Here is a 56,540-nt window from a genome sequence, read left to right as displayed (position 1 = left end):
AATGAAGTCCCCCCTTCTCCCTTAAACTTATTCTTCAATGATAGGCTTGAAGACTATGACATGTCGCCATGTGTCTGCTAAATGACTAAAATGTAAATGTAATGTCACCCTTTTAACCCTAGATTTAGCTGTGTCCAATGCTATCCCTCTTATAATGGTAAAACCTCATATGGAAGCTTCAACGTTGACCTGTAACAACATCCTATCCCCCATAGGGTAAGAATATACTCTATCATAATTTCCCCTTATCCTCTAAAATTCCCATAGTCACATTGTCAATCAAAAGCTAATCTTTTAACCATCAAAGTCCTGCTCTTCTTACTACCTGATATATAAAAAGTAACCTATTATTTGTCATTACTACCCTTAAGGTCATGCTTATCCAAATTTATCATACAACATCACCCTGATCTTCCCATAAACATACCCCTTACCTCATATGTTTTATTAGAGCAAAAACAACTTTTATCCCTCAATATTTCACCTGAATACTTCAGAGTTTGCAATTACCTGATTTTACTCTCCCTCTAACCAATGCTCATAGGGTAATCCCTTCCCCCAAGAACACTTAAACCCTACTGTTTTGACAACTACATTATTTTATCTGTCAATGACTGTTGCCAATTCCACAGTTATGACAAAGCTCAAAACTGATCCACACCTGACAGAGGCTGCGCAACCGTCTAACAGGTTCGGGATGGAATTCCCAACAGACATGGACCCTCAAGATTCCCCACTGACCCCACAGAATGAGTTAATCTATCTCTAATTTCCACAACAGAGGAACGAGCAGCACTGATCAGATGCCCCCCCCCTCTGTCATCAAAATCAAAAGACCCCATACTGCAGCTTCCATGATGAATCTCTATTCTCCATTTCAGATTAATCTATATTGTTTCTATCTGCTCTATTTTAATCCTATTCGTAATAACCTAAACCCCTGAGTCTCTCTTGCTGCCTCCTTTAATTTCAAAAAAGTTGTCATCCTTCCTACATTTGCTATTACCATCGTATCATTAATCCCTTCCAAAGTTACCATTAACGTCGTTGATTTAGTTGATGAATTAAAACCCTTAATTCCCTCTAGTGGGAAACTACCAACATCCTATTCGATTATTCCCTGTTGGAGTGACTACTGTACTAAACTTATCCTTAACTCCCTCTGTGACTGTGGAAACTTCTACAGACTTCAAATCTTCCATTATAAGCATCACCTTACAAATTACATAGCCCTTTAACCAATAATTCTTAACCAGAACAACTTCTAATGCTTGCACTAGATAAGTACACATATATTCTCCCTAACCTTTCTCTATAATATTACGCAACATAAGTGAACAGTCACTCCTAACCCTATTCCAAACTATACCTCCTTTTACTCCTGGTCCTGATAACAATACTTATTCTCCATAATTATCTCTCCATATGAGAGAAACGTCCCCATCTTAAACCCTAATAAGTATTTTTCCCCCTAAAATTGGTGCTGTATTGGTTCCCTTATAATCAAATGCAATATGTTTATGACTTTAATACCTATCAATGTTGAAAGAGTTAAATTGCTTCTCCCTGTTGTTCTAATAGACTGAAGTGTTAATGTCCTTATTTACTCCTAGTTTTCCCATAAGACTTTGAACTCCTTCCTTGTACTTCCATCCATCCCCACTAGTGTCACTTTTTCCCCTTTTCAGTTCTACCTCTAAACTTTAAACCTCCTGATTATAACAAAATACACCTATAATGACCTTGATCTCCCTACTGGACAGTGTCATTCATTACTGTTCTCTCTCACTACTAACTTTAAAACTTAGCTTACTGTCTCAAAGTTCCTTCACCCCTAGTTCTCCTAACCTATTTTAATCTAATCTTTTCTCTCATAACATTTAAAACCTTTTCCCCTGACTTATTGACAAAATCTCTTACCACCAAATTTTTAGAATATGTGATTGGGAAAGTTCCCCACCTGCTTCTGACTCATTACACACAGACTTGGCAAAACCGACTAAACACCTTTTAGCCTAACCTCAAATCTCTTAGTGTAAGAATGTAACCCAAAATAACAGTCACCCCTATTAACTTTTCCCAGACAGATTGTCTAACAGGCAATCTAATACATTATCATCCTTCCTATGATATTTATCTTTTAAGCAAATGACTCCCCAAAAACCCTACTTTTTAAAATAGTCTACCAGACAGTCAGTCGTCTATTGTGCCTCTGATTGAATACTTCAATTTACACCATGCATCTCTTCCCACAATGTCATTGTTATATTGTCTCTTTTAATTCCTATTTGACTTCTATAGCAGAGCTCAATTGATTCCCTAAGAGTATTTACACTGTTTTACTACCTCAAATCCCTATCCTAACCTAATTAGTTTATTTTACAGAGTGATATGTTTAACCTCTTTAGGCTGAACACAGATAAGTTTTCCCCTATTCACTATCACTTCTAATGGTCGGTTGTTTTTACTTCAATTGTTAACTATTTCCTCTTCTTCTCTAATCGATGCTCTCAGCAGTGCACCCCTTCCGGATATTCTCGGCACTCTAGAATATTTAGTGTTCACCTGAAGCACCGGTGATCTTCACTTGCTCGTTGATCTTCCTCTGTTTCTTCTTCTCCAATTCTGTGTCTGTCCAGAAACTGACAGTCGATATGGAACATCTGGTCCCCCCTTGGTTGGTACAATTGCCTTTGATATTGTTCAGTTAAAGCTGTAACAGTGATTGTTGATTTGATTCACTCTGATTCTTCATAACCAACACTTCTTTTCTTCTTCTCCACCACCAGTTATAAGTTGTATTTGATAGAGTTTTCTTCGTCCGGTTCTTCTCGTTGTGGACCTATCAGTATTCTTCAAAAGGTTATCTTCTAAGTTCTGTCCTTGAAATATCATCTTCCATCATCTTCTTACTTTTCTTCATCAGAACTCGAATATCTTGTCTCCTTCTTCGTTCAACTTTCATCAGAGATCAAGTCTCCAGTATCCTTCTTTCCTCTCTTGCCACTTCCTTCTGATCACAGAGTCATCTCCCATGCATGACCTCTCATCATCATCATCCTCTTCTCCTTAAGTTCCCAAACATCTCGGTTTTCTTCCGTCTTCTGGATTCATCTTCATCGTTGTTTCTGCTCGTATTCGTCTTCATCTCTGATGCCATAATCACCCTGCTGGATGATGTCTTTCTGCTGAATCCGTATGTGAGAAAGGTGTACTAACTTCTGCCATTAGTCTCTCCTAACACTTCTCTAACCCTACTTTGATTACTTTGATTAAAAAATGACTATTTCAATCAATTTTCCCCTATATCAAGCCCTTTATATTCCCTTATTGTGAACTATCCTATTTTAGACTATATAAGTTATATAGACTTCCCCCCTGTAATTATTAATATAACCCTAACAATTCCAAATAAATCCTGAATAATTAAACCCAATTCTTATTCCTATATCCTATGTCACCAACTTATCCATTAGTGTTGAGTATATCTTACCACAACCCATCAACTGCCAGTAAATGCAAGTTAGTCATCTTCAGACTAAAATACCCCTAAACAAAGCCTTTAACCCCTTGCTCTATAACCCCTAATTATCATAAATTTAAAGAATAATGTCAGTACCTGATTTCCAATCGAACTGCAATCCAGCCCAGTGATGCACATAGCTTCCAAAATGTAACTTTTATTGAAATAGAATTTGCCAAGCCCCTTGTAAAATCGTCATAACATCACATATCCTGTTAGGGAAAGATTTTGTAACCATAATCAGTACCAAAACCTTTTTTTTTTTTTTGACTTGATCCTCTGCCACGTGACGTGATCACTTCCTGTATCTCCTCGCTCCCCCTCTCTTAGCGTTCCTCTCATATGACAGAAGAACAAAGACACAACATAACATTTTAGTCGTTAATGCAGTCACTGAGTATCTCCAACCATTCAATATTCGTTTGTTCTACATGATTCACTCTAAGACTAAACTCAGAATTAAATAAATCGCTCAAAAACCTTTTTTTATTTTTATTTTAATCCGTTATTTAATTATTTAATTCAATCTATTATAATCCGTTATCCTATATTTAATGTATAAATTCAATAGGCTACAAAACAAGTTTCATCTTTAACCAATATTCGTGTTAAACTCTCCCTGTGCCTATTTGTTCCGTCGTCTGTGTTCCTCTGTCTCCCCCTGCCGTTTAACCAATGTGTTGTTTTGCAAAATCCCACGCATGCGCAAATATCATTTACTAAATAGATCGCTCCAAACCATTTCATTTAATTTTAATCGTCTTATTTTAATTAATTATACTCCGTCAACATATATTCGATCTATAAATGTACTACATCTCGCCAAATAGTTTAACGTTCACATAACAGTTACTTTAACGATTTTAAAAGAGTCGTGTTCACCTCTCTCTTCCGGTAGCCCTTAAACCCCTGAAAAAGAAACCCCAAACAAACATATGACCTTACGCCACCATTTTGTTTCGTCGACCGCATGTCGTAGATTTAGTGCCGTAAACCAAAACGTGTCCTAATCTCGTGTCATAAACTCCCCTTTCTATAGTGTAGTGTCGCAAAATTAAACGCATGCGCATAACCATTCAAAAATACTTTTCACCGTGGAAGAAAGATTCTCTCTTCTCTCTCCCCAAACAGAAAGAATAACAGCCAGCTGTAACTTCCCATTTCCCCCTTATAGTCAAACAACATTTAACAGCGCTCACAAAACATATAACCTGACTTACAGACAGAGACAAATTTAAGAGACTTTAATCCATCGCAATGGAATCTCTAAGGATACGTTAGCATGTAGCACACAACACAATTAGCCTTTAGCCTCTAGCTAACGGCAGCCTACAACATGTAACAAACCCTGCACTGCCCTATCAATTTTAACATATTTATCCTACCGTTTTTGCTACCGGGACTAATGACCATTACACCGAGAAATCAGACCCAATCAAACGCCCCGTCGGACGAGAGTCAAATCATAATTACAATCAGATAAACCCCATGAATCCGAGCTCTCTTTAAGAAAAGAAACCCACCGTCCACCCATTCTATCGTGTAAACGGATTTGTCGGCCCGACATCTAAAATGGCCCCCCCTGGAGGTCTTAAGTGGTACAGTGCCCTAAAGAATGCGCATATCTGCCTTAATCGTCACTTCAATACTTAAATCCTACCGTTTCATGCTCTAAAAACTCCCAATTATCTGCCGTTTCCCCTGGGATAAATTTTAGCCGACTCTAGTTGACCAGCAATAACGCCACCGAGGCCGGGTGATAATGGAACATCCCCTCAATGTACACAAGTCATATCCAATCTAACAAACTCCGAAGCGGTAAGAACACTCACCCTTTTTCCCCTCAGAGAGAGTTAGGCCGGCGGTTGACTGAAACAAGGAGGAGACGCAAACCCAGGCCCCACGTTGGGCGCCATTATGTCGTATATGATGAATGGTGGCCATTATCGCTGTCAACAAAGAGTTCGCCATACTGCATCGTGTTAGAGGCTTTTATTAAAATCACGAATCTACAGCATAGATACAGACTCGCGATGTCCGGAGAACGGCTCCCCAGATTGCTATGGCCGTTCTGCCGTCTAATCGCTTACCCCCTATTTATAAACAATGCAAAGGGAGGGGCTACTCCCTTCTTCTGGCCAATCACCAGTCTCCCCTCGGGCGTCACCCTCCAAGCGGCACATTTCAAATAACATCATAAAACATCCCCCCTTTGGCCTGAACAACCAACATTCCATTTCGTCATGAAAAACATTTAACAAAGGCATAATCTTCAGATACGATATGAGAATCAAGGAGAGGGGATATTAGGTAACATTGAAATTGGCGGTATGTATGGGCGAGAGCACGAATTATGTTTACAAATAGTCAAGCTCTGTGGAGTGTACAGCTTAAAGTGGTCCTATGGACAGATACTCCAATCTCCGCTGTGGAGCTTTGCAGCTCCTTCAGGGTTATCTTTGTTGCCTCTCTGATTAATGCCCTTCTTGCCTGGTCCGTGAGTTTTGGTGGGCGGCCCTCTCTTGGCAGGTTTGTTGTGGTGCCATATTCTTTCCATTTTTTAATAATGGATTTAATGGTGCTCCGTGGGATGTTCATAGTTTCTGATATTTTTTGATAACCCAACCCTGATCTGTACTTCTCCACAACTTTGTCCCTGACCTGTTTGGAGAGCTCCTTGGTCTTCATGGTGCCCCTTGCTTAGTGGTGTTGCAAACTCTGGGGCCTTTCAGAACAGGTATTCTGAGATCATATGACACTTAGATTGCACACAGGTGGACTTTAACTAATTATGTGACTTCTGAAGGTAATTGGTTGCACCAGATCTTATTTAGGGGCCTCATACATATGCACACACCACTTTTCCTTTATTTATTTTTTTCATTTCACTTCACCAATTTGGACTATTTTGTGTGTGTCCATTACATGAAATCCAAATAAAAATCTATTTAAATTACAGGTTGTAATGCAACAAAATAGGAAAAACACCAAGGGGGATGAATCCTTTTGCAAGGCACTGTAGCTGTAACGCCAGCCACTCCTGTTTCTCTCCATCACCTTCAGAGGTGAGCCCAGAGGTCAGTTCATTCTCCACCCAACCCTGAACTGCCTCTCACCCTGCTCTTCCACCAAACTCTGCCTATCAATGGTTCTAAACACCTTCAAGGTGAAATAAAACCTTAACAAGTTGCAAGAATCTAATTCAATAAGTTTGCATGATAAATATAACAGACAGGTTATGCGTCTCTTCAAAGACCTTGCTGAAATACCATTCTCTCAATCAGGAACTTATAACGTCATAAACGTAAAAAGCTCAGGAGTTTTAGAGGTCTAACTGAACCATTCCCCAAAGATGATGGTAGTTTCCCAAATGGCACCCTACTACTACTTATATAGTGGACTACTTGTTGTGCACTATGTAGGGAAAACGGTGCCATTTGGGAAGTACAATCAATATTATACATCACTACCTGAATTGAATCTCATGAGGTTGGTATGATTCATGACCTTCTTTTCGGTAAGTAAAACGTCTTTGCAGGCAGCTACCGTCGCCATGTCACGTGACCATGCGGTGTGGTCGATATAAAGCACGGTGGAGTCCCAACTCTACCATTTCCATAATGAGTCTTCACACAGGCCAGTAAATATGTCAGCTCAACCACTTTAATAATCTCACAGAGAGCCAGGTACTGTAGCCAATTTATATGCTAGCATGTTTTAAAAAGGAAATGAAGAGAAGGTTATGGAGTTATTGGTTCTGGCAGTATTGTTGTATGTAGCCATACATGACTCAATACAACTGGGATTCGGACCCATCAGCATCATGGTGATGCAATCACTTCACTGACATGGCCCTATCAATAAGCTATCTAATGAGGACTTTTGCTAACCAAGTTATTGGCACACTAGACTTTCAATGGTGACCCAGGACAGACTAATGTAAGAGTCTGATTTAGGTTTTGAATAATTCCCTTTGTAGTTGACTGCAAGGGACACTTGAATGGACTGCAGAGAAGAAGAAAAAACGTGTTTATTCAGGGGGATCCATTTATTGGCTATTCAGTGACATCATTTTGCAAAGACGTTTCTTCTACATCACAGCCATTATGTAACAAATTATGCCAAACTTAAGGCAGCGTTGAGTTAGAGTTGGTGTGCTACAGGGCTGCAGGTGAAACTGGGGGCACACAGCAGTGAACCCTATGCTTCTTTGCAGTATCTCCAAAGCCTCACTACCCGCTTCCCCAACACTTACAAAAAAATAGTGCAGTTGTAGAAGTGCAGTAATTGCAGTCGACGGTGGTATTTTGGATGCAGTAATTGCAGAATAACTGCAGTTACACTGCAAAATTATTGCAGTAAAAACCATATTTTGTACGCAGTATTTGCAGCACACTGCAGTTATACTGCACTCTGACTGCAATCTTTTATCGTAAGGGAAGAGGTTAGACTCACCCTGCTGGGGTAGGAAAGGAAAACAATTTCCTCTAGAGGTGACATTCAAGACACCTTCTCTCCGCCTGTCCCTGCTCTCCGAGAATGTCTCAGGGAGAGTTGTGATATAAAAAAAAAACACATTTCCTATTCACATGTATCAATACACACTTGTACATGTGTAAAATAGGACAAATAAGCACCACCAAATTATTATACTGTATATCTCAGTTGTGTTCAATTCCATGTCCCTCTCAGAACATTAACAAGGGTTCTAAAAAGAAAATGAAGTTACCTATAATGAAGACATTTCAAAAACGTTAAATTTTACAGTTCGACTTAATATATACTCAGTTGATACACAAGGCCTTTTTCCACCAGTCACTGAAACATCAACCCTTCAAGTGCTACTCTTAATAAACCATAACATAGAATTGATAGGGTCTGTGGTAGTCAGCTGTTCATATAAATATATAATCAGGTATGTTTTTAAATCAAGCAACTCCTACTCCCATTGATCACCTCTAAGATCATCCCAGTCAGTCAGATCCACAGAATGAAACAAACAGGAGGATGGATTAAATAAAGAGAACACCGATGAGTCAAACAGTTACTTTATTTTATGTTCAGGTAAAAACATGAACCTGATGCAGTAAATTATTGCAGATCTTAGAAACCAGCACATGAACGACTGGGCCAGGAGAGCATCGAGTGGGCCCCTCCCCTGGCTACAGACTGCAGGTGCACACCACGGTTTGTTCCAAGCCAGCAGCCAAAAAATAAAACTATAGCAAGAAAAAAAAAAAAAAATAATAAAAAAGGTGAAGCAGACATCCCCACCTCAAACTGGGCGTGAAACTGCATATAAACTCTTATTCCATAAATGAACTTGAAACGCTATCTGGCCATGAAACGATAAAATGAGTCCAGCCAAATGGGTGCGCTCAGCTACAATGGGGATTGGGGGGTGGCGGCTCGGAGCTTGGCCTAGCCAATCAGTCTGCCCAGAGTGCACTCCCTCAGCGTCCATCTGAGACACACTACTACTCTATCAAAGTGAGAGCAAAAAAAAAAAAAAAGTTTACTTATCCAACACACTGGATAACTCTTAGAACTTTTGAGCTGAAGCTCTTTGTAATTGTAGAACACAATCTCAACTTGGGAGTAGGTACTACGCTCTCATCACTACCCGCAGTCAACCAACTGCAACTCCATTCCCAAAAATGTATAAGCAAAAACACACAGGGGAAAAAGCAGAACCAAAATGCAACACACAAACTGGGGCCGTATAATACAGGAGAACAGAATGCAAACAGACAAACTGAAGGGGAAAGGAGACATGAGAACAAAGAGCTATTCTATCAAATGTGTAGAATGAGCAGTCTGCACATTTTTTCTGTACAAATTATCTTTGGAGCTAAAGTGAACCTAGCTTGCTCAATGGACCTCCCCTCCCCACCACAGTGACATCATTCATCACTGAGGAAACATCCCTTTAAATATCACACAGCAATGCATTTTAAAATGTCACCCAGGTTTTTATTTTCTTCTTTTTTTTTTTTTTTTTACATTACTCAACTACTGATATCATTTTTTCGCAGATGTTTTTTTTTTATTCTGTGAGTCATGTAATGCCTTTTTTCTAAGAGAGACAGGGGCAGCAAATATATATCTCAAGTCCTTTTTTAATTTCTGCAAGCTGCGTTCTCTAACAAGGCTGTACACATTTTGCCTTGATGGAGGTGATTAGAAATAGAAAAACTAGAAGGAAGTCATGATTTCGTCAGTTTGCTGTAGAAGGCATTTTGAATGGGAGAGAGACTGCGAGATCAGGACAGGTGGAAGGACTGCTGGCCCTCGCGGGCCGCGATCAACAGTTTCTTGCGCATGATCTCGATGCTGGAGTAGTCGGGCAGCTTCAGGTAGTTGACACAGGTCATAACTGACGGCAGGAAGTCATCCGGGTTCTCCGTCGACTCAAATGTCTTCCGCACGATGGTCAGCGGCGGGTTCAGACTACGGAAACCTGGAGGAGAAAGAGGTGGCATCAGAATCAGCTCAAAACTGCCATGGTTGGATTTGTCAGTCGACATACTGAACGTGCCTTCTTCCATTCTCTGTGGTTGAGGTCTACCTTATTTTAATGCAGTAGGGTGAGCAGTGTCCCGTTCATTTCTTTACTAAGTGCATGAGGGCGCAACATGACTGCAGCTTCAGTTAAAGTGCTTTGCACTCAGAAAACATGTCACCCAAAGTGTGGGATTGTTCAATCCTCAAAATCGGAGAATGGGACCACAACTTTGAGGCACAAAAAAAATCTTCAAGTGTGTATGGTGAGTATTTATCCATGACCACTCACCTCCAACAGGCAGCCTGGGGCTTCCTGTTACAAACTGCAGGAAAAGTCTCTGCTGCTCTGCGTCGAAACTGCTGAGCACATCAAACAGGAACCTCACAGCACGACTGTGGAGAGACAGACAACACGTCAAACCACTGCACTCTGACAAGTCCTTAACATGACACTCATTGTAGGTCTGGTCAGAGCTCTGGGGGGTGGAGTAGCTCACCTGTCATGGGTGTAGCCGTGGTCGGGCCGACAGCACTCCATCAGGGTCTTGACGTCCCAGGTATCGGACTTGCTGCCACAAAGCAGCTGATCCAACTAAAGGCGGACGGGAGAGCACAGAGGGGGTTAGCAATGTGACATCCTGAAGACAACCAAACAGCTAAATTAATAATTGCTTTTTGGGATTAGTGATAGCAGTACTCACCTCTTCAGGGTAGAAATACTGCAAGTGATGCAGGGGGAAGACCGACTCAAACCCTTCCCTGAAAGATTCAAACTGCCGGGACACACCTTCGTTCATCGTCCAGTAGACCACCAGCTGTGGAGAAAAGGGGACCAACGGTCAGCTCCATAAGAGGTGGACAGAGGTGTGTGGAGAGTCTATATGTAGGAGCTCTGTGTGTGCCTGTAAAGTCTACGTGCATGTGTGTGTGCGAGCTACCCACCCTGAGGTACTCCTCCAGGTTGTAGATGGTGACGGGGATGTCCTTGCCACCCTTCTTCAGCTCGATGTTAGGGAAACCGGGCAGGGTGAAGTCCAGGCCCAGGTCCTCCACAGAGCAGCCGTTCATGTTGAGACTCTCCAGAGCCTGCTGCAGGGTCTCCCTCGTCTAGGAGACGCACACAAGGAGGAAACAGGCATTTTATTAATATGGGGAACGTAACATGGAGGAGCATCAATCTGATAGGGAGGGGCCATAATGATCGAACTCAGAAGTTAGGCCGGGTTTACGGTCCACCAAACACTCTCCTTAGCAAAACATCACTGACACTTGAGTAAAGCTGCAAATTCTGACTCGCATGAAATTTACGTGCGGACTGTGGAGCCCTTTGCACAGTGCGTGGGGAGAATCACAAAGCGGATGTCTAGTGGAGTGTAAATCAAGCCTTACTATAGCTACCACTATGAACGCCATCTCTGAGAAAGATCTCCATAAGAGCGTCCAAGTTTTCATCACAAAAGACAAATTGTAATGACTACGAGGTTAGATGCGTCTGGGGAGGTTGTGTATTGGGGACTGACCTGGGAGCGGTCCTGCTCCAGCCTCTTCTTCTGGCGGATGATGTCCTCCAGGTGCTGGATGGACTTGGCCACGCCTGGGTCGATGTTGACCAGGTCGTGGGAGCTGATGGAAGTCTCATGCCGCAGCATCCACTTGTAGAAGGGCAGCCCAAGGGGCAGGTCCAGCTGGGAGGGAGTGGAGAGGAGACAGAGGTGTTAGAGCAGCAGAGGGCTCCCTATTGAGTGTAAAATTCTACTTGAACAGTGAGAGCATGTAGGAGGGCTGTAGAACAGGGGAGTTAAAGCAAGAGGGTGCAGAAAAAATATATATAAATCACCCAACTTTATTCCGGCAAACGGGGCTTAAGGCAAGTAATGCAAGTGTAGAAACCGCTCCAAAAGGACTAAATAGTAGCATTTGCAGTGGAGACTACAGAGACTGGTCAGAGGTATAACAAAGTGTTACGGTTTACCAGTCTGAAGTCCATTATGGCCTTGGCCATCAGCTTGCCTAGGAAGCGGAACTTCATCTTGATTTTGGCGATGTGCGCCGGTTTGGTTGTCCTGCCGAAGGGAACGGCAAACAGCCCTCGGGAGCTGAACATGTACTTGGTCCCTTCTTGGCTTCCTGGGAGAGGGAAAACAAGATGGTGGAGAAGAGAGATTTAGGGAGAGGAAGAGTAGTTCCAATGTGGGTATCAAAGAGAAGCTACTCAGCAATGATATGTCCTCTTCAGGAGCCCGTATCTCAGCATGATGTGACTAAACAGTTGCCACGAGGCGCATCTTGGAAAACTGTAGGACAGCCTTTAAATCTAAACTAAATCCTATTTCTGTCCAAATTACATTTGTTTTTTTGTTGCAGAATTGACTTTAAAATGTTTTTAGGAGCTCCTATTTTAGAGACAAATCTATTCCCCAGAGGGTTGGAGTAGAAAGTTACCTTTTGGGTTGGACAGGGTGACCTCCTCACCCCTCCACAGCCCGAGGTCGGCCCTCTGCAGCTCCTGGGAGACCAGGGCGTAGAACTCCAGGGTGGGACCCAGCCCTGTGCCCACCTGACAGAAGGACAGAGACAAGGGGAGGAAGAGAGAGAGCGAGAGAGTAAGAGGAGAGAGAAAAGGAAGAGAGAGAAAGAAATAGAGGGAGGAGAGAGATGAGCTTCTATCCAGATAAGTCTAGGGTCATGTTCAAAATCTACCCCCCCAGACGACTCCAGGTTCTGTGGTACTTTATGAGAGGGACGAACTCAAAATGGAGGCGATTGAACAGAGCTCTGTAATGAGGGTGTGAATACGTGTATTGTACCTCGTTCTCATACTGGATCTCCAGCATGGCTCTGGAGCTGCCTAGGTCCTGCATCACTGACTCCGCCTGCTTCAGCAGCTCCTCACGGTTTATCGTTCGCTGGAGACAGTGGGAATAGCAGAAAGGAGGAGTTAGTGAAAAGACAAACAGGAGTGGGTACAAAAAGAAGATGAGCTGGCTGGATAATTGCAATTAGGGGATGTCCACTCTTCTTGGCTACACTTGAACCCATTCCAGAAAGGCATTTGAAATGCATACATTGAGCTGATTATGTGACATTTCACCAACATCATTCTAACATATTCAACACCTTTTTCCTGTCGAGGCGGGGCGCCACGCGGCTGTCCTGAGAATCTGATTGGTTGATCTCGGGGTTAGTGTCGAGGAGGCGCTGCATGGCCCGGTCGCGGTCAAAAGCAGTCACATAGAAGAGCATCTGCCGTGTGTCGAACGGGAAGAAGAAGGGACTGGGGAGAAGGGAGAGGAGTGACAATGATAGTTGGTCAAAATGCATGGCATATATACACTCACTTGGACAGTTTATTAGTTACACCCACCTATACTGAACAAAAATAAACGCAACAAGTGAAGTGTCCCATGTTTCATGAGCTGAAATAAAAAGATCCCAAAAATGTTAACACATTTGTTTACATCCCTGTTAGCAACATAATCCATCCTTCTGACAGGTGTGGCATATCAAGAAGCTGATTAGACAGCATGATCATTACACATGTGCATCTTGTGTTGGGGACAATAAAAGGCCACTGAAATGTGCAGTTTTGTCACACAACAATGCCACAGATGTCAAGTTTTGAAGGAGTGTACAATTGGCATAATGATGCAAGGAATGTCCACCAGAGCTCTTGACAGAGAACTTAATGTTAATTTCTTTACCATAAGCCGCCTCCAATGTCGTTTTAGAGAATTTGGCAGTAGGTCCAACCAGCCTCACAACCGCAGATCATGTGTAACCACGCCAGCCCAGGACCTCCACATTCTGATTATTTACCTGCGGGATCGTCTGAGACCAGCCACTCGGACAGCTGATGAAACTGTGGGTTTACACAACCGAAGAATTTGTGCACAAACTGTCAGAAACCGTCTCAGAAAAGCTCATCTGCGCGCTCACCAGGGTCTTGACCTGGCTGCAGTTCGGCATCGTAACAGACTTCAGTGGGCATATGCTCACCTTCGATGGCCCCTGGCACGCTGGAGAAGTGTGCTCTTCATGGATTAATCCAGGCCGGGCAGATGGCAGACAGCGTGTATGGTGTCATGTGGGCGAGCAGTTTGCTGATGTCAACGTTATGAACAGAGTGCCCCATGGTGGCGGTGGGGTTTTGGTATGGGCAGGCATAAGCTACGGACGACGAACGCAACTGCATTTTATCGATGGCAATTTGAATGCACAGCGACACCGTGGCGAGATCCCGAGGCCCATTGTTGTGCCATTCATCCGCCGTCATCACCTCATGTTTCAGCATGATAATGCATGGCCCCATGTTGCAAGGATCTGTACACACTTCCTGGAAGCTGAAAATGACCCAGTTCTTCAATGGCCTGCATAGTCACCAGATAGGTCACCCATTGAGCACGTTTGGGATGCTCTGGATCAGTGTACAACAGCATGTTCCAGTTACGCCAATATCCAGCTACTTCACACAGCCATTGAAGAGGAGTGGGACAACATTCCACAGGCCACAATCAACAGCCTGATCAACTCTATGCGAAGGAGATGTCACGCTGCATGAGGCAAATGGTGGTCACACTAGATACGGACTGTTTTTCTGATCCATGCCCCTACTTTTTTTTTTTTTAAGGTATCTGTGACCTACAGATGCATATCTGTATTCCCAATCATTGAAATTAATAGATTAAGGCCTAATTTATTTATTTAAATTGACTGATTTCCTTATATGAACTGGAACTGTAAAATCGTAGAGATTTTTGCATGTTGCGTTTATATTTTTTGTTCAGTGTAGTACCGGGTTGACCCCCCCTTTGCCTCCAAAACCCTAGACACTGTCGTGTGTGAAAAGCAGTTTCTGAGGTACTGGATCCGGTGCGCCTGGAACAGAGGATCATACCACGCTCAGTCGCTTAGGTCACTCGTTTTGCCCATTCTAATGTTCAATCGAACAGTAACCGAATGCCTCGATGCCTGCTTTATATAGCTAGCCATGGCCACATGACTCACTGTCTGTAGGCACGATCCATTTTCTTGGATGAGGTGGTGTACCTAATAAACTGGCCAATGAGTGTATATATTCAGTTGCTTATGTGAGTTAATCTTGTGCCTGTAAGAGAAAATTGCAATTGAAGTTTCAGTTTACTTCCTGAAATGATACGGAATTGTCCTCAACCCTGGTCTAGACACGCAATTTGAGGACATTGCATTAGTGAATACAGGGCAAAAATATTCAGTAAAACAAGGTTTTTGTGTGTGTTCTGAACCAGTGGGTGTTTATGAGCTGAAAAGCAGTCTGATGAGTTACCAGGTCTTGCCGAGCTCTGTGAGCCAGGTGGGGATGTTGCCGGTCATGATGACCAGAGGGTCCTGCAGCTGTCGGTTGGCCTTGGCTGTCAGTTTACTGTTGATGAACTCACTGGTGGGGATGATCTCCTTAGACACAGCATTCTGAAAAAAACAACAACCTCAGTCTACTGGAACTACAACAACGCAGTGCCTCTGCCTCTCTGATGCAAAGAAACAGGGGGCTAGGCTCCGTTTGAATGCAAAAAGGACAGTTATTTTTGGCAACTGTGTGCACTAAGAGGGCTGTCTAGCTAGCAGACAGTTATATGGTACACTGCGGTTTACCTCCTACAAGCCCACAAAGATATCTTAAGCATTAAGTAGAACATGACACGGACAGTGGAATCTTTTGGAGGCAGTCATACAGGCTTGTCACAAATGGCAACTCATTCCCTACATGGTGGAACACTTGTTTGCCCTGGTCAAAAGTAGTGTACTATAAAAAGGTTATAGGGTGCTATGTGGGACTCAACCAGTATGTAGTTGAGTTAGCGCCAGTATCTGCAGGGTGGAAAGGACAGGCTACTCACGTCGTACAGGTAGAACCAGTAACTACTAATGGAGTGCAGCACCCTAAGCAGCAGGTTTACGTCCAGAGACGGGTCGTCAAAGGTAATGCTCTCCGGGGGCTCCGACATGAGGTACATCTCCAACGGGCTGGCCACACTGGGACACACGCCGTCTGGGAGGGGAGAGACAGCAAGTCAGGGTCATATTAATTAGTGCACACGGTAGCAAAACATTTTGTAACGGGAAACAAAAACAAGCATTTCTTATTGGACAAGGGCAGGTAGTCCCTTGTTGTTTCAGTCCTTTTGTTCCGTTTTGTGCCCAATGAATACGACCCAGATGTGGTAGCTAAACTGACATGGTAAAATGTATAGTATGAGTTAAGGACTTGTAGTATGTAGTGCACTACTTTCAAAGTAATACGGTGTAGAGAATAGGGTGTCATTTGAGACTATCAAAGCCCTTTGGCCATGGGGTTGGTGCAAAAGCACTTTGGGACAACTGCTAACATAAAAAAACGGTTTTAGAAATACATTTGATTAATTGATTAGACAGACAATATCTGTGGGTTTGTGTGAACAGGTCATCTCAGGTCATTAATTCATTCAGATGGTCAAAAAAAAAGTAAATTGACCATTCGCTAAGCCCCAGATGGATAGCAACCGACACCTCGGACAAGCTCACGTTTCAAACCCCTGGAAGCCATGGAGGGCTATGGAAAAACAGAGTTCATAAAAACAATTATTTAAATGGATAAACTATGATACATGATATATAGAGCCCGTTGAAGTGTTTTTCAAATGCGAAATTATACTGTGGTTACATTGTCTGCTAGCTAGCAACGTACGAGACCATTCGGAGGAGGAATTATTTTTTTTGCACCAATCTTCGATAGTGTAATTACACTGATCGGCTACCATATGAGGCCAAAAGTGTTAAGTGTTTTTTGGGAGCTCTTCTTGAAGATAGTGGTTTCCTTTTATGTATTGATCGCATACAGACACTTTACCAGGTGTTTAAAGACAATGTTACATATAGGATTAATATAACTGGTTTTCTCCAAATGTTCTACTACGCTAACATATGAAATTGTTATAAGATGGTCATACCATGGATCATTTAGCTATTTGATTTAGAATTTTATGACCCCTTTAGGTATCAATACAAATTTGAATATTGCCTTTACTACTATAGCCCATAGAAACGCATTGAATGACATTCATAAATGGCAAAAGTCTAAATAAATCATAAGGTTTTGAAGCATGTCACCTGTATCTAGGAGATAAGAAAGCTCAGGAAATAATTATTTTTTGGACACATCTAACCCCTTATTTTTGTTGACACAAAACTACCTCCATACTTCCATTAATTTGTATGGGTTACCTTCAGACGAGTCCTGTGACACTTGTGGGGGGTTGTAGAGCAAATGGAGAACACCATCGTGAGTCTCATCTTTCCGCTACAGACGTTTTTGTGAGAAGACAGATTTTCGCCATGTCTCATTGGCTGACAAGCACCGCTGTAGCTCGGCCACCTTCCACCGCAGATGCGGAAGGCCGACATAGGCAGTTGCGGTGGATTGAGTTCATAAAAAAAACATCTCTAGATTAAACTGATGGATTTTGATTGGGATTCTTTTATTTTTGTTACTTCGACTATAATAACAATAGACTTGATTAAGAACACAGTTTGAGATCATTGTGAGGGGTTTTCTCCAGTGGTTTAAAAGAAGGGGCCGTTAACTTTTTTCAAGCAGGAGAAGCAGGTCAGATCACTTCATCCCCACTGTAATGAGTACTTTAGAGTTGCACTACAAAAGAAACCAGCAGAACTAGTCTCTCAGTCTCCAGGCCAGTAGACAACACAGACACCCACCCCACCTGTCTAGGCCCAGAGGTGGTGGTAGTTGTTCCTACCGTGCCACAGCTCGTCCTGTTTCTTGGCGTTGCGGGGCGAGGTCTTGGTGGGGGCAGTCTGTGCCCGGCCCCTTTTCCCTCCCACCGCATCCTTACTGCCATCCTCATCCTCCCTCACTGGCTTATACCTGATGGGATAGAGAGAGAGTGTCTGTGGAAAGCATCTCGGGGAACGTGACTACATTGCCATGTCAGTTGCATTTGTTCACCAACTCAGCCATCTATTAGACATGTGTGAGACTTCTCAGGGAAGGTGGCTACAATGCACAACCCTAACAGCCACCCACTATAAACATCAGTCAATTGTGTTCAGGGCCAAATGCAGGTAGATTTAGCTATTGGCAGGTAAGAATGTCTATTTCACCAGCCACTTTGGCAGGTGGTCAATTTGCAGGGCTCTACAGTGTGAGCATTATATTCGCGAATAAAAATAGACAATTGCATGTGCTTATACTTAAAGAGTTAGAAAAATACTGCAGTAGCTGTTTTTCAAAGCATTTCTGCTGTTTTGTTTCATAGCTGCTCATTGCACAAATAAATACTAATCCTATATCACACCACACACAGCAACACTGCCTGGCAGGGGAGCTAAGCTCACTGAGTGAAGTGCTGATAGATATATTTTTGGAGGCACAGTCATAGAAGTAGGTCTAATTTACTCCAAAGTTTACAAAGTGAGACTTTGTCCTTGTGTTTCTTGGCTATTTACATTGCCTTGTTCACAAGTTCGGTTGTTTTTCAACAATAGTTTGAGTCTGCTGCTTCAACTGATAGCGAAGAGACGCCTTAGACGCCAAATCTCACACCACGGTAACCTCGCGCCCTTAAAGGGGCAGCTGAACATTGTCTTTGATATTTTAATTAAAAGACAGAGGACACAAAACATGAAATTGATCAATATACCACTACTTCTTACTAATACATTCGTGTTTTAGAAACGTTACAAAGCATGGTCATCTGTTTTATGCAAAAACAACATTTTGGCTGATAAAATTAAATCTGAGGGGCCGGTAGATTCTCTTATCTACATGCCACAGTGGCTGGTGGACCAAAAATAACATTTTAGGCACTTGTTGTGTTTGTTATAGAAAGGCTACCATATGGTGTGGGTTTTGGTCCAGATGCCGGCCCGTCCGAGCGGGTTGGCCTCGTCGTCCGTGGACTCCCTCTCCTCCTCTGCCTGCAAGCTGAACTGCCGCACCGCCTGGTACACCGTCATGTTGTAGGGCAGCAGGTGGTCGCCGATGTAGAACTGCAGCCGGTGGCGCACGCTGCCAGAGTTCAGGAATTGGGCCGCCTGGACAGGGATAGACGGTCAAGTTATGGTGGTCAAGTTAGGGTTGGCAGTAACAGAATTAGTTATTGGTGGGGGAAGAGGTATTATCCGATATGGAGGTTATTTTGCAAGGACATTGTAGCTACGTACCAGCGATTCGTCAATTTCATCGTCTGAACCATCATCGTCACTGTCCTCGTCCTCCTCCCTGATTCGTCCGTAACCTGTAGAGACAAACAAAAGTCCCATTGAGCACATCGGCATGTTACCCATAAATGTCAGTAAAACAAGGAGACATTCTAGAACAGAAAAACTCTGGGAAGGAACTTGAGAAAGCAGCCCAGTTGAATGAAGATCATTTGTGGGTGACCTATGCTCCTCACAGAGTGAAAGGGCTTAAGTCAAGTCAGTAACTCAATGCAAAGAGACAGTTTTCCCAGTGCTCACCTCGGACCACCAGGTAGCGTTCAATGGCCTGTACCAAGGCAAGGGGGTCGATCTTCACCGGGCCCCCCTTCCACTGCTTCACATTGGTGCAGTCCGGGTGCCTCTGCAGCTGACACTTGAGTTGGTGTGTGTTGAAGAACTTCAGGGCCTGAGACCCTCTGAAGGGGAGACACACGTCAACAGACAAGATCACAATGATACAGAGGTAAATACTGGCAAGTCCCCTTCCTTGACCTATGCCCATTGGCCCTATTGAAGTCTATATGGGTATCACACATTAAAGTAACCACACATTAGTGAATAACTGACATTAAAAAAAGAGAGGGTTTGTGGAACAAAAGGAACAAAGAGATTGAAGGAAGAGACGGGACTAGGTAAATGAACTAACCTGCTCCCGTTGCCGTTGCCACTGGGGAAGTCATGCACCTTGACAGGGAACTGCTCCATCTGACTTAGGCAGTTGTTCATCTTGTGCACCAGTGACAGCAAGGGCCCGTTCTCAGACGGCTCCAGGCGGCCTGCCGGCTCCATCCCCGGGATCTGGAAGGGCAAAACACAGGAGGGACACGCTTCAAACAACCTGCAAAGACTAGAGTCGTATTCATCAGGGCATACCGTACAAAAATGTTTTGCAAAAGAAAATGAAAATAAGCATTTATTATTGGTTAAGTTTAGGTAGTTCCTCCCTTTGTCAGTTTTCTACAGAGTATAACCAGCTATAGTTCATTAGATACTGGCGAATAGGAAGTCAACAATATATAAACAGGGAATATGTAGAATAAAAAAATAAAATTTAAAAAAAAAAACGGTAATTCAAATGTCACATATAATTGAAAAAAGACAACAGTCTAGGCCAGTGTTTCCCAACTCCAGATGTGTTGTAGCACCGGACAAACACACCTGATTCAACTAGTCAACTACTCATCAAGCCCTCAATGAGGAGAATCAGGTGTTTTTGCTCGGGTCTACAAGAAAAATGTGCGCCGTTGTGGGTACTCGAGGACCGGAATTGGGAAGCACTGGTCTAGGCTACATAACAATATTATAAGCAATAGATACAGATGCAATACTTTAGTAGGCCACAAAAGGCGGGGCTCGGTTGAGTGAGTACCTTATGAACTCTAGGAGAAAAAATATCTATATACACAGTGCAGCCGGCATTCATTCTAGCCTGAGCGCAAACCCTCATACTGGCTTTATACTGTATTTAGAGCCATGAGTTGTATAGCCAATAACTAGGGCCTTGAGTTTTTCCTGGTCAGGTCAATCTGAAGTGGTCAGGGAAAAACTTCAGGCCCTACTAGCGCAACATGGCCTATTTGTTTGTCTGACATCCTTCCTAGACATAAATGTTTTTTTATTGTTAAGATGCCCTCAGCTCCAGTCTCTGCCACGGTCTATTAGTTGGCTACATTGTCAGTCACTGGATACTGAGAAAGGATAAAGTCTTCATCGGGCGAAAGACAAGCTTCTGATAGAAACAGAATATCATTCTAGTTCTGTGCTTCAGACCAGCCGAACAGCCTTACCGGGCAACCGTAGAAGACGTGCAGGAACCTCTTGAGGCGGACGTCACGGCTGACCAGGTCACGGTCACTGCTGGAGGTCAGGTAGAGCAGCAGCTGCTTGACCAGGCCGCTGTGCTGGATCTCGAACGATGACACGTCCGACTCTGACACGATGCTGCAGATCTCCACAAGGCACTCCACGCCACCGTCCATCTGGAGGGGAATTGGGGGTGTGACCGCGGTCAAGAACGTTATCATTACCCAAGTCACTCGCCATCATACCTTAATGACCTCGTCTTTAGCTAGCAACGTAGATAGTACCCGGTACCATCAACACAGCAAAGAAAAACAAACAGCTGCTTTCTCAAATTAGTATTAGCGAACAGGGTCTCCAAAGCAGTCTCCAATATGTAAACTAATTACTTTCATAGTGTGCAACACTACAACGTGAGAGACTGTTGTGGAGTACAGTACAGTACCTGCAGGCTGAGCTGTTCCGTGGCGGTGCAGAGTCTCTGTAGTACATTTAGTGCGGGGTTGCTGCCATCAATGTTTTCAGTGTTGAAGTAGCGCACCACAAACTTACAGGACTGCTCTTTGATCCAAGCCTTGATCTTGTCCCTGGGGGGGGAATGAAACCATCGTCATTATCATCACCACCATTACTACCAACACCATGGCTGTCTTCTTTCCTCCAGTCCTTAATTCCTTGACTACCTCGCAAAGCCCATTGGAGGAGGTTGTCCGAGGGGAGAGACCTTGGATCCAGAAGGAATTGAAGATTTGACAGCTTGGGTGCATTTGGTTTGATTAAACCAGGGGTGTCAAACATACAGCCCAAGAGCCGGATCAGGCCCTCGAGCCCATTCAATTTTAAGTGCGGCCCTCAGGACTGCCAAATGAGGGGCAAAATGAGTTTCATTAAACTCTTGCTACGTTGCGTGACAGTCCGTACTGAACAACACCTTTCCCCAAAACGTTCAACGTTCTTGAACAGACTGAGGTGTGTTTACGGCGTATGGTGGGGTGTGCCTTGAAGCAATGAGTAACATATTTAAAGGGCAGCGGTGCATTTTTGAATGATCATATTTGCACAACCAAACAACTCGACATTTTAACTGATCTTTCAGAACAGCACCGTTGCACCCCATTTTACGTACCGAACGCAGCCCTAGCAACATTTTCTGAGAGAGCCAATGAGAATCACCAACAACACTATCATCATTACCACCTCCACCACCGTAATCATTTCTGTCGTACCTGTTGTTGGAGACAGAGTCCTTGGGAAGCGCGCGTGCCAGGCCACTCACCCCGGCCGTGCGAGAGGGCTCAGAGTTGGTGCTGTTGGTCTGGGCGCCCAGCTTGCCCCAGGTCTTGGGGTTCAGACTGGCCAAGAAGGAGGATTTTGGGGACTGAGTAGTGGTAGGACTCTTGGCTGTAGGAACGGTAGAATGGTTAGTCACAGGATGAAACATGACAAAGCTTGTGTTTCAAATTATACCCTATAGTTGAGCGTGTCCCAAACTCGGTCCTGGGGACCCCAAAGGGGTGCACGTTTTGGTTTTTGCCCTAACACTAGACAGCAGATCAAATAATCAAAGCTTGATGATTAGTAGATTTCAATCAGCTGTGTAGTGCTAGGGTAAAAACCAAAACGTGCACCCCTTGGGGTCCTTAGGACCAAGTTTGGGAAACACTTATAGTTGTTTGAAACAGACAACAGATTCTCTGGTGGTTTTTAAAGAATGAAGTCATGCTGTATTTATGTCAAGAAATCACAAGTATCAGTTAGCATTCTGCATAAATGTCTCAACAGATATACCAGGACTGCAGCCACAAAGAGGCATGGAGACCAACGATGCCATATGCCGAGTTGCTCTTGCACTGAACAGTCCAGCCAGAGTAGCGGCTGGCTGCAGATACCATACAGTGCTGAATATTGTTGATTTGAATTAACGTAAATGAGAAGCAATTTTGAAGCATCGACTTTATGGTAAAACATTTTTTTATACAAATAATACATACAGTACCAGTCAAAAGTTTGGACACACCTACTCATTCAAGGGTTTCTTTATTTTGAATATTTTCTACATATGGAATCATGTAGTAACCAAAAGTGTTAAACAAATCAAAATATATTTAATATTTGAGATTCTTCAAAGTAGCCACCCTTTGCCTTGATGGCAGCTTTGCACTCTCTTGGCATTCTCTCAACCAGCTTCATGAGGTAGTCACCTGGAATGCATTTCAATTAACAGGTGTGCCTTGTTAAAAGTTAATTTGTGGAATTTATTTCCTTCTTAAAGCGTTTGAGCCAATCAGTTGTGTTGTGACAAGGTAGGGGTGGTATACAGAAGCCTTATTTGGTAAAAGACCAAGTCCATATTATGGCAAGAACAGCTCAAATAAGCAAAGAGAAATGACAGTCCATCATTACGTTAAGACATGAAGGTCTGTCAATCCGGAAAATTTCAAGAACTTTGAAAGTTTCTTCAAGTGCAGTCACAAAAACCATCAAGCGCTATGATGAAACTGGCTCTCATGAGGACCACCACAGAAAAGGAAGACCCAGAGTTACCTCTGCTGCAGAGGATATGTTCAATAGAGTTACCAGCCTCAGAAATTGCAGCCAAATAAATGCTTCACAGTGTTCAAGTAAGACACATCTCAACATCAACTGTTCAGAGGAGAATGCGTGAATCAGGCCTTCAAGAATCCACTACTAAAGGACACCAATAATAAGAGACTTGCTTGGGCCAAGAAACATAAGCAATGGACATTAGACTGGTGGAAATCTGTCCTTTGGTCTGGAGCCCAAATTTGAGATTTTTGGTTCCAACCACCGTGTCTTTACGAGACGCAGATTAGGTGAACGGATGATCTCTGCATGTGTGGTTCCCACCGTGACGCATGGAGGAGGTGTGATGGTGTGTCCCATCTGGTTTGCGCTTAGTGGGATTATCATCTGTTTTTCAACAGGATAATGACCCAAAACACACCTCCAGGCTGTGTAAGGGCTATTTGACCAAGGAGAGTGCTGCATCAGATGACCTGGCCTCCACAATCACCCAATCCAATTGAGATGGTTTGGCATGAGTTGGACCGCAGAGTGAAGGAAAAGCAGCCAACAAGTGCTCAGCATTTGTGGGAACTCCATCAAGACTGTTAGAAAAGCATTCCTCATGAAGCTGGTTGAGAGAATGCCAAGAGTGTGCAAAGCTGTCATCAAGGCAAAGGGTGGCTACTTTGAAGATTCTAAAATATATTCCATATGTGTTATTTCATCGTTTTGATGTCTTCAGTATTATTCTACAATGTAAATAAAAAGAAAAGAAAAACCCTTGAATGAGTAGGTGTCCAAACGTTTGACTGGTACTGTATATACACACACACACCAAGGAATTTTACCTTTCCAACTACAAATGTATCATTGACATTTAGCACTATTTGTATCACCTGTGATAACCATTTGCATCCAGTCTCAGAGATTGTATGAGAGTTCCAATAACAATTACCCTGATTGTCTACTTTGTCATCATCCCTGGGAGGAGAATACTTGGGCCTTCTGGGCCCTCTCTTAGGCAGACGTTTTCTCTTCAGCACATCACTTAATCGCCTAGGAGAGAGGGAGAGATGAATGTTGTTCTATGGAGGAGTGTGTGAGTGTACTTGTGTGTGGTATCTGACCTCTCAATACGTGCACATTCACGTGTATTTAGTATTCGTGTTCTCTCACCCCTGTGGGCTGAGGTCCAGTGAGTCGTCCATGCTGTGCTGGAAGCTAGGTGAGCCCAGGTCTGGGGTGGCGTTGGTGGCCAAAGTAGTGGTCGCAGTGCTGATGGTGGTGCTACACAGGCTAGCCGTGCCGCTGGTGCACGCCTTTGGGGGACTGGTGAGGAAGGCCTCCGACTCAGCCAGGTTCTTCACCTGGTGCATCACACCTGGAGAGGGGAGGAGGGCAGAGGGGAGATGGAATACAGTGAAATTCCTATTTTCCCAATTCTCTGATATTGAAGACGGTCAGAAATTGTGATTAAATAAATCAGGGAAAATCTGTTGTGGTCCACAACATAAGCACATTGTGGTGTGACATCTCCATTTTATGACTTTGCTAAAAAACATTGAAGCTCAAACAGCAGTGGAGGATCCATCATAACAGGTCCTCTGAACAGCAGCTCCTGGTGCTAGAAAAGAGCTGTGTTTCAGCTGGGTGTTTTGGATCATTACAGGTCAGCTCCTCTAGGGACGAGACGCAGGCTCAGGCAGGATCTATTACCTTCTCTTCTGAAGAAGACACTGAATACGTCGGGCAGCTTCTGCATGAGGATCTCAGCCATCTGCAGAGAGCCCACTACAATCTTCAGGTCCTGGCTGGACAGCATGGAGGCAATGTGACTGGGAGAAGGAAACAGACAAACACAGGTTCAGGTGTAGTGTAAAGACACATGCCATACTGGCTATTTTTATTTGGTCCATGGAGGCAGCCATCTTGACTCAAAAGTTCACCTGGACACAGCGTGGTTCCTCAGCACGTCCTTGAGGAGCTCGGCATCGGCGAAGAAGATGATCCTGAGGATGGCTCGGAGGCACTTATGTCTGACGGCTGGGCCCGCCGACGAGCTGTACACTTCGTACAGCACCCCGAACAGGGTCTTGATGAAGCACTTGGCCAGCTCAGGGTCCTCCTTCATCAGCTGGGCCCGTGCGTCCTCCCGCCTCACCTCCTGGTGACCCCCTGGGGGACAGACAGGGGAAAACTCATGTCAGATTTGATAGCTCTTTTGACTCAAAACGAGAAATTGGATTCCCTCAGCTAGTGCAGAAAACAGAAAGAAGCAGCCTGTTCAATTTCACAAGAGTTTACAAAGAGATGCCTCTATTGAGCATGTCTCCATTGGGAAAGAGGTAATCTGCCCTCAATTGGACTACCTGGTTCAAAAGGTTCAATAAAAATAAAAGAAACAATAACTTGGGGCAGTGACCCCTTTCTCCACTGGGTCTATAGCAATCTATAAAATGTATCTTTTCAGGTGAATAGAGCTAGTCTCAGAACCAAATCAGGGCATCATACTACAGCAACTGACATGAGACGCATACAACTGACACCAGGTTGGGGATAATCTATGACTAGAGGTAATGGTGGTGTGTGTCTCTCACCAGTAGTGGGGTTGGCTAAGGGGTTGGGTTTCCTCTGGATACCCCGTGCTGTGCCAGTGTCCTCGTTGATCTGCTGCATAGAGTTGAAGTCGATGGTGTAGACACGGCCCAGGGTGGACAGGCTGATCTCATCCTCTCCGTTCTGGTGGGCCGTCTGGAGAGGAAGAGAGAACCAGACACCCCCAGACGTTAGTGTAACACTGGGCTGAACAGGGGATTCACACAGCTCACAACATATGAAGACAAACAGTCTACGTTGTAGTATAGGTAGGGCCCAGAGTTTTTCCTGACCACCTGACCTGAAGAGGAGAAACTCTGGGCCCCAAGTCTGGAAGAAAGGAAATTCCCTAAAATGGAGCGGAGCGGCATGTCTGTCCTTTACCTCAATGATGCGGCTGTCGATGCGGTTGTAGGGGTGCCACAGGCCCCGGTCGTCCCTCCACTGCCAGATGGCCCCCTCTGTGGCCTGGGCACTGCCCTTCTTCAGCATGAGGTCCACAGCAAAGATGCCTTCTCTGGGCAGGCAGGGCATCAGCTCGCTGGTGGGGGGACAACAAACAGTAAGCAAAGTGAATCAGTGAACTTCGCAAACAAGGCATCTGTGGTGCGTGCATGGAGGACGCCATCTTTATGCACGTCCACCATTTGGGTAAAACAGTTTGTTGTAAAGTTGAGAGCAGCAGCAGAGGGGGTTCCTTACCAGATGAGTGAGGTGAGCTCATAGAGCTCCTGGGGGCTCCTGGGCACCAGGTCAATCTGCTCCTGGCAGCTACCGTTGGCCGCTCCGCACAGAAGGAAGCGCAGAGTCTCCGCAATATCTGAACAAAGACAAATAAATAGATACAGTCAGGGACTTTGGCCATGGAGGCATTTAGACTGTCATTATAAAGCTGCATTGTTAGGCTTTATTCAAGTGAGTAGTGTAAATACACAACGATAGAAAGTATGTAAGAGTGTGCGTCTGCGTGAGCCACTCACTCTGCTTCATGAGCTGCACGGCCAGACAGGGGCAGTTGGAGCACATGAGGGAGAACATGCGCACCACCATGATGAACATGCCCGAGCTGAGCACGGGCGGGGTGACCACCAGCAGCTGTTGGATGTTGGTCAGCAGGTCCCGCGAGGCCACCTGCTGCAGCAAGTTCTGTGGACAGCGGTCACACAGAGGTCAAGTGTCAGTCATAGTGATGATGTCATCATGGGTCTGTTCAGGAGGGTGAGAGATGTTAGAGCCATAGAAACGTGTCGAGTAGAACCGCCTCACTCACCTCCTCGTGTTGAAAGTTGTCCACCAGCCTGGCAAAACAGAGACAAGTGCTTTCAACGGATTTCTTATCCTGTACGTGGGGGGGAAGAATAACCACATTAGACAATTGACACGTCTTCACAGGTAACATGCCACAGACAACACCAATCTCACCTGCAATATAGCAGAGCATGTAAAAGGTGAATGTGTCTGTACCTGGTGTGAGAGTCTCTGGGTCAGCAGTGGCAGGGAGTCAGAGACAAAGTGGAACTCGTCAGGGGTGATGCTCTGGCAGCAGTTGGCGGCAATGGCCAGGGCGTTCCTCTGGGCATTGATGCTGAAGAACTCCAAGTACAGCAGACAGTCAGCCAGGCCACCCTGCACGACACAGGAAACACCACACAGTTAAAACACAAGAATAGGGATAGATGGCACATATGGGGACAGATTTACCTTTCAAAATACAGTGGGACAGGAGGGGGGACCATCAAATGTGTAAATTCAAAATGGCTATTCCACTCCCTTTCATTTATTAAGTGATTCTTATTCTGTACTGCACAACTATAATACAGCAAAAATTTCTTAACACTGAGGGATCTCTGACCATCAAATGGTTGAATTCAAAATGGCTTCCGTTCATCTCTACATCCCTATACACAATATTTTAAATATTACATTTACGCATCTCTGCACAACAAGGTTTCCGTTTGGAAGATGTGGCACTGGACAACGTGACCGGGATGATTTTAATTTACCATCCATTTGAGAAATTCACCAGACCCATATGCATTGTGTGCATAACCCATCAGGGCATCCCCCCATGGTGCTCAGAATGACAGAAATCCCATTTAGATCATGGTAAAGCATTTTAACAGAACATGCAACTCATGTAATGAAGCAGCCAATAGAACGTCGTTTTCAAACATTTGCCAAAATGCAATTAGCGGGAAAACACCATTCTAAACATGCGGTCCTCTGTAGCTCAATTGGTAGAGCATGGCGCTTGTAACGCCAGAGTAGTGGGTTCGATCCACGGGACCACCCATACGTAAAAAATGTATGCACACATGACTAAGTCGCTTTGGATAAATGGCATATTATTATTACATCACACCTGGGAAAACACCATTCTAAACATCACACCTGGGAAAACACCATTCTAAACATCACACCTGGGAAACCACAATTCTAAACAGCGCACCTGATAGCGGTTCCATATGTGACAGATGAAACTGTTAGAAACTTAGAGGGGGAATCTAAAGATGCAACAACTAGGGTTGTGCCTTTGGCTTCTGGACAATGAAAGAAAGTTGATATGAAAACCAGTAGAACAGGAGAGAAATGGCATAGCGTTGGGTCCAATAGGGAAGTAAATGGATATACATTTGCCAAAATTACATAATTACTCCTGTCTATACAGAAATTAATAAAATAAATCAAAATACTTCACCAGAAAGCATGACTTAGCCAGAGGAATCGAGGATAATTAGCTTTTTTTTTTTTTATAGCTGCGCTTCTTAAAAAATATAACTGATTCTAGAGTTGTGGCTGTCAGTGAAAAGCATCCAAAATGTGTGAAGATAATGTGTCGACTATAAATTAAACAATTAGACAAGGGGAGAGGTGTGTGGCGAAGTTATAGGCGAGTCTCTCTCCAGAATGGCTCAGCTGTTTCCCACCAATTCTTGAGTATTCATTGTGAATGTTTTGCCATTGGCAAAAAAAAAAAAATCAATACCCCATTACATACGTCACCAGTAGTTAATGTACCGTTAAACCCCGTCATTTGGTTACATTCATCTGCTAATGCATGTATTACAGTCATTTACCGTGCTCCTTCTCACAGTAAGCTATTTGAAAAACCTTTCCAACAATCTCCCCCTCGATAATCACCAATCCTCAGTGTGAAAGAGCAATGAAAGTTACAGGCCTACTGCTGCGTTGGCCTATAGGCTATGAGTTCCATGCACTCATTTCTTTAGCCGCCAATGGATCACGGTGTATCAATGTGTCCATATGGTAGAGGCTGGTGATCTCGCATTAATTTTTATGATTATCATATGACAATGAAAATGTTATTATTTAAATGCGCATTTGAAAATCAAAACTGGCATGCAGAACGGTAGAAATGGCAGGATAAATCGTAAGCTTCCCCAAACTTCAAACTCACGCGCCACCTATGAAGTCTTTATAAAAAATTGCATCTAAGTTTCCATGGTGGTATTTTGCCTATAGGCTACTTTGCAGCAAGGTAAGACATGCCTCATAATATGAAATAAAACATTCAGGTTTCAAACAATTAAGCCTGTTGCCTGCACTTGAATGGTGAATGGGCTGCGCGCTTCAATTACACATTGAGAAATCAAAATCTCTATTTTTATTGTGCACCAAAACTGTTAACACGCGATTGCATTTACAAATTGTTGCACAAAGATTAGGCTTATAAAAAGCCCATTTCACTCCAGAAGCAACCAGCTGATGAGCTGCAGGAGAAATCCCGCTCAATATAGTCTCTGTATGATGTGCGCGTGTGTTACTTGTGTTGGATAAATAAGATACATGACTAACGAAAATACAAAGGCCAATTGAATGTAAAAAAATTATGCTGATTAACCTATAGACCGATAAGCATGGTGGTCAAATGTATTTCCATCGACTGGGATTTCAATCGATGAATAAAAAGCATTATTTTGCAACAGGATTTTTTTTACTCTCATTTCAGCCTGCAACAGTTTAAACATTTTTTTGTGTGTGTTTTCTTTTCAAAAGCCGGCTATTTCCGGCTAATGGAAACCCTGGTGCACATCTAACATACAGCCACCACCGTCAACACTTATTTTAAGGTGAGCCTATGAGAGCCGGGTAGGGAGCAGAGATGATGACATGGAGAGAGAGAGGCAGAGCTGAGCCAGAGGGAGCAACACTTACAGCCTGCAGGATGGCTTTGCTGTGTCGCCTTGACAACATCTCCAAGGCAGTCAGGGCCTGCTCCGCCACGTCAATGAATTGGATCACCTGAAGCTGCAGACAAAGAGGAGAGAGAGCGCGCTATTAGCATATCCACCACCGTTTTATGACCGCATATGAAGAGGGAACAAGTACATGAGGGAATGACAGAAATGGAAGACGTGAGAAGAACAACGTGTGGGCTAGGAACACCTGGGTTGCATTCAGTAGGCATGAATTGGTGGGACATTTTTCATACGGACTAGGTAGTACTTAAACTTTAATGAGAACATTTCCATTTCAAAGCATGTGTTTGGTGCCTACTGAACCTGAGCAAGGGGGGGGGGGGGGGGGGGTCATCCTACCTTTTCCAGGAAGACGGGGATGGCGTCCACAACCACAGCAGAGGACCGAGGCAGCGCCTCCATCATGTAAGTGAGAGCACGGGAGGCGTGGTTCATCTGAGCAGAGGCACGGGGTAAGATACAGATTTCACAAGCACAACCCCAAAGCAACTATGTTGGCTGGAACCATACAGTTAACACTTTGCTGAGGTACAGCTTATTTTGCAACAATATGTAACTATGAGACAGTGTGTTGTTTCACACTCTTTGCGAAACATTTTAGCACCTGCAATGTAGGCCTAATGTCATGGTGAAAATCAAATATCACTGGGTCCCCCCCCCCCCCCAAAGATATAAGCCCAGGATACTCACAATGTCAAAGTTATGCTCCATCTGTAACAATGTGATCTGTGAGGAAGAGACGAGGGGATTAAGAGACTTGGCAAATCAAGACACAGTGTAAAATGATTAAAGACAAAAGGTGGACAAAGCATTGAGTGACTCACCAGAGCGGGCACCACGCTCTTCACAGGGAAGCCTCCTAGCGTCTCCTCGTTGCCCATCACCAGCAGCTGGCACATCTCGATGGCGGCCTGGAGCTGCTGGGACTCGTCGCCGGTGGCCTGCAGGCCCTGCAGCAGCTGCTGAGCCTTGGAGCCTGGGAGGAGAGATAAAGCAGGTCAGAGTAGAGACTAAACAGCATGGCTAGTATTCGCAAGAGAAGGAGTGCTGATATAGGATCAGTTTAGCCTTTAAGATCAAACTGAATAAGATTATATGGCAAGGGGGGGAATCAGACCCTAGATCAGCACTCCTCCTCTGAGAAACATTTTTAATATGGGCCCTGCCAGGAGTGCAGTCAGCACACACTTGGATTAGAGTTGAGTGAATAGCAGGTTAGAAGAATAAAGGCAGACATAAGTGAACTCAACATCCCTCCCCTGAGAGAGAATGGAAACATCCTGCTCACAGATGTTAAGCGGTAATTAAATGGATTCTGGACACAGACAAGAAGGTGTAGCACTCACTGGCTCCACTGCCTATGGTTCTGTGAAACAGCTGGGACATGCGGGGTCCCAAGGGCCCAAAGAGGTGTGGGGGTAGACCCCTGGCCTCCAGCAGGGCTGTGGGGAGAAAACAGCCAGGTTAGACAACAACCAAAGACCCTGCAACACCAACAAGGGCTGACAGGGAACTCTTATTAGACAGGAACATTGGCACATGTATCTAAGGAAAGCTGTGATCGACATACCTTGGAGTCTGCCCATTTCAGAGTCATCGGACTCGCTCTCACCGGATGTGGTCATCCCAACAGCTCCGGCAACTGAGCTAGAAGCTGGAGAGAGAAGAAGAAACAGGGACAGTTAAACAGCCATTTTCATCATCATCAAAATGACAATACATTTGTCAAACAAAGAGTTCTCTCAGATAAGGTAAAGGGTAATAAACCCCCAGGCAGGCCCAGGAATACAGTCAATGATATTTTAGTGTATACACACACACACAAACCAAGCAGCGGCTACACCAAGCAGAGGCTGGCTCCTATGCGTTTAGACCAAACACATACCAGAAATTCTTGGGATAGTCCAAAAGTTTTGATCCACTAAGGGCCAAGGGGAGAGAATCTCTGCTACCACAAGCAGGTAGCGTACCATTATAGGTGTAGCACTGAGTGTTTCCTGACCATGCGAGCTGAAAAGGAAAAACTCTGTGCCCTGGCCGCAGTAGGTACCTGTCCCTGAAGCCCCCTGCGGGGCCTCGTCAGTGCGGGCGGCCGAGGAGTTGGCCCCGTCCTGGTTGTTGTCCGAGTCAGCCATCTTCTCTTGTCGGCGAGCTTCGGCTGCCCCGCGCTTGCCCAGGCCTGAGCCTCGCCGACTGCACAGACAGGGGGGGAGAAAAAGGCAGAGGGGGACAGTGAGTGACGGCGCAACAAACTAGACCACACAGAGCCTACAGTCAAACACGGCAGGTAGCTTAGTAGTTAAGAGCGTTGTGCCAGTAACCGAAAGGTCGCTGGTTCTAATCCCCAAGCCGACTATATGAAAAATCTGTCGATGTGCCCTTGAGCAAGGCACTTAACCCTAATTGCTACTGTGAGTCGCTCTGGATAAGAGCGTCTGCTAAATTACTTTTTTTTTAAACAAAAAAACACACGAGACGGCACACAACTGACATTCCTGGTCATAAGGCATCACTAACTCACACTTGCTCTTTCGCAATGTGAACGCATGTTCACATACACACACACCTGTGAGCAGACATGTGCAGGTACCGACAACAAGCATGTTCACATTCCTGAATGGTTAAACTGTCCAGTGAAAATCTCGATTTTAAAAGTTACACATATTCTGTTAACTCACACCCAAATAATGTGGCCAAAGAATAAATTGGAGGGGGAAAAACCTCTTTAAGAAAAAAAACACCTTTTGGAAGGAAAACTATTTCACTCATATTGTAATTCTGGGTCATATTTCATAGAAATCTGGAAACACTGGACAGTTACTTTAAAGGAATAATCCACCCAAAACCACTCATTCCTATGATTTACAGTGTTAAATAATATTTGAGAATACATTTTTCATGTTGTCATTATAATAAGGTGGTTAGCAACATGTGGACATTTTTGTGGAAATCTGTTGCAGCTCAAGTCGACTACAAAACCCACAATGCAACGCGCTCCCACTCTGCTGGCTAGGTAGCAAATGTAACTACCGGTACACGCAATAATATCAAAGTCAATATTAGCATGTGAAGTAGCTAGCCAGCTGTAAAATCAACAAACTGCACTATCTTACCATGTTCAACCTGCAGATCGTCTGCTTCAAGGATGTTGCTATGGCAACAGCCATTTCCCATGTGGTAAAGAGATCAATGGAACGTAGAACGCCGGGGAAAGCGCAAGGATGCATCATTGGCGGCCATTCAAAAAATCTGATCTAACAAGGTGAATATTCGTCATGATTTAGGAGTTCTAAAAGGCTCACAATGTGGTTACTAAAATCCGATTTGGATATATTTAGCTGTTTTCACTGGATAATATTTAGTCCTTTTCGGGTTTGGAAAAATGTCTGCTAAATTCTAACTCCCGTCTGTATAAGCTGGGGGGGACGCGTGTGTTGTGTTTCCATTGTTTTGGTCGAATTCCATAAATCTCTTTACCGAATCTATGCTTTCCCACAGACATAGCTCAGGGCAAGGAGGGATATGATAAATGTGCATTGCATGCTGTTAAGTTGAAGATTTTTTAACCCTTATTTGACCAGGTAAGTTGACTGAGAACACTTTACAGCAAAGACCTGGGGAATAGTTACAGGGGAGAGGAGGGGGGATGAATGAGCCAATTGGAAGCTGGGGATGATTAGGTGGCCATGGAATTTAAGCCAGGACACTGGGGTTAACACCCTTACTCTTACGATAAGTGCCATGGGATCTTTAGTGACCACAGAGAGTCAAGACACCAGTTTAATGTTCCATCTGAAAGACGGCACCCTACACAGGGCAACGTCCCCAATCACTGCCCCGGGGCATTGGGAAACTGAGTTGAATAATTTGGTCCACAGTTTAGTTTGAGCACATCTAAGCGATATATACTTTGTCATGACGATAGACAGATTGATGCCCATACCATCTATTAGCTGAGTTGGCGATCTGGAGTGCAGGTAATTGTTTTAAAAGTCTTATGAAATGTGATAGTGTGTTATTCCCCATCTCCAGCGACGAGAACCTTTTCATGATGATGCATTACAACACGATTTCCTGATTTCACACTGTCAACTTAGAAGTTAAATCATGGTGAAAAAAGTTATTTTACCCACTCAGAACATAGACTATAACCACATTTACAGGAGTTTCATGTCTGGAGTGGATTTTCCCCTTTAAACATGTTATGGCTGACTACACACTTTCGTATGGACTGAAAGATCGACTTCTCAGGGACAATTTCATTAGGCATTGCCAAGGAAGCCACCCTCTGCCATAAAATATTGGATGTATTGTTTAATACTTTTTGTACACACTGAAATACAACCGACTACAATTGACTTTGGGCTTTAGACTGGAGAAGTTGAGACGACATTGAGAGCAGTGGGAGGCTGTAGTACCTGGTGCTGGCGCAGGAGCCCGTGGTCTTCTGGCGTGTGCTCCGCCGAAAGCTGGGGAGCTCTGCTGGAGGAGACTCGCTGCGCTTCTTAGTGGACTTCCTCAAACCTGATGAGGCACGAGGAGCCAATGAGTAAACAGTCAAGGCAAAAGACAGCACAAACCACAGTGATAGTAGACCCCTAGATATTAGATTGCTCTATCATGATAACCAGTTCATCCATTTCCATAACTTAAGAGGAATTGTATGTTTGCAAATGATTGAGCTACACCTTTCTATTATGTTGGTTTAGTCTACAACCATTAATCAAATGGTGGTTTAAATATTCCACCTAATCCGAACCGTTTGGGCAGTGATAACCAGTGTTTTTCCAGTAGAAAACCTAAAGTTTTTTTGTTTGTTTTTTACCCCAACCCTGGTTAACTGATGCCAGTCACCTTGGCTAAGTACAGTAGTAGTTAGTGGTTGACAAGTGGCATAACGGTCAAGAGCAAGGACTGGTTCAGAGGGGGCCAGCACCAGTCACTCATAACAGTAAGAGCCACCCAGGGTAGATAGTCACACACTGACAGCTCTGGTGGTTCTCAGTGGAGAGCCCAGTGCCACCGACACTGGGAGAGAGTATAAATAGCCCCTCTCTCACTAGTACAGACCTAGAACAGAACAACCTTCATGCTAAACCTGAGGGTCCCAACACCGAGTGCAAAAATATGACGCCGACTGACCTTTTCCCAACACACATACAATACAGGGTCGGTCAGCAGACAAGTAGTGACAAACGCAACCACACACACCTCACTCATGACCCCCAGTAACCCAACAGAATAATCAAAATGGCAATGTATTGTTGCTACAGCAGAAAGCCTGATGCACGCTATCACAGCCACACCGCGTACCCCACCATGCAATCTGGCTTACTCACCATTATAGCAGCAGAGTCGACAGAGGCTGAGAATAGATGTTGAGAGTGTGTGTGTGTGTGTGACAGTGTGCACTACAAGTGACAATCTGTGCCCCTTAATAAAAGTGGGTGAATCACTCTCTCTGCTCCCCTCCCTCCTCTCCCCAGTAAGAACCTGATGCCTGCTAGTCGGCCAGCCGGCAGGCAGGGTGGGCCGGTCTAGGTCCTCTCAAAGGGGGCACATGTTTGGAGCTGGGCCCTGTGGCAGCGTGCCCAGCCTCGGTTACCATCTTGGAATCCCCTACCCCAACCCAGAACACACTGACCCACCGCTGAACCACTGATCATCTTCCACTCGCCCGCATGCACTACATTCGTGACACCTCCCCCCTAACCCACCTATGAGCTTTAAACTTAAACTGTATGAGTCTTTGAACATTTGGAGCCGTGCAGTCATTCACTCATCTTCAAAACAAACCACAGCCGCGGTCTGACCTTCATCCTACACTAAAATTCCCATAATGCATCGCTGTGATGTGACCTGTAACCTCAGGGCTGATTGTGTCTGATCTGACAGCAAAAGTATTCTAATGCCTCGGAGCACGTTAGCGAGCCCTTAACACCTACCTAACATCTGAGCGGCTGTAGTGAATCAGTCTGACCTTCACAAATATCAATTTGCGCCACAGTCCAACAGGCTACAGTAGAGCCACCAGACAGATTATTTATATCTTCCAGTTTGAGGCTGGCCTGGTACTGAAACAAGCTGAACTCTGAACCAGTCACCCAGCTCCTAGTGAAGCCAGATATTTGCAGATCTTTAAGGCATAAGCAATATGGTTTACCACTACACTGTTATACTAATCCAGACCCTCCAGATCTGTAAACATTGAAGGGTTAGGGCCAAAGGGAACAAAGAAGCGAATTGGGACCACCTATATCAGTTACACGTGTGTCTGTGGGAGTTTATCTGCAAGGTTCTCTCTATGTGTGTATGTCCATGCATGTTTATCAGCACCGACTGTCTGTGCAGGGTTAATTCCTGCTTGGTGTGTGTGTGTGTGTGTGTGTGTGTGTCTGGTGTGAGAAGCAGTCACCCCGGCAGCAGCAGGTCCCAGTACAAAGTGTGTTTCTGTAACTGAAGCTGCAACACGGGTCCTGTGACATTTAATCCCTGAGAGTAACCTCTACCACAGCGACCCTCCAAAGGCTGCTACTCACATAACCCTACAACCTTCGAACCTGAAGGTAGCAAACCATTTGATCCTGGCTGGCTGACCATTACAAATATGAGCACCCCAAACCCCCCTTGGATTAAGGGAAATGTGAAACAGTACACACAGGTATGAGAGGGTGGGACAGACGCACTTGCTAGTTTGGCTTGTAGTCCTGAGGGCCCAGGTTTGGAGGTGGTCTCTGTCTTGGAGGAGCCGGGTAGGGACAGTTTGGGCTTTGGCAGGTTGACTTTGGGACTGAAGCGGGCCGCCCACTCAAACTTGGACGAGACGGCGGCTTTGGCCTGCTCCTTGTCGCGGGTGCTTCGGCGTGGGGAGGGGCTGGAGGCGGAGCGGGAGCGACGTGCCTTGTTCTGGTCTTTGCCCTGCTTGAGCCTGGCGCCCTGTGTGGCGGTGGCACTGTTGGCGCTGGTGGAGGAGGAGGACGAGGTGGAGGCAGAAGAGGAGGAGTCAGTCACGGTGCTACACCCAGCTTTGGCTGAGGCGGCCGACTTCGACGCCAGCTTGGTGGGTTTTGCAGATCTGCCGTCGGTACGGTTGGGGAAGGACCCAGCAGTGCTGCTCAGACCGGGGAGGGAGTCAGCCTTCTTCCGTTTCTGGGTCGGTGAGGCCCCAGAGGCCCCGCTTTTCTTGCTCTGGATGCGGCCTGTGGGCGCGGGTGGCTCTGGAGCCAGGGGTCTCTTCTTGGAGGATTTGGCAAGGCCTTTCTTGGCCTCAGTGGTATGGTCTCTGGGTGGGGGGTGGGATTTGGACTTCTTGGCTGGGGTGGGGGTGTTGTTGAGGTCAGGTGCAGAACTTCTCTTCAACCCTCGGGTGGTACCTTCACTCTTGGATTGGTGGCCTGTTGGCTCTCGCTCTGATGTCCCTGCGGCCTCTGGGTCTTCTTGCAGCACAAATGAAGCCACAGACAGTGACAGACTGCTGCTGCTGCTGGAGGAGAGGAGAAAGGGATAACCTTTTAGCACAGTTTCCAAACAGGAAAGACAGAGATCAAGTACAATGCTTCCATTCAGTTAATTTAGGCTTACAGTGAATAGCCAAGGGCGCAATAGATTGAAAACAAACAATAGTTAATACATTTTTATCCAATCACGATAGTCGATTGTCAAAAGCAGACCCCACAAACACAGTGAGTGCTAAGGAGCGAGGGGTACCTTCTTGAGCTGTGCCCTCTGGACTGGCCAGAGGCTGAGCTGGGTGCGGCTTTGGAAGCCTTAGATTTAGGTCTTCTACTTTCAGGAGGGGAATTTGCTTTATGTTTTACCTGCTCTGACTGCAACCTGTAAGGTTGGGAATTAAAGAGCAAGTGACAGTGTGGGTTTTGCGTAATCACTCTATATCATGAATAAAATACTTCAAGTCATTCCCCTATCATTGTTCACCCATCCTGTACTACTCCAAGGAATGCCTCTGGAGAACACCATGCAAAAACAATCTAAATGTACTTGTACTGATAGATTAATATAAAATAACCCCCACACAATGCTTTTCCTTTAACTTAACACATTGGAAAGGCTTCTGACATTTTAAAAACATTAGAATGAACGTCATCAGCTCCAGCTCTGATAGGGTTTAGGACCTTATTAAAATTATAATCAATGGTGAACATGAATAATTGTAGCCATTTTTAGAAAAGTTCTGCAAGTAGAGAAAACTACACAGTAGACAACAGCTTCAAGCATGCCCTTACATGTTCAAACCGACAAAGACACAAACAGGTGAGCACACAGATATTAGGGGTGCTGGGGGACATACCTTCCTGCGACTGTATGGGCTTGTGGCTGGGCCGCAGCAGTGTTCCTCTGTGAACGGCGCAGTGACCCCCCTGGATTGGAATTAGGCCGGTTGGACATTGGCACCTCTCTCCTGAAGGGACATACCCTTTCTAGACACTACCATTCACTAGACCGAGAAGAGAGTAAAGAAAAACATCAGATCATGGGTGAGACATCAGGGTGTGTCCTTGTGAGTGACATGTTCCCAAACAAAGGAAAATCCAATGGACAGATGTGTTGGTGGTGGCTGTTTATGTCATCAATGCTGCCGTTTGACTCAAATAATTAGCCGCTCAACCCCATTCTAAATGATCACTCTCAGGACCATGTTGGCTGCATTTATACAGACAGCCCAATTCTGACCTTTTTTTCTTCCACTCATTTTGGAACATTCAGATCAGCTCAGAAAAAGATCTGATGTGATTGGTCAAAAGACCAATTAGTGGAAAAAAGATCAGAATTGGGGTGCCTGTGTAAACGCAGCCCTGGTAAATTATCACGAAAATGTACATCTGATGATACAAGCCCCTGCCTAATAAAACAGATCAATCATATTACTCACATTACCATTTGTTTGTAGGCAGCACAGGGCAGCACGCATGATCAATGAGCCTCAGCCAAACTCATCACATGGCAACATACACCTCTAAATCTGTCAGCCCAATCGATTGATCCAATCAGAGAGACAATGACAGGCCCAAAATGATTGTCCACAAACTTAAAACAAAGAGGCAGATAGATTTAAAATTGCAAGATCACATAAGAAAAAACATCTAGGCTAAGTTTCATCATGGGCACATGAAAACATAGACCTACACTGAACAAAAATCTATGACTGTGCACTAAATTTGTTTATATCCCTGTTAGTGAGCATTTTATCCTTTGTCAAGATAATCCATCCACCCGACAGGTGTGGTATATCAAGAAGCTGATTAAAACGGCATGATCATTACACAGATGCACCTTGTGCTGGGGACAATAAAAGGCCACTATTTCAGTCTATAATAACGCCTTTGTGGGGAAAAACTCATTCTGATTGGCTGGGCTTGGCCTGGCTCCCAAGTGGGTGGGCCTATGACCTCCCAGACCACCCATGGCTGCGCCCCTGCAAGTCATCGATTAGGGCCTAATGAATGTATTTCAATTGACTGATTTCCTTATATGAACTGTAACTCAGGAAAATCTTTTAAATTGTTGCATGTTGCGTATATATTTTTGTTCAGTATAGATTAGAACGGCCATGCCGAGAAGAGAGAACAGCCACCAAGTGTCCTTAGTCTACATCATCTCCAGTTCACTGGGGGTCACCCATTACTAAGAGTCTGCGGGTACGCTTGTCATAGCCAATCAATCACTGGAGGAAGCATACAGAAAGTCTTCGGTGCACCAACTCAGACGGGGTGTACCATGCACCACCAGCCACCATTTGCTTTTTTTTTTTAGGGGGTAGATAATAATATGCCATTTAGCAGACGCTTTTATCCAAAGCGACTTACAGTCATGCGTGCATACATTTTTTTGTGTATGGTTGGTCCCAGGGATCGAACCCACTACCCTGGCGTTACAAGCGCCGTGCTCTACCAGCTGAGCTACAGAGGACCACGATCAGCTTTAATATTGCAGATAGATTGTAACTTCCATCAATGTAATTGTCTGCATCACTTCCAATCCCCCGTATGTTTATTTTCTTCTCTTACATACATACATACATACATACAGTGAGGGAAAAAAGTATTTGAGGGAGCTGAAGGTTCGAGTTGCCAAACGTCAGCCTCGAAACCTTAATGACTTGGAGAAGATCTGCAAAGAGTGGGACAAAATCCCTCCTGAGATGTGTGCAAACCTGGTGGCCAACTACAAGAAACGTCTGAGCTCTGCGATTGCCAACAAGGGTTTTGCCACCAAGTACTAAGTCATGTTTTGCAGAGGGGTCAAATACTTATTTCCCTCATTAAAATGCAAATCAATTTATAACATTTTTGACATGTGTTTTCTGGATTTTGTTGTTGTTATTCTGTCTCTCACTGTTCAAATAAACCTACCATTAAAATGTATAGACTGATCATGTCTTTGTCAGTGGGCAAATGTACAAAATCAGCAGGGGATCAAATACTTTTCCCCCCCCCTCACTGTATATACATACACTGCTCAAAAAAATAAAGGGAACACTAAAATAACATCCTAGATCTGAATGAATGTAATAATATTCTTAAATACCTTTTTCTTTACATAGTTGAATGTGCTGACAACAAAATCACACAAAAAGTATCAATGGAAATCAAATTGATCAACCCATGGAGGTCTGGATTTGGAGTCACCCTCAAAATTAAAGTGGAAAACCACACTACAGGCTGATCCAACTTTGATGTAATGTCCTTAAAAACAAGTCAAAATGAGGCTCAGTAGTGTGTGTGTGGCCTCCACGTGCCTGTATGACCTCCCTACAACGCCTGGGCATGCACCTGATGAGGTGGCGGATGGTCTCCTGAGGGATCTCCTCCCAGACCTGGACTAAAGCATCCGCCAACTCCTGGACAGTCTGTGGTGCAACGTGGCGTTGGTGGATGGAGCGAGACATGATGTCCCAGATGTGCTCAATTGGATTCAGGTCTGGGGAACGGGTGGGCCAGTCCATAGCATCAATGCCTTCTTCTTGCAGGAACTGCTGACACACTCCAGCCACATGAGGTCTAGCATTGTCTTGCATTAGGAGGAACCCAGGGCCAACCGCACCAGCATATGGTCTCACAAGGGGTCTGAGGATCTCATCTCGGTACCTAATGGCAGTCAGGCTACCTCTGGCGAGCACATGGAGGGCTGTGCGGCCCCCCAAAGAAATGCCACCCCACACCATGACTGACCCACCGCCAAACCGGTCATGCTGGAGGATGTTGCAGGCAGCAGAACGTTCTCCACGGCGTCTCCAGACTCGGTCACGTCTGTCACATGTGCTCAGTGTGAACCTGCTTTCATCTGTGAAGAGCACAGGGCGCCAGTGGCACAACCCCCACCTGTGGACGTCGGGCCCTCATACCACCCTCATGGAGTCTGTTTCTGACAGTTTGAGCAGACACATGCACATTTGTGGCCTGCTGGAGGTCATTTTGCAGGGCTCTGGCAGTGCTCCTCCTTGCACAAAGGCGGGTTGTTGCCCTCTTACGGCATCCTCCACGTCTCCTGATGTACTGGCCTGTCTCCTGGTAGCGCCTCCATGCTCTGGACACTACGCTGACAGACACAGCAAACCTTCTTGCCACAGCTCGCATTGATGTGCCATCCTGGATGAGCTGCACTACCTGAGCCACTTGTGCGGGTTGTAGACTCAGTCTCATGCTACCACTAGAGTGAAAGCACCGCCAGCATTCAAAAGTGACCAAAACATCAGCCAGGAAGCATAGGAACTGAGAAGTGGTCTGTGGTCACCACCTGCAGAACCATTTCTTTATTGGGGGTGTCTTGCTAATTGCCTATAATTTCCACCTGTTGTCTATTCCATTTGCACAACAGCATGTGAAATGTATTGTCAATCAGGGTTGCTTCCTAAGTGGACAGTTTGATTTCACAGAAGTGTGATTGACTTGGAGTTACATTGTGTTGTTTAAGTGTTCCCTTTATTTTTTTGAGCAGTGTATATACACATTTCCTTTAAAAAAATATATTTCCCTTTATTACTTTCCAACCCCACCACCCCTTCCCTAATTGGAGTAAACTAGTGAACAACAATGCTTAGGCCTCTACTTCCAGCTTATACATACTATATACATTTTATGGACAGTCAATTTTACAACTATTTTGTTTGTTTTTACTCCTGAACTTTTTCTACCCTCTCCGATCATTTTCATGATGTCCATCCGGTTTGCTTCTATATGCTATATCTTTCTAACTGTGCTCTTTCACAAAAGCTCTCAACCTATAACCTATATACTTATTATGGACACAGTACGCTTACATTATTAGTTAGCTTGTTGTTATTAGTCACATCCTTCAACTCCATTCAACACCACCCATATTGGATTTATATTTGCCATATATTCTTCAACTGTACTGTGATGTTATAGAAAATATCTGAACCTTTCTATTGTCATTGATTATACAGATTGTAAATTGAAAATAATTTTTTTTTGCTAAAAGTATTATATTATTGTTCGATTGACTAAGACTTTTCAGATCACCCAGTAATGCTATCTGTAGGGTTAGCTCCAGGTAAATATTGCAATCCTTTGGCATTCCTGGACCGGTGTCCAAAATCAAGCTACAAATGGACAGTACCAAAAATGATCTAATGATTCTGTCTCTATGCAGCAAAATCTGCAGAGCTAGGAAGATTGTATCCCCCACAGCAAGAATTGTATATAATAATTTAAATTGAAAAAGTAAGTTTTGAATCCGGCTTCGTTTTGCATATCAGTTCATAAACACTATGCCATGGGATATGTACGTCAAAAATCTCTTCCCAACTATTTTGCAATCTATATGGGACGGCTGTCAATCCTTTGGTCCTTAAATAAAGCTGGTATACTTTTTTATTTATCACAGTTTTCTTTAACCAATTATGTTCTTTAATGCAAGGCCGACAGACAAGTTCCTTACATTTTACCCCTTCCACTTTCCTCTTCGATTTTTGCAGTAAAGCTGAAATTATTTGTTTGTAATTTTGGTTAGAGCAGACATTTCCATATGTTTTAGTTAGCTGCATGTGCAACATACAGTGGGGGAAAAAAGTATTTAGTCAGCCACCAATTGTGCAAGTTCTCCCACTTAAAAAGATGAGGCCTGTAATTTTCATCATAGGTACACGTCAACTATGACAGACAAATGGAGGAGAAAAAAATCCAGAAAATCACATTGTAGGATTTTTTATGAATTTATTTGCAAATTATGGTGGAAAATAAGTATTTGGTCAATAACAAAAGTTTCTCAATACTTTGTTATATACCCTTTGTTGGCAATGACACAGGTCAAACGTTTTCTGTAAGTCTTCACAAGGTTTTCACACACTGTTGCTGGTATTTTGGCCCATTCCTCCATGCAGATCTCCTCTAGAGCAGTGATGTTTTGGGGCTGTCGCTGGGCAACACGGACTTTCAACTCCCTCCAAAGATTTTCTATGGGGTTGAGATCTGGAGACTGGCTAGGCCACTCCAGGACCTTGAAATGCTTCTTATGAAGCCACTCCTTCGTTGCCCGGGCGGTGTGTTTGGGATCATTGTCATGCTGAAAGACCCAGCCACGTTTCATCTTCAATGCCCTTGCTGATGGAAGGAGGTTTTCACTCAAAATCTCACGATACATGGCCCCATTCATTCTTTCCTTTACACGGATCAGTCGTCCTGGTCCCTTTGCAGAAAAACAGCCCCAAAGCATGATGTTTCCACCCCCATGCTTCACAGTAGGTATGGTGTTCTTTGGATGCAACTCAGCATTCTTTGTCCTCCAAACACGACGAGTTGAGTTTTTACCAAAAAGTTATATTTTGGTTTCATCTGACCATATGACATTCTCCCAATCCTCTTCTGGATCATCCAAATGCACTCTAGCAAACTTCAGACGGGCCTGGACATGTACTGGCTTAAGCAGGGGGACACGTCTGGCACTGCAGGATTTGAGTCCCTGGCGGCGTAGTGTGTTACTGATGGTAGGCTTTGTTACTTTGGTCCCAGCTCTCTGCAGGTCATTCACTAGGTCCCCCCGTGTGGTTCTGGGATTTTTGCTCACCGTTCTTGTGATCATTTTGACCCCACGGGGTGAGATCTTGCGTGAAGCCCCAGATCGAGGGAGATTATCAGTGGTCTTGTATGCCTTCCATTTCCTAATAATTGCTCCCACAGTTGATTTCTTCAAACCAAGCTGCTTACCTATTGCAGATTCAGTCTTCCCAGCATGGTGCAGGTCTACAATTGTGTTTCTGGTGTCCTTTGACAGCTCTTTGCTCTTGGCCATAGTGGAGTTTGGAGTGTGACTGTTTGAGGTTGTGGACAGGTGTCTTTTATACTGATAACAAGTTCAAACAGGTGCCATTAATACAGGTAACGAGTGGAGGACAGAGGAGCCTCTTAAAGAAGAAGTTACAGGTCTGTGAGAGCCAGAAATCTTGCTTGTTTGTAGGTGACCAAATACTTATTTTCCACCATAATTTGCAAATAAATTCATTAAAAATCCTACAATGTGATTTTCTGGAGAAAAAAAATTCTCAATTTGTCTGTGATGAAAATTACAGGCCTCTCATCTTTTTAAGTGGGAGAACTTGCACAATTGGTGGCTGACTAAATACTTCCCCCCCCCCCCCACTGTATGTTATGATTGAGCGTTTCAGATAGCTAGCAACAGCGGCAAGAAGCTGCCATGTGGGGAAACGTAGGTGGCTTGTTTCAGATAGTTGTATCTTGATAGCGTGTCTTCTTTTGACTTATTCACGTCTATGCTAATATGGCTAAAATTTACTAGATCGCTAACCAATAACCATGGATGTATTTATGATTTTCAATAAATATTTGGAGACTAAATATAGTTCACATGTCAATAAATCCTTTGGAGTTGACAGTTGTTTTGCCCCAAAGTTGCGCATGCATCGGTTTTGTTGCTAAACAACCCACGCGTCTATAGCCAAGTCATATTGATGTAGAATGGTGATATCGTACAGGCCACGAATTCAAATCATGGGTAGGATAATTGACAGTTCCCTCCAACCAATGGCGTGCAGTTCTTTGTTGCTCAAGACTTTGTTCAACCCAGAATTGAATTGCTAAATGTAAAAAGCAAATACTACATTTCACAAGATAAATGCTGCATTTTGAAATTAAGCAAATGTAGATATTCCCATTTGTCTTCTACAGAATGGAGGTGAGAATGCCAGGGAGGCTGAAAGTAACAGGTTAGCGGGATTTCCAATTTGATTTATTTAACCTTTATTTTGACAGGGATTCATGCGATGTTGGCCTACTCCACTGAAACGTATTACAGAGGAACTTAACAGCCGTGAGTAAAAGTCCGAACTGGAAGGAAAGGTACACAATCACATTGGAAAATAGGGTCAACTTCAAGTTTTAAAAAAAATTGGATACTAGTCAATCTTAAATTACCGCTGACATTCATTAATGCACTTCCAAATGAAGGTCATTGTGTATGATAATCACGCACACAAATAAATTATCCTTCAATTCTGCAAGAACAGGCAACTTTGAGATTCCATATTATATACACTGAACAAAAATATAAAACGCAATATATAAAGTGGTGTTCCCATGTTTCATGAGCTGAAATAAGAGATCACAGAAATGTTCCATATGCAAAAAGCTTATTTCTCGCAAATGTTGTGCACATATTTATATGTGCACAATGGGGTGCCCAAATATAATGTTGTGCACAAATATATATTTTCTGTTGTATTTTTTTGACTTTTTTTTTACCCCATATGTAACTCTGTGTTGTTGTTTTTATCGCACTGCTTTGCTTTATCTTGGCCAGGTCGCAGTTGTAAATGAGAACTTGTTCTCAACTGGCTTACCTGGTTAAATAAAGGTGAAATAAAAAAATGTATTTGTTTACATACCTGTTAGTGAGAATTTCTCCTTTGCCATCCACCTGACAGGTGTGGCATATCAAGAAGCTGATTAAACAGCATGATCATTACACAGGTGCACCTTGTGCTGGGAACAATAAAAAGCCACTAAAATGTGCAGTTTTGCCACACAACACAATGCCACAGATGTCTCAAGTTAAGGGAGCGTTCAATTGGCATATTGACTGCAGAAATGTCCACCAGAGCAGTTGACAGAGAATGGTATGTTCATTTCTCTACCGTAAGCCGCCGCCAATGTCATTTTAGAGAATTTGGCAATAAGTCCATCCGGCCTCACAACTGCATACCACGTGTAACAACGCCAGCCCAGGACCTCCACACCCGGCTTCTTCACCTGCGGGATCGTCTGAGACCAGCCACTCTGACAGCTGATGAAACTGTGGGTTTGCACAACCGAAGAATTTCTGCATAAACTGTCAGAAACCGTCATCTCAGGGAAGCTCATCTGTGTGCAGGTCGTCCTCACCAGGGTTTTGACCTGACAGCAGTTTGGCGTCGTAACCGACTTGAGCGGGCAAATGCTCACCTTCGATGGCCACTGGCACGCTGGCGAAGTGTGCTCTTCATGGATTAATCTCGGTTTCAACTGTACCGGGCAGATGGCACACAGTGTATGGCGTCGTGTGGGCAATCGGTTTGCTGATGTCAACATTGTGAACAGAGTGTCCCATGGAGGCGGAGGGGTCATGGTATGGGCAGGCATAAGCTACGGACAACGAACACAATTGCATTTTATCGATGGCAATTTGAAAGCTCAGAGATACCGTGATGAGATCCTGAGGCCCATTGCCATGCCATTCATCTGAAAATGTCCCAATTCTTCAATGGCCTGCATACTCACCAGACATGGCACCCACTGAGCATGTTTGGGATGCTCTGGTTTGAAAGCGCATTCCAGTTCCTGCCCATATCAAGCAACTTTGCACAGCCATTGAAGAGGAGTGGGGCAACATTCCACAGGCCACAATCAACAGCCTGATCAACTCTATGCAAAGGAAGTGTTGCGCTGCATGAGGGAAATGGTGGTTACACCAGATACTGACTGGTTTTCTGATCCACAACCCTACATTTTTCTAAAGGTATCTGTGACCAGTCATGTGAAATCCATAGATTAGGGCCTAATTTATTTATTTCTACTGACTGATTTCCTTATATGAACTGTAACTCAGTAAAATCTTTTAAATTGTTGCGTTTATATTTTTGTTCAGTGAATTGTATCAAACTAATAGACTATGTAGTTAGGCTGCTTTTAAGTAATTTATCTTTAATTGATGTACAAAAAAATATGCAGGAGGGCAAATTACATATCAGGATATTATTTGAGGAGTGCTAAAATAATAATGCGATATTGTCAAAACTATACAATATGTATAGTTTTGACATTATCGCATTATTATTTTAGCACTTGTTTGCTGTCCCTGCACCAAAACTAGTTCTCACGCATCTCATCACTATGCAGCAGACATATGGTGAGAAATATTTTGGAACATCAAATCACAATAAAATCTCTATCGAATCACAATACATATCCTATCAGCACCTAAGTATCTTCATAATATCGTATCGTGAGGTCTGTGGCAATTCCCAGCCCTAGAGTCAACACAGTAAGATGGTAGGTAGACAAACAAGCTGATTTGCAATGAACAACATTTCTGCTGCCATTAATTAGCTATGCATTTCTTTAAGCAAAATATCACTATCAATGAATCACTAAAGTTCCTGAGCAATATACAGTGAAATATGGCACAACGACAAATGAATATCTCAGGCCTAGCATTCTAAGTAAAGAAATCACAGCAAGGGGCCTTCACCATGAAACGTTACAGTAGCTCACCTATAATAAACACACGAGTTTAAGTTAATATTAGACCGATATGTATGATCAGATATGCATGTTCAAGAGGTATGATCTTTAATTTCACATTCAAAAACGCTCATGTTAAGAGTCGAGGGGACTCAAAGGTGTTATTTGAACATATTTATTTCGGGAGTTCATTATGATGCATAAACTAGCTACATATTCTAAACGCCCGATGCATGCCATCACTCATGTTAAGACCCAATGAACTGTGATATTGATCACAAAATAAGAAAACAATTGGCAAGCTCGTAAAGCCATCTTTGCCAGGCCTTTTCTGACTGTACATCCTAGTCTTTGTTTATGTATTCATTCGTCCCAACTCTTGACAATTGGTGTTTTACCATGTTCCACTGTAGTCCTGTACAATCGACAGTTCACTACTTCAGTTAATATAATAGCTTTCATTATAACCAGCTTTTATTAGCCTACACTAATTAATTTCAAGCTCGTTTTACAGAGGCCTTCATTCTGACGTAGATAGCACCAGCTAGGTGGTTAGCGAACCTGGTCCCGTAATTTCAATTTGACAGTAAAGTCAGCTAGCTAGCTACCAATAGACAAAGACCCTAGTACGGTGCCTTTCAGATTGTAAAGCGATATTAGCTAAGATGTCTGGTTATTAATGTAAAAATACAGACTAGTCCGCAAATAACATGTTAGCTAGCTATGTGACATGAAAATGCGCAGTTGGTGGACTGTTGTCCTAAAAACGTTCAGCTAACGTTATAAAGGCAACCTTCGCATGGAAACCACCTCAAAGGGAATGGCTGGCAAATGTCATTTAAATAAAATGCTGATCTTTCCATCGAAAATGGCAGCATCGGTCGGACTAATATTAACTTCGCACCAGAGGATTCAGCTGTACTAGCGAGCAAGCTTGCTAACGTTAACTAGCTAGCTTTCTTGTTAGGACAGGCTAGCTACATTAATTTAATTGAGTAGTTCAAAGGGAATGTCAGACAAACTCCATCCAACGACATTCACACGGCATCAACTAATCTGGTAGCTAGCTAGCTAAATACAAAGCCATATAGCTAGATTCGGTTAGTTAACGGTAGTTCGCTGCCTAGTTTTGAGAATTATTGGATCGCCTCAGTAATTTACCAGCTGTCGACGTGTAAGAAACTCAAGATTTAACAAAGTAACCTTAGCTATGTAGCTAGCTAAACAAACGTTTAATTGATTAGCTATGGCTAGCCAAATGGGAAGCTAATGTTTTTCTTGCTACTAGTTAGCATTGTTTAATTAGTTAGCTGATTACTCTCTAGCCTGACGTGATGAATTACCTACTGTAGCTAACTAACGTTAGCTGGCTAACATTGTTGGCAAACAAACATAGCTAGCTAACGTTAGCTCTATTAGGGGAATGGCATATTAAATTACACGATAGCTTAACTTTTACACTCAAGTTGCAAGAGGTGGTAGCCAGCTAACGTTAACTAGCCGCTTTTTAATATTGTCATATTAGCTAACTAGCAAACTAGCTAGTTAGCTAACGTTACATGTTGACCTTAACCATTTCGGGTTAGGTAGCTAAAGTTAGTGTTGACTGGCTAACAAATGTCGCTAACTGAAAGCATTATGCTAACTACGATAATTGCTAACGTTAGCTAGCGAGCTAAGCTAGCTGGTAGCCAACTAACTAGATAAAATGCTTGTTTCGCCGACTGGCTAACCATATGCTATTTCCAATTCAAGAGTTATTGTTTGGTTAGCGAGCTAATTTTGTTGCGCTAGCTACCTATGTTTATGGCTAAGCAATCGCAAAACGAAATGGCCTCTGAACCTTCTTTGCTGCTTGCATCACACAGACACAAAAAAACAGGAAAGCAGGAACAGGATTCGAGAGATGACAATTGGAAACCATATTTTTTCGCGAGACGGATTCTCCATTCCTCACAAGTATTTCAGTCTTAAACTCTCAATGAGCCCCCCACAAACTATTGAATAAGATGCCACTGAACGTTAAATATATCATGTTATTACCTATTTGTTCCAGTGTTGTAGTTGTAACAGACAGCGCACCAGGTCCACTCTCTCAGCCTTCACATCAGCTGAGGGAACTGCAATATACCTCCGCTCTAAAGTGCCCCATTCTTCCGCTAGGAACTACTTTCGATTTAGATGATAATGTCGACAATGAAACGAACCTGAGCCAAATAAATACATGTATTCAATAACAATTTACGGAATGTATTTACAATTGTCTACAGTTGTGTTCAGTAAATTTTAATTTATATATCTCAGAACCCACAGTAGGATAGCTGCGAAATATTAATCCGCTGGGTCGTGACCCCCTAATCCAACAACTGTTTTCTAGAAAATATTCATTACATTTTGGGTTGATAATTATTTTATTTATATTCTTAAATTATTATCAATCACTCAATGTATACAGTTGCGAACAGAATTCGCTTTCATTATCACACAAAATATTTCGCTGTTGTTTTCTCTCCGTTGTCATGGAAATTCTTTAGCGTCTAAAAATGGCGTCTTTACTTGGCAAGAAAGTGTTAGAAATACATGGCCAGGGTCCCCCTCCTACAAAATATTTTTTTCAGCTTACTGTCACTAAAACTGAGGTATATTCTTATATTTGATCATCCATCTGATATATATCTTGGAATTGCAGAGAGTTAAAAACAAATAAAGTAAACTTTATCTGCACAATGCTGGACTGTGGCTGTGGAGAAAGGCTACACATCAGGACAGCAGGCATGGTATACAGCACTGTATTTGGTAGTGTTGCTCTCCGTTGACATGATTGTACTTTTAAGTGCTACATATCAACCTCATGTATCTGACATTTGTTTCTGCAAGTAAATTGTCTGTTTCAACATGCTTTGAACATAGATTAATTACATGGCTCTGATGATTGGAGAGAACTGAGTTGTATAACATTTTACATTTTAGTCATTTAGCAGACGCTCTTATCCAGAGCGACTTACAGTTAGTATAACAGCCCTGGCTATGTATTTTTGAATTTTTCTTCAGGTGATATGGAGATCGTGGAAGATTTCTTTGAGGATTGAATTCAAGGGTGCTGCACCTGGAGAAAATAAGATGACCCACGATGACTATTTGCCTGATGCCCGCCTGCAGCGTAAGGTTTCCATTACAAGTCTCTGCCATTAAATATTAAGCCTACATCACCTACTGTATTTGTTTTTGTGTTGATACACGTGGTTCTGTTGGTGTCTTGAAAAGTGCACTGCCCTGAGTAGGTATGTACTCTCTGTCTCTAGAACAGGTAGGTGTGGTGTTTGGCCATCAGATCCTACAGTACACCCAAGCACTGTGCCAAGGGAACTTTGACTACCTGGAGCGCCTGCCCAATGACCTACTGCTCCAAATCCTTCATGGAAATGAAGGACGTAGCACAGATGGCACAGACCACAAAGAGGTTCCACAAGGTGAGCCTGGGCTTTACAAACCCAAAGGACCAGTTTCCCAGATAAAAATTAAATCTACTGGACTAAAAAGCTTAATCTGAAGAGAATTTCCATTGACATGGCTTGCTTTTAAATCCAGGACTAGCCTTAATGTGTCCAGGAAACCAGTCCATAGTGTGTACCCAAATAATTTACAAAAGCACATTTTACTTTCATATACACATTATTTCATTAAGGGCCCTGAGTTTTTCCTGACCATGTGAACGGACAAGGAAAACCTCAGGGCCCTAGTTAGGCTATAACACGGTCTGGAAAACATAATCTGGGTTTAGTTAATGAGCTAGTGTGTGTGTCTGTGTGTGTGTGTGTGTGTGTGTGTGTGTGTGTGTGTCTGTGTCTCTGTCTGTCTGTGTCTCTGTCTGTCTGTCTGTGTGTCTGTCTGTGTGTCTGTGTGTGTGTGTGTGTGTGTGTGTGTATGTGTGTGTGCACTGCAACTCTCCAGAGTTCTGGGAACAGACTGTGAGGGGTCGCTGTGATGAACTCACACCTGACATGGAGGCCCTAGCCAACGCCATGGGCTTAAGGAAGATATTCTTTGCCTTCTTCAACACCAAAGAGCACCAGCAGTATGTACATGGAGGTAGCTAGACACTTAAACAAGACAGTGTTACTCCTCTCATAATAAAGATTTGGAAATGTAACTTTCTCTGCCAGTAGCACAAGGAATTATTTATGTATTTGAATGGTGTGTTGTGTCTCTTTGTGTTTAAAATGCACTATTGATTGATCTATGTTATGTGAATGTGTCTTTCAGGGCTTTTTTATTCTCTCTGTACCTTCGAACAAATAACATTCAATTATTTAGTCTTGGTTTCTGTCATTGCATTTGATTTCTAATCCAGTATGTTGTATGCACTATTTACAAGTAAAGCCATACTATTATTGAATGCATGTTGCAAAGAAATTGTTGAGGTGTTTATTAAATGAGAGTTTTTTTGACCAACATACGTTGTATCAGTGTGCTACTCTGGGTGTGACTGTGGATGGTGTTCTTCAGTTGAAATGAGATACTTGGTCAAGTACAGTGGTGGAAAAAGTACCCAATTGTCTTACTTGATTAAAAGTAAAGATACCTTAATAGAAAATTACTCACGTAAAAGTGAGTCACCCAGTAAAATACAACTTTAGTAAAAGTCTAAAAGTATTTGGTTTTAAACATACTTAAGTATCAAAAGTAAATGGAATTGCTAAAATATACTTAAGTATCAAAAGTAAAAGTATAAATCATTTCACATTCCTTATATTAAGCAAACCAGACGGCACAATTTTCTTGTTTTTTAAATTTACGGATAGCCAGGGGCACAGGCCAACACTCAGACATAATTTACAAATGAAGCATTTGTGTTTAGTGAGTCTGCCAGATAAGAGGCAGTAGGGATGACCAGGGATGTTCTCTTGATGTGTGTGAATTGGACTATTTTCCTGTCCTGCTAAGCATTTTAAATGTAACGAGCACTTTTGGGTGTCAGGGAAAATGTATGGAGTAGAAAGGACATTACTTTCTTTAGGAATGTAGTGGATTAAAAGTAAAAGTTGTCAAACATATAAATAGTAAAGTAAAGTACAGATACCCCAAAAAACTACTTAAGTAGTACTTTCAATATTTTTACTTAAGTACTTTACACCACTGGTAAAGTGTCCAATCATGATCACACTCAATAACAGTAAGAACACATATTGGTATGGTGTTTTAAATTGTATTAAACATATTGTTACATGCATGCCTATTATAATAAAGAGTAGGCCTAAAACAGATTCAGCTGCTTATAATGAGATAATGGGTCAGATGTAATGCTGGAGATGTTTCCTGTTTGAGAGGACCGATTTAGCGTTCTTACGCCCTCTGCTGAAAACCAGCTGTACTGAAGGAACTGTGTGAGGAGGGGAGTCTGATAGAAACCCTGTAGCCAACAGAGGGAGCAAAGTGACAGAGAAATGCATATCCTTACAAGAGGAGGTGGATCAAATAAAACAAAGGTGATGTGTACAAAACAAGCGCTATCAGTCAGACAAACTTAATCGTATTGTTGAACTGTAACCACACTGGCATGAGTTTGAATGTCATCGAAGGTAGGCCTACTTAGCATATGTATCACAGAAAAAGGTGTGAACCCTCCAAGTGCAAGGGAAGGTTGTCTGGTCAAAGGGGATTTTTTTGAAGAGCAAACATTTTAGTAGAATAATCAGAAAGATAGGCCACATAACCCCACTTAATTTGTTTAAAGAAACTAACTCATACTCACCCTTTACATTTTAAAGGGGAGAGTAATGTAGTCGACTAGGTGAAAAATCTGTCGATGTGCCCTTGAGCAAGGCACTTAACCCTAATTGCTCCTGTAAGTCGCTCTGGATAAGAGCGTCTGCTAAATGACTAAAATGTTAAATGTTAATGTAAAACAGAACATGTTTCTTGATTAATAAATCTCTCTCGTTATATTGCAACATTACAAAGGACACGATGGAGATAGTTTTTAATGCATGTTTTGTTGTTTAAAAACTTGTCTTTAAGTTGTAAAAATCGACCAATCATTCAATCAATCAACTGTGTCCAAATACCTCGCCCCGGGGGGCGAAATGGATCAGTCTCCCGCACACACACGGCCCTGACTGGTACTGAGCTCCATTATTAGCCTGAGTCAGAGTCGCTAAACACCGCCTCCTCAGCTGGGTCTGGGAGGAAAAATATTCATTACGTAACAATAAAAGATCGGTCTCTGGCTCCACTTCCTGAATACCACAGTGGCTAGGCCTGCGACAGCGGACCAGCCCGGAAGCCTCACTCTCTCTATTTGTGTGTTTGGGCAGAGCTCACTCTCTTTCGTTTATCCCTCGCAACACATTCCCACCACCCCTCCTCCTCCACATCTCCTCTTTGTGGGTCAGTGCAGCAGGAGTGACGCAGCAGTGTCAGCGCCTCATCGGCCTCCAGACAGGCAGCGTCTCAGGAGTGGACTGGAGGGAGAATCTGTGTGCCCAGGCTGGGCCCTGACACACACACAGGCAGCCAGCCACCAGTAAACAGAGGAGGAGAAGGCGGAAGGTAAATTCTATGGCTAGGCCCAGAGAGAGCATGCCTGGAGCTGGCTAGCTACACCTCTCCCTCCTACACACACACACACTCTCTCTCCACAGAGGGATTGCTCACTTCCATAGCGACAGCGAAAGGGCCTGCAGAACCATCCGGGAGGAAAAATGTTGGTCGGCTACTGAGCATGTGTGAGTTGGATGTGCCAGCGCAACAGTAATGAGGATCAGCGTTTATGTACGCAGTGTGTGTTTTGAGAGAGAGAACAAGGCCTAGTCAGGCTTGTGCTATGGGCTCTGTTTCCCTGCCGATCAATGTTTCTCAAGTCTAGGCCCCAGCTGGGCTCTGCAATTGGCTACGGACAGACTGAGGCAGTAAAGGCATGTCTTCTTTTGTTGTGGTTTTGAAAATATCCCAGCTGTAATGCATTTAACGGATGGGTGTGCCAAACAAATAGAGGATGTCAGAAGAAAGGAAAATATCTACAAAAGTTTCTATTAAAACTAAATGAAATGTGAAAAGTAAATGGTAAAGTCACATCAAACATTGTTGATATGTGATCTCTGACAGGGAAGAATCTCCAAGTAATTATTCAAGAGTGAAAGAAGAATTCATCACAGAGAATGGCAACAATGAATCAGCAGGTTGGATCCTTTTTATTTCTCCAATATCCACAAAATAATCTGTGTTCATAGCAATATAATTTGTCCAAATGATCTGTTCAAATTTCAACTGCTCTTTATGTACTCTTTGTTTGCAAGACGTTTGAAGTACTAACAAATACTGTGGGAGAGGGTTTGTGGTGAGTGAGACAAACGGTAGGTACTGCAGGTACTTCATTTGCAGTTCTCAAAACTGTAAGGAACAAAAAGCATGGATGGTAAAGAAGGGCTAGGCTTATTATTTGTTTTGGGATGTTGTGTTCCCCTGCAGTGCACCAGTGGAAATCGATTGTGCAGGCAAGACTACGAATACAGGAAAAGGAGGAGGAAGCAGGCAAGACCATTAACCATACATAGCAGGCATGTCTTAAAAACACTGAAGGAAGAGAATAGAAAGACACCAGAGGAAAAACTCAGATAAAGAGAAATTGCAATATGGAGGCATGATAGTGGCCACCCAAACATGTCAAATCATATTTCCTTTGGCTTTACGAGGCTCCCTCCCAGGCAGTGTAAGGTTCGCAACCTTTACTGTTCCATACAACCATGCTGGTAAGGTAGCACTGTTTTCTTCAAAGGTTGCCACAACAACAAGGTCATGCCAAAGTGCAGCGGCTTACGGAAGTGTGAGGCCTGGCGTGCTGCCAGGCTGGTGTACTGCTTACCCAGGCCAACACAAGCAGACAGGGGCCTTGATTCCACTCAGGAACGACAAGTATCAAGACGGGTAGGCCTGCACCAGAAATAGCTGGCAGACGGCTGAGCTTGTGGTTAATTGTGTGCGTCTCAATCAAACACAAGGCCATGTGACCAGTGATGAGCAGAGAGAGAGAAAGCACAGAGAGCAGGAGGGGACAGAGGCATGGGGATTTTCATGATAAGGTGAACGAACACTGGTAGAAAGTGCATAGTGAATGACTCCCATGCATTTCATGAGGCCAATCTGTTCTGTGAGACCAAGTCAAATGTAAAATGTGCATGGTTTTCACATTCGGGTGCAGAAGCTGTATCCCTAAGCCCAGAAAGAAAGCTGAGACACGTATGCAAATTAGAAAAACACTTGTGATAAAACCCCTCCGCCTTCATACGTATAAAGCGACTGTCTGCATCTACAGCAGCTAGCGGGGCTAGCAGTGCCCTGCCTGCCTGGTTTAGCCCCTCCCCCCTGCACTCTGCAGTGTTGTGGCATCCCCCTGTGTTCCCATCCATCAGCAGCCTCTACAAAGATGAC

The 56,540-nt window shown here is 43.7% G+C and overlaps 1 protein-coding gene across 2 annotated transcripts; it reads right to left on the bottom strand.

The window, feature by feature from the left end:
• Positions 1–8,555: 8,555 nt before the first annotated feature.
• LOC311102087 (E3 ubiquitin-protein ligase TRIP12-like) lies at positions 8,556–50,234 on the bottom strand. 2 transcript variants are annotated; one of them, XM_084143308.1, is made up of 42 exons: positions 50,157–50,234; positions 38,711–38,857; positions 38,110–38,235; positions 37,089–37,885; positions 34,821–34,926; positions 32,453–32,595; positions 31,973–32,056; positions 31,749–31,844; positions 31,227–31,378; positions 31,093–31,128; positions 30,742–30,837; positions 30,359–30,451; positions 27,647–27,808; positions 27,453–27,521; positions 27,163–27,328; positions 26,885–27,002; positions 26,567–26,723; positions 26,185–26,338; positions 25,534–25,762; positions 25,304–25,422; positions 24,764–24,968; positions 24,543–24,643; positions 22,288–22,462; positions 21,507–21,648; positions 21,049–21,240; positions 19,908–20,059; positions 19,520–19,677; positions 19,223–19,296; positions 18,894–19,093; positions 17,797–17,924; positions 15,901–16,052; positions 15,330–15,472; positions 13,145–13,301; positions 12,835–12,933; positions 12,470–12,584; positions 12,000–12,154; positions 11,548–11,712; positions 10,970–11,134; positions 10,729–10,842; positions 10,525–10,619; positions 10,317–10,420; positions 8,556–9,983 (listed from the first exon to the last, which is right to left on the bottom strand). In XM_084143308.1, the coding sequence occupies exons 2-42, from the start codon at positions 38,806–38,808 to the stop codon at positions 9,787–9,789; spliced, it is 6,189 nt and encodes a 2,062-aa protein (XP_083999434.1). In that variant the 5' UTR covers positions 38,809–38,857; positions 50,157–50,234; the 3' UTR covers positions 8,556–9,786. The 2 variants fall into 2 exon arrangements, with proteins under 2 accessions (XP_083999434.1, XP_083999435.1); XM_084143309.1 differs by having other exon boundaries at positions 26,185–26,326.
• Between the last annotated feature and the right edge of the window lie 6,306 nt (positions 50,235–56,540).

This window comes from Coregonus lavaretus (genome assembly GCF_964263955.1).
Source record: "Coregonus lavaretus genome assembly, chromosome: 26".
NCBI classification, from domain to species: Eukaryota; Metazoa; Chordata; class Actinopteri; order Salmoniformes; family Salmonidae; genus Coregonus; species Coregonus lavaretus.
Note: the sequence above shows the minus strand (reverse complement) of the source record. Positions and strands in the feature narration are given on the sequence as shown.

What these genes read in the sequence shown, in the direction of transcription:
- LOC311102087 (XM_084143308.1), bottom strand. Translation starts at nt 38,808, where the DNA reads ATGTCCAACCGGCCTAATTCCAATCCAGGGGGGTCACTGCGCCGTTCA. An exon ending in AACCATAGGCAGTGGAGCCA is followed by an intron (nt 31,379 to 31,748) that starts GTGAGTGCTACA and finishes CTCTCCTCCCAG; the next exon opens with GCTCCAAGGCTCAGCAGCTG. An exon ending in GCAAAGCCATCCTGCAGGCT is followed by an intron (nt 27,809 to 30,358) that starts GTAAGTGTTGCT and finishes TGTGTCGTGCAG; the next exon opens with GGTGGCCTGGCTGACTGTCT.